The sequence below is a fragment of the Perna viridis genome, chromosome 9, assembly GCF_037379345.1.
Source record: "Perna viridis isolate PV_CMFRI_1.1 ecotype Kerala chromosome 9, ASM3737934v1, whole genome shotgun sequence".
Lineage (NCBI taxonomy): Eukaryota > Metazoa > Mollusca > Bivalvia > Mytilida > Mytilidae > Perna > Perna viridis.
In genome coordinates, this window is record NC_142453.1 from 39,342,964 (window position 1) to 39,415,052 (window position 72,089).

At 32.5% G+C, this 72,089-nt stretch overlaps 4 protein-coding genes across 6 annotated transcripts; 3 read left to right on the plus strand and 1 right to left on the minus strand.

The window, feature by feature from the left end:
* Positions 1–7,377: 7,377 nt before the first annotated feature.
* Positions 7,378–11,693, plus strand: LOC148608450 (metalloproteinase inhibitor 2-like). Its single transcript, XM_088546807.1, has 5 exons — positions 7,378–7,573; positions 9,858–9,958; positions 10,214–10,313; positions 10,777–10,892; positions 11,163–11,693. The coding sequence occupies exons 1-5, from the start codon at positions 7,450–7,452 to the stop codon at positions 11,355–11,357; spliced, it is 636 nt and encodes a 211-aa protein (XP_088402933.1). The 5' UTR covers positions 7,378–7,449; the 3' UTR covers positions 11,358–11,693.
* Positions 11,694–21,648: 9,955 nt separating this feature from the next.
* Positions 21,649–24,596, minus strand: LOC148608451 (uncharacterized). 2 transcript variants are annotated; one of them, XM_088545219.1, is made up of 5 exons: positions 24,302–24,596; positions 23,647–23,738; positions 23,053–23,158; positions 22,621–22,660; positions 21,649–21,859 (listed from the first exon to the last, which is right to left on the minus strand). In XM_088545219.1, exons 1-5 carry the CDS (start codon positions 24,417–24,419, stop codon positions 21,856–21,858), a joined length of 360 nt encoding a protein of 119 aa, XP_088401345.1. In that variant the 5' UTR covers positions 24,420–24,596; the 3' UTR covers positions 21,649–21,855. The 2 variants fall into 2 exon arrangements, with proteins under 2 accessions (XP_088401345.1, XP_088401344.1); XM_088545218.1 differs by having other exon boundaries at positions 22,621–22,745; positions 24,302–24,584.
* A 982-nt stretch (positions 24,597–25,578) lies between these two features.
* On the plus strand, positions 25,579–35,328 carry LOC148608452 (metalloproteinase inhibitor 3-like). Of its 2 annotated transcripts, none has more exons than XM_088546105.1 (5): positions 25,579–25,703; positions 30,630–30,733; positions 30,947–31,046; positions 31,754–31,869; positions 35,029–35,328. In XM_088546105.1, the coding sequence occupies exons 2-5, from the start codon at positions 30,632–30,634 to the stop codon at positions 35,218–35,220; spliced, it is 510 nt and encodes a 169-aa protein (XP_088402231.1). In that variant the 5' UTR covers positions 25,579–25,703; positions 30,630–30,631; the 3' UTR covers positions 35,221–35,328. The 2 variants fall into 2 exon arrangements, with proteins under 2 accessions (XP_088402231.1, XP_088402229.1); XM_088546103.1 differs by lacking the exon at positions 25,579–25,703 and adding an exon at positions 29,789–29,962.
* Positions 35,329–66,578: 31,250 nt separating this feature from the next.
* Positions 66,579–71,166, plus strand: LOC148608453 (metalloproteinase inhibitor 4-like). The gene is made up of 5 exons (XM_088545301.1): positions 66,579–66,774; positions 68,121–68,221; positions 68,748–68,847; positions 69,464–69,582; positions 70,967–71,166. The coding sequence occupies exons 1-5, from the start codon at positions 66,651–66,653 to the stop codon at positions 71,111–71,113; spliced, it is 591 nt and encodes a 196-aa protein (XP_088401427.1). The 5' UTR covers positions 66,579–66,650; the 3' UTR covers positions 71,114–71,166.
* The last annotated feature ends 923 nt before the right edge of the window (positions 71,167–72,089 follow it).

The following is a 72,089-nucleotide window of genomic DNA, read 5'->3' on the forward strand; positions in this document are numbered from 1 at the left end:
TCATATACGTTACCTTCATTTTCAATTTAAATTCAAGTTAAGTTTACTTCTATTACGGTTGTTTGAATTTTTGTTGTTGATCTCCAACGAGATTTAATCCAGCGTCTTTAAGTTTAGAAGTTTTGGACTACGGTGACCATTAAGAAACGTTGGCTGAAAATGATACCTTGCAATAACATTGTTTTGACTTTTGTTTTATACCTACTTTAACGGAAGATGTGTGATTTATAGATAGTTTTTAGCAGTTTAATTAGAAAGTACAGTGTATTCACTTAGAGAAAACAAGCATGGGCTAGCTTTGGGAAAGATCTGCTTTTTTTCATCGGTATCATCAGAGAGTCTGGAAATGACACTTGGATAATGCTATTTGGAAATTGGTATACATGTTTGTCTGCTATAAAAGACATTAAAATGTACTGATTTCCAGCAATACAATAGAAGTAAAGTAGGACTTCATTACTTCAAAAATGCCAAAAAAGTAAATGTTGAATAACATCATTACTACTTTTTATCTATTTTCAACACTTAAGCGTGTGACCGAAACATAGAAACCCATTTAAAATACATGTATCAGCTTACAGATCAAGTAAAAGTTGTCCATTGATCTGAATAATGTTTTATCATGAAATATGTCAAAATAAATATTATTAATTGATCAGCATGGAGAAAAATTAATCGACTTTTTTGTCTTTGCTGTTTTTTGTGCCAGGTGTGTTAATGACCTGTTCGCCTTTGTCCAACATAAAATAGACTATCAGTTTTCTTTTAAGCATTCATTTGTAGTTCTTTGTGATGTTTGGACACATGAGCTGCACATGGTAGCAGTCGTCAATTTCAAACATGTCATTATGTCCCGTTGCAGGGACACTGAACGTGAAAGAGTTAAAACAGCGACTTTAACTCATTTTCTGACAAGGTTTTCTTTTTAATTTAGCATTAGTTCGAAACATCGCTACACGGAAGTCAAGACCGGAATACATACAATTGTCAACTGATGATCATGACTTTTTTTTATATTTCTATTATCATGGTTTTAGTATAATTTCGTAGTATTTAATGTTTCCTCAATTTTCAATCATGTCATATAGACAAAAATATAATCGTGAAATCAACCACAGGTTTCGCCGTTGATCCAAATACATGTAAGTCTTCCTGGTGAACCTACCTTCCCCCAAAGTGCATTCCGCATGTAACATGTTTGAATTTTCCCATCTCCGACCAGTCGACAAAAGTCCCCAACAGCTGGTGTGTTCCTTCCAATGATTATCTAAAAAATCAAAATATGTAAGGTATATAAAATATGCATAATTATATTTTTTTTTATTTCTGATGAAATTAAAATGAAGGTTTAATTAACCTATTGGTTAAAACTGTATGAAAACGAAGTTAGAGGACCTTTAAAGTAAAAAGATCATTTGATGTGTATAAATAGTCTCTTGTAGAAAACACAATGCTTAATTTTGGGTTATCAAACATATGTGTCGGTGCAATTGATTTACAAATGAAGACTCCCGTGAATCGAAACATGGTTACCACCCTTTTGAATAAAAAAAAGGTTTTTGTTCTGTTGTTTTCTAAGTCTATAGTTGTGTATTTTCTGATGAAACCTCAAAATTTTTATGTTTATGTGTGTCTTCCTTATGCTGAGGGGAAAAAGAGTGCTTATTCTAATTTTGCAAACAGATGACTAAACGATAAAAACCTATATGAATATATTTTAGTCTAGTTATGATTAACATAGCATTTACATTTACTGGTTCTTTAAAAATAACAAATAATAATAACACTGACCTTACAATCACCATGTTCGGCAAAGGAATTTCTCTTTGATGTAGAAAACAAATAAGTCCATTGTGCAGTGACAAATGGTCGATTTTTCCATTCACTTCGCATGATGTGACAACGAAATTTCGGCCTGTGTAACATAATAGAAGTATGTCATCAATAAGCTATATGGTAAAACTTGTTAAACGTATTGTATGTTGTTCTTTCTGGCTTAACTTGGCTTCATTGATATGCCACCCATTCATACTAAATTTTACAACTGGCAGTTTTAGTAATACACAAAACATGGGACTTTATAAATTTAAAAAGACATTGTGCTTTTTACGCAAACGATATATGATTTATGATACACTGTATTCAGAGTTTTCCTTGTAGTAGTTTTTTTTTCACTTGAATGCCTTTCCTCACTACATGAGAAATATGTTATCATTCCTGCAGACAAACCTTCAAACAACATTGTATTTGTTTGTAATGCCCATTGACCTAATTGTCTTAATACGGAATTGGGCATTGATAGCATCATATGAGGTAATATGACCTAAAAACGTACTATTTTTGACAAAGATTAAATCCTAAACAACCATAAGTCTTTCATGTCTTTTTCCAACATCGAAACAAAATGTGAGGACTTGCCTTATTTGTATTGGATTCCAAAAGAAAGGTATATAGCTGGACCTTCATCTTGCTCCACGAAGAAGATGTCAATTCACCTTACAAATATATTGTCCGCTGTGAAAGATGGACAGCAATGTAGTTACAATACCACCTACTCTCGTAGTGGCATGAATCATCTGTGGATACTTAAAAATTCCGCAGCTTTTCGCATTTCTTTCACAACTTTGAAATCTCAACTCTTTACACTACGTTGCAATATGATAAATTGAAATCTCGTTTTAAAGGACTTATTCGTAAATCTTTTGTTATTTCGAAAAAAATATGTTGTTCTTGGTTACAAATCCACATTTTTTTTCTAAAACATTACAGAAGGGCAAAGCGTGCTTCACAGAAAATCAGGTTTGTGATATGCTTGATTTCCTCATTGATAACATATTTGTCACATTTGGAGGAGCTATTTTTTCAACAACAATTTGGCATTCCCATAGGCACTAACTGTGCTCCTCTCCTAGCCGATTTGCTTTTATATTCACGCAAGACTGATTTTTTTCAGAATCTCGAAAAGAATGAACATATAAAAATCCTTTAGCTTTACATACAAATACATTGAAATACATTTAAAAAATGGTTACCGTCAATATCCTGCATATTTTTTGGAACTACATCTCGAATTTCACAAAAGTGATCATCTCAGCAGTAAGATTTATGATAAAAGAGACGACTTTAATTTTTGATTTAAAATTTTGATATCATAAATTTTCCTTACCTGTGCAGCAATATACTTTCATCTCCCGCATATGTCGTTTATATTTCACAATTAATTCTCAACGCCAGAGCAAGTACTAACTACTCTGATTTCCTTGAACGCCATACCTGCGTAACAGATTCCAGAATCAGAGTTATGATGAAATGCTTCTCAAAAGGTCTGTTTCCAAATTATTTTTTATTTATATTAGTCTTTGCTTGAGAAATACTCTGTTTCTTATATAAATAATGAGTAATTATTTTTTTTTAAACCGTTCTTTGAGCTGATGTGACCTTTAATTTACCTATCATGACAAAAATGCTATTTGATCACCACTGGTATATTCGTGCAGCAATGGATGTGGGAGGTTTAGCGCGCTGTAAAACCTAGATTTTTCGTTAGAAATTCCTGTACCAAGTCAGGATCATTGCGGTACCAGCTGTTTGGGTGTTGTAATATATATTTTGCCAGATTTAGTTTGGACTTGACTTGATTATGGATCGGATTAGTGTTCGGTAATATTGTTATTACCTTTATTTCCAACTGCATATAATGATTTTAAATTTCATTAACATTAATTAAGCGAGAACATGCGACCAAGGCATTTATTCTTCAATGTTCATCTGAACGTTTCCCCATCAGAAACTGAATAGACATTACAGGAAACTCCATGCCACAATCAGAACTAGTTTGCAGGGCTTGAAGTACAAACGTTGTTGAAATCTTGTCCTGAAATGGTTTGATATAAGTTTAATTAATATTTTGTAGTTTCTACCTTTTCTGTCTATTTCGAAATAATTTGTCACATCAATCTTTTTACTATTTTATAGTAGTACGTAAATGTATAAATCTTAACTGGCAATTTTTGTTGAATTAACTAAAATCTACTGTTGCCAATTTCTTTCAGTATCAAATAAACTTACGTGATAGGACGGTTTGAATAATCATCTCTGAAAGTTGAGGTAAACAGAAAAATTAAAGGCACCGGAAGTGTATTAATTTTCGATGGTTTATCTCATAAAAATCAAAATGTATCTAGTTCTACATTAGACTGCATCTGTTTACCTTTAGTATGCTTATTGCCCTAGCAATGTATTCCAAATGCTGTCGAGGTCCGTCCACTACTGGTTTCCACCTTACAATACGCCCAACTAAAGCTTATAAACATTGTAAAATATTAAATAATGTAAGTTCATGTTCAGATAATTAAGAAATGTGATTGAAGAATATTGAACAATTTTTTTTCTGTTGATAATATAATCAAGGAATGTTTCTAATTTTTAAATAGGTTATAAGAAATAATTTGGTTTGCGACAGTTTACACTTATAAACCGCGCTAAAAACTAGCCCAAAACAAATTGTTGATATTCCCGACTTGCGGACCAACATTTTGTCAACATTTATCCCCCTTTGTAGCAGGTATCTATTGGGAACACGTAAGGTTTTCCATCCGATATCGACGATACTTTAGAAAAGCTCGAAAGTCAAAAGGGAATTTCTCGTTCTACTGACCATGCAATAAATTTTCTTTACCCGGGATACAAATGAAAATCATCCTTATGTAACCTACCAACAAAATGAAACCCCCTGTAAATTTTAGGAACACCGTTGTGTTTGTCTGCTGGGGATTCCGTTTTCATTCGAGTTACCTCTTTTTCTGCACCCGAATCCGAACATCGATTAGAGAACCTTCGAAATTATATCTGCTCTTACGGGAGGTAACTCTGCAAAAACAGGATAAAATATGGCTGTATCCCGAGCTCCGCAAGTAGGAATAAACTGTTCAAAAATTAGAAACATCTCTTATTATTTAATTTATTGTGGGAGACCGACCAAATATTAATAATTGATTCATCTGAAAACGTTATTTTGTTTTAAATTATTTGAATTGACGTTAATGACGTTAAACTACTTAGCCAGGTTAAAAGACATGCTTTGCTCAAGGAGAAGCACTCAACCAGAAAGCATGTAACAAGTGAATTTCAATTATTGATAATTATAATACGTCATCAAATTGGTCATGTACCCTGGGTTTCCGTATATTTCCGTTCGAATTTCATTAGTTTTATTATGTTTTGACCCGCCCCTAGTTCAATGTATATTACTATGTATTGTAATATCTTACCAAAATCATATCAATACAATTTGGTGGTTTGTAAATCCACATAATTGCAAGAGTAATCAAGGGAACCAAGGTTATAGCGGTAATCAAAAGAATGTATTCCAGGGACAAAGGCCACACATGGAAAAGAGGCATAAACAACAAAGAATATAAAGTAACTAAAATCATACATACAAAGTAACAAAAGTAAATGAGCAACTCGGACTCCACTGAAAACTAGGAGCATGAACCAGGTGCACCGGTAGGGTAAGCGTTCTCTGCTTTTCTAGAAACACCCGCCGAGTTGCTCATAAAAAGTCATGTCCGGGGTAGACAAACGAGGAAAGGAAAACTATGACCCGTTGAATAAATCAGTTTTCATGGTGCAGATCGATTCACCATAACGATCCACGAGTTCATGATGACGACCATAAAACTTCTATAGAGATGACTTGATCTTGTAGCAACATAACCCTGTTCCAGACGCCTATTTGTTAGAGTTCTAGCGTGATACAAAAAGTCTTGCGTAGTTTCGGCAAGCTCTGGCATAACGTAAGAGTAACAACAAAATTACTGAACACTAATGATTTTTTTCTAAGCCTTATTTTGATCGTCAACATTTAAGCATTTAAGGTGCACCATAAAATTGAAATAGTATACGTCTTAAAATATTAAATTTTATACAAACATGTTCCAATGGAGTTGATTTAGGAGTTAAATGGTCCTCTTTAATTATGTGAATATTTTATGCATAAAGTGTGTATTTTTGTCCATTTTATCAAAGAAATTTCTTTATTCTTCATTCGATTTATATTGATAAAATCATAACGAACGGTTTGTATGTACTACACTTTAGTGCCTCTTCAAAGTACATGCAATATACAGATTATTCACAAAACATCACTCTACACATGTAGAATAAAAATTAACATTTAAAATATGACAGAAGATTTATCTAAATTTACTTTTCTTATTTTTATGATATAATTAAGTTGTTTTTTACTTTTGCTTCATTTATGTACCACGTTTTACCCTCACATAGAGACTGACCAGATCAATAGTACTTTAGAATTGATAAATTCCTCGGTTTTTCGGAAAGCTTAATGTACAATGAAGTCATAATGTAAGCGTAAAATATTCTTGCAAAGAAAATCCGCATTAGCTTCGATTTATGATCACGAAGGCCTGAAAATTAAATCGAACCACATACTGATGGAATTTATCTAACGTATCGCACGTTGACTTAACAGTGCGATAAAGGGTGTAAAATGACGAGAAAAAATAATCATGAAATGATTTTAAAAAAAGGAAAAAAATATTGTAATTTATTTAGCTACATGTTACTCAAATTAATTTTATTTGACCACATTTGGGCAATATATGTAACAATTTGTTATGCAACAAGTAATGGTTAAAGCGACAAAAGTAAAGTGACGCTAAAGCACCTTCAACATAACACGAAGAGGAACAGAAGTTATAACAGTTTTTTTCCCTTTATTCTATTTTTTTACTGCCTTATCCTAACCATATATGCAAGTGTTTATAACATCGTTTCGCCACATCGATAATGATATCGCCTAGAAACACAGTAACGCCATTTGGAATGATTCGACAGAGAATGAAATTTTACAGTATTAAAAACAAGTCATAATTGTCGGTGTTCTTTACATTATTAATATTATAGTGGTTACACTACATGTAATACTTTATTCATTATTCTACAGTTTTACAGAACCATGTTTTCTGAGACTGGGATACTCTTTTTAATACGATAAAAATGAACATTGCAAACACGAAATAGGTCTTCGACTAGGAACTAGCTATTTTCTTACCAATAGTCAATAGACAGGATATTGTAAAAACAAACAAGAATAAATTATATAGCAATTAAATGCTTATAGAATAAACAGATGGTGAATAAGTAACACGAAATCTGCTTTGTTCTGTAGATGTCCTTATTACAGGATTTCTATTTCTATTCAATTTAATAGGCGCGACATACTTATTTCGTTTTTTTTGCATAACTAGTTCTAAGTTATGCATAATTTATTGAACGGATTGTTTGGCGAATGAACACATTTCTTTTCTATTTTGACCACCAAATGTTTCATTAATTATAAGGTAATCAGTCATGCTGTTTAAATATGCTCAGATTAATACCACAATCATTTTACCTCTCCAGTACTATTAGAATTCTACAAACATGAACGGTTTTCTTCTTATCATTTTTGTACATATATTTTTTGTGTCATGGATTTACCAAACTACCAATGCTTGTTCATGTTTCCCTACACATCCACAGAATATTGTATGCAGTAATGGATTTGGTATGTAGTGTTTTATTCACGTGTACGTCCGTTTCGTTTTTATAGGATGGAATAGGTCATACCAAATTTAATGATAAATTTGAGACACGAATTCAGCTAGAATCATTACTTAAAGTTGAAGATCTCGAGAAAAGTTTGAAGATTGAACTCATCTTTTCCTCAGATTTGCATTCAACTTGAACCCGATTTTATTATTATACAATACATGTAATTATAGCACTATGACAAAACAACTAAGAGTATTATAATCATTATTTCAGTGAATAGTGTACAATTACACTTTTTGTATTATGAAATTTCTCTACATTGAAACAAAATGTGACTTGTATTGGATTCCTAAACTTTCATAAAAAAATTCATACAAAGAAATGTATATATATAGAGGATCTTCATCTTGCTCCACGAAGGAGATGTCAGTGCAAGATGGGCAGCAAGCTTTTTGCAATACCACGTATTCTCGTAGTAGCAATAATCATATGTAGATACTGAAACATTCTGAAGATTTCTACACTTAGAAATTGATGGTAAAGGAAAACTATTGACCAAACTTTACGACAAACGTGATGCCTTTTCATTCAGAATTGTCAATTTCCTTTCATCTGTGGCAACACCCCTTCAGCACCTGCGTATAGAGTGTTTATATCACAACTCATACGTTATGGCAGAGCTTGCCGAAACTACGCAGACTTTTTGTATCGCGCTAGAACTCTAACAAATAGGCTTCTAGAACAGGGTTATGTTGCTACAAGATTTAAGTCATCACTATAGAAGTTTTATGGTCGTCATCATGAACTCGTGGATCGTTATTGTGTATCCATCTGCACCATGAAAACTGATTTATTCAACGGGTCATAGTTTTCCTTTCCTCGTTTGTCTATCCGTACTTGACGTTTATGAGCAATTCGTCGGATCTTTCTAAAACAGCAGAGGACGCTTACACTACCGATGCACCTGGTCCATGCTCCCAGTTTTTAGTGGAGTCCGAGTTGCTCATTTTGTTTTGTTACTTTGCATGTATGATTTTAGTTACTCTTTGTTGTGTATGTCTTTTTCCCTGTCTGGTATTTGTCCCTGGATTGCATTCTTTTGATTACCGCTATAACCTTGGTTCCCTTGATTACTCATTCAAAACCTAAAATTCCGCAGCTTTTCGGAAATAAGTTTTCTCCAGTCGTTTGACTATACTAAGTTACAATGTACCACATGATAAATTCAAATCTTGTTTAAAAGGACTTATTCGTAAATCTTTTGTGGTTCCACAAAATATGGTGTTTTTGTTACAAATTCACATATTTTTCTAAAACATTGCAGAAGGGCAAAGTGTGCTACACAGAAAATCAGTTGTGCGAAATGCTTAATTTCCTCATTGATAACATATTTGTCACATTTGGAGGAGCTATATTTCAACAACAAGTTGGGCACTAACTGTGCTCCCCATCTAGCCGATTTGTTTTTATATTAATACGAGACTGAATATTTTTAGAACTTTGTAAAGAATAACAAATCAAAGATGCTAAATCCTTTAACATGCAGATATTGATAAATATCTCACTTTCGATGTCGATGTTCTCTTAGGTTCAGATGTCCATTGATTACTTGTTTGCCAACCACACCGTCAATTTGTAACAATTTCGTACATAAAAAAACTTCTAATTGTTGCTTTAACCAAATGTTAAACACATTGATATTGAGGGAAAAATAGGTAGGTCCATGATTTATCAATTTATTTTAAAATTTATCTTGAAAAAACCACCGTTCCGTTAAAGAAGAGTCCATATAGCTGTTGTTTTTATGCTCAGGCCTTTCTGTGCAACTACTATGGTATGTCGGAAACAGTTAGAATATTTAATTGTCCAGGTCCATCTGAAAAATATACAAATCTATTACAGATCTTTCACAGTAAAACAGTTTGGTTTCTATTTTGGCTACGCACTTTTCAGAATTCCAACGAGTTCTGCAGGATATAACGTCCTGTCAGACTGAAATCAGATTCTCAATGGATCTAAGATTACATCTTATATCCGTTTTTTTTTTTCATTGTAATAAAGATTCCGTCATCTGTTATTTATATTGTACATTTGTAACACAAAGTTTACCATTTATCCTGGTATAATGTGTAAATGCACATTTAGGCGTGATAGAAATAAATCAGCAGTAATGTCTTGTAAAAAATTGCTGGCGGTTTTGATGCAATTTAACTATAATAATTTTTATCGCTTGATATGCATTGCAATTGGAACTAAATGAATGATGTTGCTTTAATGTCTTTTTAATACATATTTAGTCATGGTAGCACAAATTTTATCACGGCAAAAAGCTCCGGGTTCTAGTCCTTTTCCAGCTGGAGAGATTGAATATACAGTCAGGGTTGTTATACCAGTTAAGGTTTGTTAATACGAATAATCAGTCATTTAGCTCGCTTTTAAAAATCTGATTCGATCAATTCCAAAATGCCTGTACCAAGCTTGGACTATTGCGATGGTTTCTTGGTTTTTCCTTTATATTGCTACATGTTTTTTTAAAGCACTTTCCTTAAAAAAGCATTAAATACAAATTTGGATTGCATCTTAATTTCCGTTAATGCATGTCGATTTCGTGTATTAATTAAATCTTTATGCATTTCTTATGTGAATATTTTAGAATTCTCCTAGTCATGGAAGTACTTTCAAGTTCACCACTGCAGACAATAGCGCTGCATGTGGTGTATCATATACTATTGGGTCAGTTCAGTTATTGATGGGTAAGTAAATGCAGAATATTTGATTCTAACATATTTGTGTAAATGTACAACATTACATTTGCTTTATAGTTTGTAGATTTAAGAATGTCCTTAGCTCATGCTCAGTCATATTTGAAAAATTTTCGGACTTTTATCCATTTGCACCATGAAAACCGATTTGTTCACTGTGTCATCTTTTTTTTCTTTTGTTTTGTTTTGCTCTTCCTTCTATCTGGACTTGACATTTTGTAAACAGATCGGCTTTTTCGTTCCAGCAAAGCAGACGTCAATAAAACAATATAGTTTTACAATATGGTGTCAAATAATCTTTGTGTTATCGGAATATGTGGATTTTTTTTCGAATAGCGTCCAAAACTGACAGTACGTAAATGATTCAACATTTATATCGTTGAAGTCTTTACAAACATTAAACATGATAATAATGTATAACAAAACAAAATGATTAAATATTATATTCGTTTAGGAAACAACAAACGCATCGGTATATGTGATGGTTTGTTTGCAAAATCTCTACCCCAGCTGTCATATATTTTCTCCAGAAAGAAGGATACTTCATATTTAAAGAACTGTGACTGCAAGGTAATAATTCAATATTTATGTTAATATGTACATATTTATGTTAATATTGTACAAAAATCTATTGGTATTTTACAGAAGACTATCGTTAAAAATTAACTTTAATTTCCGTCTACAGTTATGACACTACGAACGTTTTAAAATTTAAAATTAAACCTCAACAAATTTAACCCTAGCTATATGTCATCTTAATCTCTAAGACAAGGTCAAATGACTAAACATAGTAGTGCGAGTAACACAGCAGTATGGTGAAGTGTTATATTCTTGTTTTAGATTGATGATGGTGGTGTCTCCCCCAAACTATCAGCAAAGCAAACCTGTAAAGCGCCTAGTAACCAAAACACAAAAGCATGTTATGCTAACCAAGGCCTTTGTGTTAAGGTTGGGAGAGGGCGAAGGTCTGGATGTGTATGGAAAAACATTAAAGGATGTGATGTGCCTACTGTGGGTACTCCAGCAAGAAGATAATCTTGAGTCACACCTTCGAAATGGAAAACATGTTTGTAGAACTGGATATTGATTTTCATTTGAATGACAGTATTTAAAAACGTTATTTAAGATGGGATTATTGCACTTGAAAGGTAGTAGCATTTCTTTTCTTCTTTATTAAATGATCTAATCCCTCAATCATGTAGGAAGGTTAGAATATAACTTAAATTTAATCTGACAGTCTTCACGTTACATATAGTTTCTTTCCTTTAAAGTATACAATAGATGTTTAATTATTTTCAATTAATAATACATTTGTTCAATCATGATACAATATACCGTTTTGAAAAAAAAAGAGATTCATTGTAAATTGCACAGATGTGTCAATTCTATTTTAACCTTGGTTTGGCCCAGTTTATACTAGTTTATAGAAAATAAAACAGAATTGGTGAAACACAAAAAAACTGCACTATAACCTTTATGAAAATAGTAAATACGTTAAGAGATCACCAAAGGTCTTCAATAAGTGTAAGCACACCTTAAAGTAAGTTCTGAAAGACCCCTGCCTACAAAAGTAATAAAATCTCCGGTAGCAGAATGACAATACTAATTCAAATCAAACTACAAAGTCACAGACACGACGTAATAGCAATCATTTAATAGTAATACACATACACTGGTATTAAAAAATGTGTTCAGTTACAGCTCCAAACAATACTTAACATTCCAACACAAAGATACGAACTTGTGGATTCAAATTGCACATATAGTTTCCTTAGGCTAACTTCAAACTGGGTGATCATATTGAAATTTCACTAAAAAGAAAATGATAGTTTACCAGAAATGTTTTAATTTCATAGTGCATCAAATAGCAACTTATAAAATTAGCATTAAAGCTTACAGAAGCTTAGAAAAATCCATCGTTTTAATTAGCTAATTCTTGTAGTGTAACATTTCAATTGGTTAATTTTCTATTTAAAATACCGTTAAACATCAACATAAATCTGATGACTGAGGACAGGAAAACCTCAATTTGGGTTACATAGACATGAACTCGTGGATCGTTATGGTGTATCCATCTGCACCATAGACTACAAGTGTAATATCATCTCAGTAGAAAACATCTGTAACAAATAGCAGCATGGTTCAAAAGTCAATATCAAATTGACATAAGTATCGCATTCTAACATGCAGATTCATTACAATGAAGGAATGTTCTTGTACTACTGTGAAAGTACTTTAATTCATGGACAACCAATATCCGTGTGTAAGGGAAGAAATACAAGTTCGTTGATTCTTGAATTCGTGGTTTTGAGGTTTTCAATATACACATCTATTGAAATCTCCTTTTCGTTGGGAACCAAATTTAATGGTTTTGCCTATCCACGAAGACCACGAAAATTTGTACCCCACGAACAAAAGTACTTTCACAGAATTATGCTGTTTCAGACATGGACAGAATTCAATGGTGTCATACAAAAAGGTCTGTTAATAAATATAGCAGTGAGTCCAAGTTTTTTGTAGGAAGAAACCGAGTCTAACAGAAAGTTCATCATTATGGGTTACACATTCAGACGACGTTTACATCATTCCACCCACAGGAACAACCATCCCATACCATGGCATACTTTAACGTGTTTATTCAACCCGAGAAGTATAGAACTGACCCAATAAAGACATCACTATAAGGTTTCTCACTTTAATTCAGGTGGATGAATCAATGAAAACATTAAACATAAGAAAAGCAGATGACAACTGATAGATTCTCTCTGAACACTACATTATTACAGAATGATCCCTGGTAAATATGTAAGACTCAGAACCGCTAGAACGCGGAGGTACGATGGCCGTTCGGAAGTGCAATGATAAGAAATGATTGTTGACTACCAATAACAATGCGGATATGCGTTGGCCACTACACGGAGGTGCCTTGTTTTGTACATTTTTCGTTAATACCGCAAATATACGCAAACCTTGAAATATCTTACTATAAAAAAATGGTTCTATAGGTATGGTACTAGTCTAATTACAACCAGAAAAAGTTCGCTTTAATTTTCGTTCAATGACATACTTCAAAATATTTATGAAATTATAAAAACTAAATTAAATAATTTTACTTCTATTTTTTACTTTAACCTGTGGCAAATTTAATAGAACTGTCAGTCACTATTACAAGGACGAGGTGACTCGTTTACATGGAAATTGTTCTTGACTACGTAAGTTACAGAACGGCTGTGCCATCACCTGTCATAATGCTTTCGGTTTTATCTCGAAATCGTGGAAAATCTACTCAAAGAATAAACAGAAGAAATGTTTATGACACAGTTAAAAATACTAAGTTTAAACATACTAGGGAAATTAACAGAGTGCAAATACGAGTAAATTAACAAGTCAATTGAATCGAATCAGTCTGCCTCCAACATGAACCTAGAGTAGCTTAATTAATACTAGTATTCAAAACTCATTTAGCAACAACAAGTTGAGTAATAGAACGCAAAGTACCCAAAAATTACAATAATTAATGTAACTGAAAGAAAAAAAATTAAGGAAAAGAAATATCACAACTTTCCAATATCATTTAGAATAGATCCGATGCAATGGTCTACAAGATTCTTAGATTCTGAGGAAATCAAAGCCATGCAATCCAGACTAGACACGGAAAACAGACAGTCACACTCACAACAAAAAACATTAAATAACCAAAATAACACGTACAAGGATCAACACAGACTCCTCTAAAAATGGGATCATGTGCAAGGTGCACCATTAAACTTCTGTAGTAATTACTTTATTCTTTTAACAATATGACGGTAGCCTGTTTTTGAAGCCTAATTGTAAGAAATCTAAAACCGTGATTTAGCAATACCATGTCTTTGAAAAGTTTATAAGAGTAAAAATAACGTACGACATCCTTAAACCATGCTTCAAAACAATTGAGAAATCTGCAAACTTTCAACAAAATTCCATAGCAATGTCGACTGCCACAATTTGATATTAGATTGAATCATGAAGTTCAGTTGACAATGTTTAAAGTTTCGTAGTATCGAAACATGAACTTCGCATACTACCATATAATACTTACTTCGCAATCACAGTTTCTTTTGTAAGAATTGAAAGCCCCATTTGATAGTATGAAGGTCCACTGGGCTATTGTGAATGGACTTCCATTGGTTGTAACATCACACTTGTTAACCTTATTACGTTCATCTGAAGAAAAAACGTGAGTGGTAAATAAATATATCCCTATGTATGTTACATGCAAAATGATTTCTCATATAGTATTCTTGAAATTGCAGAATATACACTATTGCGTAGACAACACGTATTGCCATGCAATTATTACTGCAATGAGGTCTGAATTCTATATAGAATGACTAGTAATACTCAATACTCACTTCACTTAGCTGTGACCATGATAAATTGAATTGACTTCTAGAAAATACAACGCCACAATCTTCAGATTCTTTTAAAGCTTCAAATGTGAAGATGGACTGTTTCAGTTCAAATTACATAATACCTAAACGGAAATAGATATAAAAACCTGAACAGTTTCTCGTTATGACTACAACAAATGCTTATATCTTGTTAGTCAAGTGGGTAAAATTTTAGAATATCATTGAATGATCTGATTGAGGACGTTATTTCTAGAATGAGTAGTCAAGGAAACCAAGATTCTAGCGGAAATCAAAAGAATTTGTAATACAGGGACAAAGAGTAGACATGGAAAACAGACATAAACAACAAAGAAAATGGAACAAATAAAATAATATATACATGTATACAGCAACAAATGTAAATGAGCAACAGAGAATCCACTAAAACCTTGAGGCAGATGCACCGGTATGGTAAGCGTCTAGAAACACCTACCGAGTTGCTCATAAAAAGTCAAGTACAGGATAGACGAAAGAGGAAATGAGAATTATGACACGTCGAACAAATCAGTTTTCATGGTGCAAATGGATACACCGTGACGATCCACGAGCTCACGATGACGACCACAAAACTTCTGTAGTGATGACTTCAATCTCGCAGCAACATAATTTCCCATTCCAGAAACCTATAATTATAAGAAGTCTAGATTCATACAAGAAGTCTGCGTAATAAGGCCACTTCTGGTATAGCGTATGAGTTGTGATATGAAAACTCCACATTCAGGCGCTGAAGGGATGTTAAAACAGAGGAAAGGAAAGTTGACGATGTTCTTTATTATGGATCAGATCAGCTATAAATGCAGCCTCATAAGAATGAAGGAATAGGTCAGCAAGTAGAGGAGCAAAATTTGTTTGAATTGGAATGCCGACCGTTTGTTGAAAAATGCGTCACCCACACTGGACAAATATGTTGTGGATAAAAAATGGAGCATTTTGAAAGCATGAACTGACAAAAACATTCCTACCTTTATTCTACGAATGATAAAGGCTTTATATTCAATATAGTTGCTACTGGCAATTTCTTTGCTCACTTGTATTTGTCCAACGACGGCTGAAATATTGTAAGTCACAGGCAAGGAGGTATTTGTAGGTTACATACTCAATAGTGTTTTTAAGATTATTTCTCGAATTGAGAAAATTGGATTGTCAAAATTCAATCTTTTGGATGCATGTTAAAATTTGAATTTAACTTGCAAGGATTCCAAGCGTTTCCAGGAAAAAACAAGAAAACCGGAAGCTGATAACAACGATTTTTTTTCAATGTACGTGTCAAAGTTTCTTGTTGATATAACTATATTGAAATCTGATATAACATCTCATGGCCAGCTTGAGATATCTTTTATTTTATATGTATTTGTTCATTTATTATCATTTTCTTTCAACAAAACCATATCGCTGTTGTCTAATAAATTGTGTTGGTCTTTTAGTCAAGGAATGTTTCTAATGTTTTACCAGGTCAAACGAAATAACATGGTTTGCGACAGTTAACTCTTATAAACAACGAAGCGATTTTTAAAAAGGTTAAACTTGCCAAAACTGCGTTATATCTTGTTCAAAACTCTTTAAAAAAAATCTTATGATTTGATTTCTAATGCATTCAAATTTAAATATTTTGAATTTGTTCGTATTCAAATCCTTATTTTGTGTGGAATTATTTGAATGGACGACGTTAATGACATCACACTATCAATGCAAGTTTTACATAATCAAAATAACGTGGTTAGTTCAAAGAGAACCAAGCAAGAAAAAATCTTGTAACTAATCAGCTTGGATTGTTAAATGGTGGAACAAGAAGTCGGGGATTCGATGAATAATAAGGATGCTCCATCGACAGTTGTATTGCATTCAATTTTAAAATTAAAATATAACACATGTGATGACATGAAAAACTTACCATTTGTACCTTTACACAATCTACGTTGAAAATTATCTGGTTTACAATTACAGGGGGCATCAAACGGAAGTGAAAAAGCAAGTATAATTACAGCCAAAGTAGACACCGTAATAATCATCGTGTAAGTATGTAATACAAGCAATGCAGATGAGCAGTATGTCACAACTATATATACCCATTAATACCTTATTTATACCATATTAACCTGTCACATGGAGGAAAATCCGCATAAAAGACACAATTTGTTTTAGGCCTTTAAGGTTATGTTATTTTTCTCGAACGGAGAATGACTACGTTGTTTTAACTTGAAACCCTTAAGAGCTGTTTTCTAATATAGGGTAGCTGTTCGCAAAGAAAGGTATTGCAATAGCAAACAAATAATGGTTGAAATTATCAAGAACATGAAGAAGTACATTTAATATAACTGTGTCTAGTCAGTCATAGATTTCATGTATTGTGTATTTTATTTCTTTTACATGAATTTTGACTAATAGCAAATGATTTAATTCCGTTTAAACCAATAATAAAGGGGTGTTTTAACGTACAAATAGGAAGGCAAAAGATGGTATGGTGAAAATTATAAGAGTAATTGAAGAGCTCTAATATTCAAAAATAAAATAATATGTTAAGATAATTGGAAATTTATGTGGTACAAAGGAAAGATTGCAACATATGACTGAAACTGAAAAGACATGAGAAACATATGTTGTTCATGTTTTTTATATGTTTAGGACACCATAAAACATATAAAGACACACTTAAGGGTAAAAAACTAATTTATGAAAACGAAAAAATAACAATCTTGTAGTTATTATATATTTTCCATAGAACTGAATGTATGACTAAAGTATGTTTTGTTTACATAAAATATGTTTCCATGTGGTTTTAAGGCACAGAAACATATTTCTACATTGGTCATAATGTTGTTAATTTGTCCGGTTTAGGAACAAAGCAGAACAATTGACGATCAAAAAAAAAAACATTAGACAAGACAGACCTCCATCTGCACATCTTTCGTTACACAGAGAGTGCGATTGAACTATTTCTCCTAACGAAATATCTTACTAGACCAATGCAACTGGTTGTCGTTAAAACAACATGTATGCAAACATTATCTTTAAACTGCATAGTGTAAATCGATCATGGTTTTTGTATGAAATAACAACAATCGAATGACGTGTTTCATGTTCTAAAACCGGATATAACGATAATAGGTATGATGAATATGTCAAAGAGACAACAACCACAATATGATGTAAATGTCATCCCAAGGCCACCCATTAGTTTTCAGTGAACGACAAGGAAACCCTACCACAACAAGGCAAGCTGCAGCTGGCCCCAAAATATCATTATATACAGGTACAACGAAAGACCTGTCTCTTTTCACTCCAGTAACCTAAAAATAAACTAAAGGTGAAAACAGAACAAGACATACAGAGACCACAAATGCCTGTTTTTGGACAGGCGTAAAAAATGCGTCTGGGTTAAAGTCTATGTATGATCCCGTTATATAATCTCTGTTTTTAAGTACAGTAGACCTCTGCAGACTATCTGACAGCGATTCTTAAAAAAGGAGAGAACAACAGTACCTTACTCGAAGGATAAATAACATTGTTTATTTTCAAAGAAACAAGAAGAACCAGGTTGCATTCTAGCTCTAAACAAATACAGTGATGGACAGTATCTTATTTCAAGGAAAAAATGGGGAAAAAAACTACGCTACATACTAGCTTGACGGGAAACCATACTTCTCTAGGTGTAGAAGCTATAAACTAGCTTCAAGTCAGAAATGGTTCTGCATTAGCTTTTTGGTGGATGCTTCAGTCTTATTTCGACTAAAAAAGGAACACGCTGCATTGTAGCTTCAAATAAAGGGAACCCATTTGTCAGAATGATGATAGAGAATGCAGTCAAGTAAAGGGACTCATTTGTCAGAATGATGATATAGGATGCAATCAACTAAAGGAAACCCATTTGTCAGAATGATGATAGAGGATGCAGTCATGCATTAATAGTAGAAACAGTCCTGGCCAAGTTGAATGCTACATAGTGACAGCTCCATCTACACATAACAATGTATAGGATAACTCAATATGCTCTAACTTAAATTTATTTGTCTTGTTAGCTTCATCCCATCTTTGAGAGTCAAAAGACATGACTTAAATCAGCGTTCCTTGTCAAATGATAATTTACTTTCTAGACAATTGCAAATAAAAAGTGTAACAATCTGAAAAAAGTTTTTGTAACAATCTGACAATAGTTTTAAGAAACTAAATAACTCAAGTCGAACGCAAAAAATAAATAATAAAACTTTGATTGAGTAGGTTAGCAGTCGGCCAGAGCTTCGTACATGTCCCCCGAATTTATATGAAGTTTTACAACATTTTTGTATACTTAAAACTCCAGTTCACAGTCTGCAGATATAGTGAACTACCGTATTGCATGTATTAAGGTTGGCGAGATTTGAAACAGTTGCATCTGAACAAATAAGCTGTTTTATGTATCATTATGTATTATTATTTAACTTTTTACCTTTCGGTGTTTTTCATTTGCCCTCCAATGCAATACTTATTTATAAAAATATAATTGATTGCTTGCGCTAACAGACATACAGTAACAAACGTGGGGTTATTACATAGCTCATATATCCAACCGACATAATAAGTTACAAAATTTAGGTTTAAGCATGTTGTTACATGACACAAGGCCAAAAGGCATGTGCGATTTGCTGCGATAAACAGCAAACATCAGGACATAAGAGTCTGTTTTAATAACTTTTGTACAGGAAAAAATCTTAAAAGCCACCTCATTATTTAGGGTTTCAGAATATCATTTAGTTCTTGGTAGAGATTCCTCATACTTTGTAAGAAATAATTCCAAATCATCTTCCAAATATACAGAGGAAGATGTTTACAAAGTGCTGGAATTTTTATTTGACGACATATTTGACCAGTGTGGTGGACGTGATTTTCAACAAACGGTCGGCATTCCAATGGGAACAAATTGTGCTCCTTTAATTGCCGACCTATTCCTTCACTCTTATGAGGCTGACTTTATAGCTGATTTGATCCGAAAAAAAAAGAATATCTTTTGGCTAGATCCTTTCATCTCAGTTTCCGCTATATAGATGACATATTATCATTAAACAATCCTAATTTTGGGGATTTGATACATCGCATCTACCCAAAAGAACTTGAGATAAAGGATACTACAGACACTGTGAAGTCGGCCTCATATCTTGACCTACACTTAGAAATCGATGGTAAAGGAAAACTATTCACCAAACATTCAGAATTGTAAACTTCCTTTTCATCTGTGGCAACATCCCTTCAGCACCTGCGTATGGAGTGTTCATATCACAACTCATCCGTTATGTCAGAGCTTGCCGAAACTACGCAGATTTTTTGTATCGCTCTAGAACTCTAACAAATAGGCTTCTGGAACAGGGTTATGTTGCTACAAGATTGAAGTCATCACTACAGAAGTTTTATGGCCGTTATCATGAACTCGTGGATCGTTATGGTGTATCGATCGGCACCATGAAAACTGATTTATTCAACGGGTCATATTTTTCCTTTCCTCGTTTGTGTATTCCGGACATGACTTTTTATGAGCAACACGGCGGGTGTTTCTAGAAAGCAGGGGACGCTTACTCTACCGGTGCACCTGGTCAATGCCCCCAGTTTTTAGTGGAGTCCGAGTTGCTCATTTGCTCTTGTTATCTTGTATGTATGATTTCAGTTCCTTTATGGTCCCTGGATCACATTCTTTTGATTACCGTAATAACCTGTGTTCCCTTGATTACTCTTTATACATTTTTGACCAATACCAAAAAAGTAACTTCTTTACCTGTCGACTTAAGATTTGTGTCTCGAATTCTGAACTATAATCATGTAAAAAGTACAGCATGCACCTTTTTCAGTGATAGGACTGACTGACATCATTAAGTAACAAAGAGGGTACAGACAAAACCCTAAAAATGGCACCAGAGCGGAAAATATTTTTAAAAAGTGGAGTAGGCAAACAGTAAATATATGCAAATAAAAAGTCATAGGAGATCGGTCGCTCATATATCTATCACATTCATTTTCTATTAATATTAAAGTTAAGTTCTACTATGGAATATTTAATTTTGTTGTTGACTTTCTACTGAATTCGAACAAGCGTCCTTACGGTTTGAAGTTAAAGTTGTCTTAACCTTTCGGCTACGGTGACCATTAAGCAATGATAGCTGAAAATGATGTCTTGAAATTACATTGTTTTAACTGACGTTTTATACCTACTTTAACAGAAGATTTGTGATTTTAGACAGTTTTTGGCAGTTTAATAAGAAAGTGCAGTAGATTGACGTAACCACAAACATCGACTAACTTTGGGGAAGAACTGTTTTTTCATATACATTCAAGTTTATAGATTTCTAACTAAACAACTTAATTACTTCTAGATTCCAAATGTAAATGTTGAATAACGTTATAATTATTTTATCTAATTTATCTATTTTCAATACTTTAGAGTGTGTACGAAACATAGCAATCCATATATAAAATATCTGCCTTCAGAACAAGTAACAAATGTCTATTTATCTGAATAATGTTTTATTTGAAACATTTCATTATAAATATAATTAATTTGTATGCCTAGTAAATAATGACTTTTTTTCCTCTGTCCAACATAACGTAGACTATTACATTTCTTTTAAGTCCAGGTTTGTAGTTCTTAGTGATGTTTTGATGCATAAGCTCCACATTTTAGCAATCAACAAAGCCAAAAATTTACTTATGCAGGGAAATTCCACGATAAAAAATTTAAAGTTAACATTGTTAAATAGTTAAAGAGTTACATACTTAAAGTGAACTCATTGTATGAGAAGGCTTTCTTTTTAATTGTGCATTGGATCTAATCGTCGCTACACGGAGCTCAACACCTGGACACATGCGATTGCCACTGATGAGCATGACGTTTTTGTAAATTTCTATTATCATGGTTTTAGTACAAATTTCAACCGTAAAACTAAGGGTTTCTTTTATTTCGAAATCAAGACAAATATTATAGTGTCATCAACCACAGGCTTCGCCATTGATCCAACTACATTGACGACTTCCTTGAGAACCTACTTTCCTGCAAAGTGCATTCCTCATGTAACATGTTTGGTTTTTCCCATCTCCAACCAGTCGACAAAAGTCCCCAACAGCTGGTGTGTCCCTTCCAATAATTATCTAATAACCAAAGTTCAACAAGAATATTACCAAATTTGTTTTTTTTTTTTTTTTTATTTTTAATGAAGTTAGAATGCCGGTTTAATTAACCATTGAGACAAAACTTTATTTAAACTGAATAAGAGGACCTTTAAAGTGAAAAGAAGATCAGCTAGTGTAAGTTGTTAGAAATATAAAACTTAATTCTTGGTTAAGAAACATAGATTCCGCGATGCAATAGACTTACAAATAAAAAAAAATAAATTGAAATATATTTATCACCCTTTTGTTTTAAAAGTGAGGAGTTTATGTTCGTTTTTGTACTTTCTGTTGATAGTTGTGTTTAAGGAGGTAGACCTAGGGTAAGGGACACAACTCTTAAAAATCATTGGAACGTTTGTATTCAGCATTTTCATAAATCTTATGTAAGCATCTAATTAACTTAAATTAATTCATTTTATTCTGCTTCAAACAAAAGCTTGAAAGGCTTTGGTGAAATTCAATATAATACCAACATATTACTGACTTCATGAGTTATGTCCCCTACCTTAGGTCTACCTCCTGAAATGTTTTTTTGATAAAAACTCCGAATTTTTACATAGTCTTCCTTCTAATGTAAACTAATGCTAAAGAAGCAAAAAGAGTGTTTTTCTAATTTTATAAATGGATAACTTCAAAATAAAAATTAACCTATATAAATTTGTTTCAATCTAGTTTCATCAAATTTGCATTTACATTTATTTTTTTATTACTGATTCTGAAAAAATACAAACAACACTTACCTCACAATCACATTGTTGGACGTAGGAATTTCTCTTCGATCTAGAAAATAAATAAGTCCATTGTGCAGTAGTAAATGGTCGATTTTGTCCATTTACTTCGCATGATGTGACAACAAACTTTCCACCTGTATAAAGGAAGTAAGGGCAATTGATTAGCAGTATCAACAAAAAGTGTTTTGCATGTGAAACCTATGACATGTTGTACTTTTTAGCTAACTGGGCTTCATTGATATGCCAACCATTCATACTAACTTGATTAGTTTAAATTTACAACAGGCAATTTTATTATTAAGGCGATACACAGGGCAGAAAAGCGAAAAATATATGATTTAAAATACAATGTATTCAGATTTTTTTCTTATTGTACTTGTTATTTCTTTCCAAATGCATATAACATTTAAATAGAACACGCAAACAAATTAAAGCATTTACCTGAACGTTTCCCCATCAGAAACTGAATGGATCTTACAGGAAACTCCACGCCACAATCAGAACTAGTCTTCGGGGCTTGAAATACAAACGTTGTTGAAATCCTGCCCTGAAATGGTTTGCTGTACTGTGTAATTTATATTTTGTATTTTCTACATGTATTTCTTTTGTTTTTCATATAATTTGTCATATCATAAATTTGTGCTTTCTTCTACTAGTACTTTAAATATGTAGCAATCTTTACAGGCAATCCGAATTACCTAGCATCTAATGTTGCCACTGTCTTTCATTATCAAATAAAATTGCACTATAAAAGATGTTTGAATAATTATCTCTGAAAATTGAGGAAAACATAAAAAAAAAAATAAAAGCCTCAAAACATTGATAAACTGTGTTGATTCTCTTGATCATACTTTTCTTTTCCTTTCTATTTGTAGATATGATTAAATCTAATTCGAAACACAAAACAAATATAAACATTTCAATTGCTACATAGAATTTTACATTAGTAAAAAAATGTACAGGTTATTAATTTTCGATGGTTTGATTCATAAAATTTCAAAATTATTTAATTCTACACCAGACTGCTTCTTGTACCTTTATTATGCTTATTGCCGTAGCAGTGTATTCCAAATGGTCTCGAGGTCCGTCCACTGTTGGTTTCCGGCTTACAATACGCCCAACTAAGGCTTATAACAAATATAAAATTAAATAATGTTCATGTTCAGATGATTAAGAAATGTGACTTAAGAATATCAACATTAACATATTAGCATATTTATGTTTATAATAAAGAAATGTACATAAATGTTGTTTGAAACATGTTATACAAAATAACTTGGTTGCGGCAGTTAACACTTATGATCCGCTCATTAACCTGGCCCAAATTATGTTAGGTAACCGGATCAAATAATTGATTCGTATTAAATCGTTATTATATATATATATATATATATATATATATATATATATATTTAATTGTTTGAATCGACGGTAATTATTTTATAGTACAAAGCCAGGTTATACAAAAGACCCGGTTTGTTCAAAGAGAAGCAACACATAATAAAGCTCTTTAGAAATAAAATTAAATTATTTAATTCAAATTGGTCGTGTATCTAAAGGTTTCCATTTATTTTCGTTCGTTTTTTATTTGTTTCGTCGCAATCTTTCCTGTTACGTCTTTTATTATGCCGCGACCCGCGTCTAGTTCAATGTATGTTACTTTCATTCTTATTATTATATATCATCTTACCAAAATCACTTTTACACAATTTTGTTTGTAAATCCAAATATTTACAAGTACACACTGCATCTGCAGGACAACATGTCCATAATATAAGCACGGCCACAATATACACTTTGTTATCCATGGTATGAAAGTTAAATGGAACGGATGTAAAATTAATTTATATAGTCGGATTAAACAGCCTTGATTTGACGGTCATGACTATAAATCATAGATAAGGCACAATTTTGTTAAGTAAAATTAATTACAAATATGCATGAAATACATGTTTTTCTAGAATTAAATTTTAACTTCTACTAACCCCGATTTAAATTTCTTAATGCGTAGATTGTTAATCACACATCTCATGTAGAACAGAGACAGGCTCGTTTATCCTGTTAGACATGTACAATCTTTCATTATAAAGTTTGTTATTGCAACACAAGATTAATAATATGTACCTTTTGAAAGAGTAATCAAGGAAACCAAGGTTATAGCGGTAATCAAAAGAATGTAATCCAGGGACAAAGAGCATGTACCAGATGCACCGGTAGTGTAAGCGTCCTATGCTTTTCTAGACACACCCGCCGAGTTGCTCATAAAAAGTCAAGTCACGTAAATAATGCAAGGACATTTTCAAATTCCAAGAACAACTTGTTTCAAAATTTACAATGAATTCAATTCATTTAAATTTAATCCATTTAAGTTGTTAGGATAACAAGGTACAGGAGTTCTACCATTTCTTTTCGACTGTTGTAGTCCTTAATTCTAAGGAGGCCTTCATTAAATCATCTTTTTTAAGACGTTAAAACCCTATATATTAAATTTTGTTTTGTTTCTAAAAGACGACGTACTGTGAACCATCCTCCATAAATTAAAATTATAAATTAAATGAAATAATGTATTCAAACTATCGCCATTGTCTAAATGGAGATGAAAGTGAGGACACTACACGCACTGCCGCATCAGACCTTCAGGGCCTTGTAAACGAATTTGAAATAAGCCTGAAATAAAATTATTATTAACTGGATTTTCTTAGTTTCATTATTTTGATTTAGTCATTGGTATGTAATAATATTAGATTATTTAATTTTATTCAACGAGGGGGAGTTTTTCATGCTGATCCCGCCGAGTGGCTTAGCCGCGAGACGAGATGAGCATGAGAAACTTCTGCGAATTGAATAGAATATTTAATAACCTGTTTGTCGCTGTTTTGCTGAATTGTAAGGTATCAGTTTTCTTTTATTTTCAGTTTTCTTGACCTAAATATGTAAGTTTGAGACGCCTTGCACAATTTCCTTTCAGCGACGTCCTACATTACGTCAAGTATGTTGTGCAGCTGTGATACACATTTAAAAAAAACCGGTTAAATATGACAGTCGCGTTTAAAATTTGTAGAATAAGTTTGGGATTTATTCATTCTAATTGGGTAAGTTACTGTTTTTAATCAGATTTCTTTTTAGAATAAAAATATTGCTACAAATTAGCCATCATTTAATACGAAGTAAACAGATTATTTGGGTCGTCAAATATTCTTACGCTGTTGCTTGTATGTCAAGCGGGGACATAGAATCTAGCAATAACTATCATTCTCACTCGACTGGCATGATATTGAAAATTATCGTATGCCAAGATCAAAGGGATTTTAAACGAATTAGCGATAATATATTTTATCTGATTCTTCTCATTGAGTTTTTGGATTTTCAATCGTTATTTGAGCTCTTGTTTGCAAGAATACTTGTACCACAAGAATCATCTGACAGATAAGCTTTACAAAAAAATTTATATTATTTCGGTCTGATATCCAGCAGATCTTCTACATGTATATTCTACATATCGATGGGATAATACAGTTTAATGCAGAGATATCTAAGCAATTTATTATTTGTAAATTGAACTAGTCGTTATTTTTAATTTATCATATTTATTGTTTCACGAACAAAATTCCGCTGTACCTCAACGACAAATCAATACCGATTATTTCATATTCCTATACTTCACCTATTGTATCCAAACCTTGAAATTATGAAAAACTATTGTAGGACCTCGGGATTGAGGACTTCAAGGCTAAACCCTCTGATTGTTCTTTCAGAAAATCTCCTTTCAAATATTACCATTACGGTCACGTCATTACATGTATTTTAAACATCATAAAAATGAATCCACAAGGTCCTTTCTATGGGTACCGTGTACTACGGTCCATAAATTTGAATTATAACTTTAAAATTCTTTGGATGCGGTGGAGGGCTATGCACGGAAATGAATAAAACGAGAACAAGAAAACATTGATACACTGTAAGAGTTGGCAAAGGTTTAAGGTCTTTCATTATGAAACTATTGACCAAACTTTACGACAAACGTGACGATGCTTCATTCAGAAATGTCAACTTTCCTTTCATCTGCGGCAAAATTCCTTCAGCACCTGCGTATGGAGTTTTTATATCACAACTCATACACTATACCAGAGCTTGCCCTAATTATGCAGACTTTTCGTATCGCGCTGGACTTCGTACAATTAGACTTTTTAAACAGGGTTGTGCTGCTACATGATTGAACCTTCACTACAGAAGTTTCAGAGTCGATCGTATCTGCACCATAAACACCGATTTGTTCAACGTGTCATAGCTTTCTTTCCCTCTTTAATGTACCCCAGACTTGATTTTTATGGAAAACTCGCTGTCGATGGGTGTTTTAGAAAGCAGGGGATGCTTACCCTACCGGTGCACCTGGTCTATGCACCCAGTTTTTCGTACAGTCCGTATTGCGAATTTACTTTTGTTTCTTTGTACATATTGTTTTGTTTATTTTATGTTCTCTTGTTTTTTCCTTGGATTACATTCTTTTGATTCCTACCACTATTTTTGTTACCTTCATTACTCTTTGGGCGTATTTTTTACAATTGAACATATTTGTATTGATATACTGTTCAATGCTTATACTGTTGTCATTGACCGTTGATTCATCTTTTACACCATGTTTGGCAGTAAAATAAATGAATTTGTCGAAGACACTCGAACTTCTAAGGATACATTGGTAGACTTAGCAATGAGCGACATGGTTTGTATATGTATGTTTTAATTTAAGACATGATGTTCGCAATGTACATTTATACAAAACCACCTTAACTCAATCCATATTAATAAATTGTCGTATTGGGTGTTGTTGATTGTTCTTAAATATATGCTAAGTTACTTGTGTCGCTATACCTAATACCAGCAAAATATTTTTAAATTCAAAAACCATATAGTTAACAGAATGGATAGCACGCAGTGTTTTCGTTATGCCTGCCGATATTGACATGTGCCGAATTGTCCTCTTTGTCTTTAGGAAATGGGAATACAATAAGTAATACCATTAGTAGAACAGGTTTAAGCAGAACAAGATATAACAAATTTGACAAATTATGTAGTTTAAAAAAATGAGAAAAAAAATTGGCACAATCTCCATTCTCCATGAATCCCTTACATAATACTTTCAAATAAAAAGAAATTATTTCAAAGTTTACAAAACTGTTAAAATCGCGAATCTTACCAAAATCGCTTTAACACCACTTAGAAAAGAAATCAATATCCTTACTGAATCTACTTTATAGTCTGCTTAATGTTTAAGAATCTTTCTGGAAGGCACAAAAAAGTGTCCTGTACTAGTACTATTACTCAAAATGACCTTCACACAACATGAACTTAAAAATTCAAAATGTCTCCTTTTTTTAAAGCCATGGCTACAACTGATGCTTATACAACGATGATTTATGATTAATTGTTGAAGTGTAAGTTGTTGATTAACCTCTTATTACCATAATTTTATCAATACATGCATGTACTTGTATTTCATATTTCACTAACGTCTCTTTACTTCAGTAACTCCTTAATGCATTGCCTAGAACACAAAACGATACGCACATATGTGTACATATAAACTTTTCTATACCTGCAGTATGTTTTTTATTTCTTTAAAAATGAAAAAAAAAACGATAAGTTAACATTAATGTAAAACTGAATTATTGAAGGATTACTGAACTATGTATCTATCCTGAAAAATATATATCACCGCTATTTTTTAAATGCACAATGTGTTAATAAAGTGCCTAAGTGAAAACACAAGGAAAGAAAGGAAAATTAGTTGAGAACTATAAAGAAAAGGCAAAATATATCACACTTGAAACAAATATCGACAATTTTTATTGATCAAAAATGCATATATATAACATATCCCAGGTCCAGCTGTGAGGGAAGAAATTTAATACAGTACACTTAGGGACGTGTACTTTATCCTTCATTAGTTGCATTTAATACAACCGTAATAATCGGTTTGTATGTATTACATTGCAGTGCCTCGTTAAAATTCATAGAATCTTTTCATGAAATAATGTAGTAGTGTGAATAATAAATTGCATTTTTAGATCTGAGAGGAGATTAGCTAAAATTCATTTTCTTATTGTTATGATATAATAATACTACAAAATGAATAGTTAAAGTACTAATGTTTTATTTTCACTCACTTTTGCTTCACTTATTTCGTCATGTTTACCATCACAGACCAATAGTATTTATCTTATTTCTTTAGAATTAATGAAACTCAAGATGTTTGTTTTCTATTTATTAAAGCTATATAACCTACAATGTATTTATAAGTACAGGCTTAAAACATTCTTGCTTACAAAATCACTATTAACCTTCATCAAGGCCTGAAAATTAAATCGAAACACATGCTGAATTAATGTACCTTGTGTACCGCATGTGACCTACCAATGTAATAATGTGTAAAAGGACGAAAAAAATGAACTAAAATAATGAAGGGGGCTATGGGAATAAGGATTCAAAAACATGCTACTAAAATGATCATTTCTGTTCCCACATTTGTGATGCATTCGAAAAGATTCATGATTAAAACAGCAACAGTATGAAGATATAGTAACTCCAACATAATACGACGTTTTACATATACTATTTTCTTATAGTCTGATATTTCAGGCTCCTGCTGTGGCGCAAATAGTACGATAAATTTCCAATTACAACGTCAAGTAAACTATGACGTCACCGATAAACAAAATTAAGCCATTTGATATGTCTCGCATATTTTGCTCTTTTTGCTCAATGTTTTTGTACCAACTTGAAAATGGAAAACATGGACACTACTAAAACAAAGAAACATATCAATCACGCAGACAATAAACATATTTTTTCTCAGTTATGATTGAGTGAATGTTGCAAAAGCAAACAAGAAATAATATATAACAATCGTGCGATTATAAATTAAGCAATTTATGAAAAAACCTTACACTAAATATTTCTAGAAATTCTATGTTATTTACTCATATGATTTTTATTTCATTAATATGTAGTAGACGCAAAATACTTATTTCATTTTGAGCATAACTAATTCTAAGTAAAGGTTAATTTTTAAACGGATTGTTTGGCGAATATACGCATTTATTTTCCATTTTTAACGACCAAATGTTTCATTAGTATGACGTGATCAGTCCAACGTTTCATATATAAATATACTCAGATTAATATAATGCTCACTTTTTACCCTTGCGTGTACCATTAAAATTGTGTAAAATGAACGCTCGTCTACGTATTATTGCCGTTCATGTATGTTTGGTGTCGTGGATTTACCAAACTACCGATTCTTGTTCGTGTTTCCCTACTCATCCTCAAAACCAGATCTGTAGAGATGGATTTGGTATGTAGTATTTTATTTTTAAAGAAATCCCGTCAGTTCTCATAAGACCGGAATGGGACATAATAAGTATACTTCCGATATTCCTTTGAAGACAAATTTCAACCAGTACAATCATTTGGACATGAAGACTTGAGGGAAACTTGAGGGTTTGAAAATATATCAAATTAAGATTTTCATTCGATGGGATATCTCATTTTCCATATTCTCTTAGGTTATAAACCCTTTGTCGACCTGTCTGCGGACCAAGTTATTCAAACAATGAAATATCCGTAAATTGAAAGTTCGGCATTTAGTTTTTACAAACAAAAACGTTTTTCATTAACATTTCCATAAACCCTTCTAACATTCTTTGTTTACATTAGAAATATCACTGTGCTGTGTAGTAACAACGCGACCTTTCTGAACTGCTACTTCTTTGGCACATTGGAAACGGCAAAAAGAATTTTATAAGTTGTCAAAGCTATTTTTTTGTTTTGTTTTTGTGTTTGTTTGTTTGTTTTTATTGTTATTGTTTTTTATTTTGTTTTGGTTTTTTTTTTTTTTTGTTTTTGTTTTGTTTTTTTTTATGGATATACTTATCATCTGCACTTGGTATCTTGTTACTGGTATTGCAATTGCAACCAAGTTTAATATCTTGCGTTAACGTCTGTTTTTATACATGTTTTAGTAATGGTGGCAAAAATTGTATCACGAAAAGAAGCTCCTGGTTCAGCCGGTCCTTTTCCTGTTGGACAGATTGAATATACAGTCAGGGTCATTATACCAGTTAAGGTTGGTTTATACGACTTTAATCTTTCATTCGGCAAGAAAAGAACATAAAATATATGTTTGGTTTGCAATTGTGTTTTTGTAAACGCACTGTGTATTCATTGTATTAAATTGTAATTTTAAAAGGAGAAATAAAAAATAATTTTGTTGAACTTTGAACAAATCTATGCGAAAAGTAATAAAATTTTCAAGCAATGCTTTTTGTTAAAATTTTAGAATTCCCCTACACATGGAAGTACTTTTAAGTTCACAACTGCGGATAACGGCGCTGCATGTGGTGTTTCATACCCTATTGGATCAATACAACTATTAATGGGTAAGTGAATATAGGATATGTGACACTTATGTACCTATATGAAAATCACAGCATTTAAAACACTCAGCTTGAATTTTTTATTTATTCCATCCCCCCGCACCATATGTACTTATACTAAATTGTAAGATAAGAGCTCGATGCTGTAATAAACGTTAAATAGCATGACATACGGAAAAGTGTAACACAATTGTATTATAAAGGTCAGTGAATTTGTTTCAAATTGTACTGAAAGATTGAATATTTCTTTGAAAAAAATGTATTCAGACTAGAACATTCTAATGTTTATAAGTCCACTTTACTTTGAACCAGGTAAAAAGTATGAATAGAAAATATGTATTCTTTAATAAGTAGGTAAGATTAATTATACATTTATTTGCTCTTTCTGGCTAAGAAGAAAATATTTAAACCAACGCTTTAATTTCTCGATATTATTAAGAGGTGTTGATGCGAGATCTGGTAAAACCGAATTCAAATTTAACAAGATTGTCGACGAGTAAGATTTTGACGTCATTTTACGGCAAGTCGTTCAGTTGAAGGAATTATCGAAAACGATGCAAAATTACAAACTGCCTAGTGGCGTCCACAATTGTGAATACATCTATTAATTCCAAAAATTCATTTTGGGCAATCTGTCCCGTATATCCTTGACCTCTGTGAATCCTTTAAATCCATAACATAAGTAATGATAGTATGTTATTTTCGTTTAGGTAACAATAACAGAATAGGTTTATGCGATAGTGTGTTTGCAAAATCTCTACCCCAGCTGTCATATATTTTCTCTAAAGGGAAGCGCACTTCATATTTAAGGAACTGCGACTGTAAGGTAATCATTCATATTTTAAGTTTTATTCTATTAAACTTAATTGTTATTAACACAAAATACAAATCTATTGTTGTTTGAATACGGAGCAGCATTAAAAATGAATTTCAATCTACTATTTCTTTATTTAGATTTACAATGTATTTGGAACGTTGCATAATTTCCGACACGGAACAGGTAAATCTTATTAAGATGTAATGCAAAAACCAAATATCAAAGGACAACGATAATATCAAATAAACATTTTAAATTATACGAGTAATATTTCAGTATACCGGGATGTTATTATAGTATTAATAAAGGTGTTTTTTCCATAATGGACCAGCTGTACGCCGAAGTATGTAATAATGGACCAAGGAAGACTGTAATGGTCATTGGTAACGCCAAAGACTAATACAGTCTTCCAAGGACCATTATGACTGATTGAAGACACATTACTTGTCTATTACGAAGGAAAAAAAATATTTCTTAATACATTTATTAACCAATTTTAAAACAATTAAAATTGGTGATTTTTCTTACAAGTCAACAAATGCACAGAATTTTAGTAACAATACATTTTCAAAATACATGAACGCAGTCCAAAATTTAAAAAAAAATAATAATAATTTGTAGTTTATTTCTGTAGGAAATGATGTTTATAAACTGAAATTGACATCACTATTTTTGTTCCTGATTTTGTTTACCTAATGATGTAACATGGCCTATTTTAGGAAGTCATAATGGATCGGCCCGAAAGCCATAATAGAGAACAATCGCATTTTGACATTACTCAAAGTATCATATTCATGTAGGGACTGGTTATTATTCAATCATAAAATCACGACAAAACAAGCATTTGGCAATCTATTTTCACGACGTATGCAATAACTTTATTTCTTCATTTATTTGACATTATTTACACACTTATGAGGCTGACTTTATAGCTGATTTGATCAGATAGAAAGAATATCATTTGGCTAGATCCTTCAATCTCATTTTCCGCTATATAGATGACGTATTATCTTTAAACAATCCTAATTTCGGGGATTTGATACATCGCATCTACCCAAAAGAACTTGAGATAAAGATACTACAGACACTGTGAAGTCAGCCTCATATCTTGACCTACACTTAGAAATCGATGGTTAAGGAAAACTATTGACCAAACCTTACGACAAACGTGATGACTTTTCATTCAAAATTGTCAATTTCCTTTCATCTGTGGCAACATCCCTTCGGCTCCTGCGTATGGAGTGTTCATATCACAACTCATACGTTATGCCAGAGCAGGATTCCCCATAATGGCAGCGGGCGGGTACGATAATGTACAGAAGGTCACTTTCCACGAACTATAGGTGGTTCTTTTTTATTTTGAAAATTATCATTGACAAAATGAAGTGAAACAGCCTTTCAAAAATAGTCACATTTATTTCCAAATTTAATTTTGGAAAAAAGAAGAGTAAACAACCACAAATTCATATAGATTAAAGCTAATCTACCCAGCTCTTGGCTCATCCGGTACATAGTTCTACGAGACTTTATAAGTACCATTTTTGATGTCTGCACGTATCAGAGGAGCATATAACTCGACGATTTTTAGTTCCTTTACGGCAACTTACACTTCAATACTGACTGTTACATGTAGACAAATGTAGAAAACAAGTTAAAAGTAGCCGAGGTAAGAATCAAGCAAAGGGAGATTCATTCACGAAAATAGACCCCACTACATTGGGATTTTCTTTGGAATCTGTTCTATTTGGTCTAAAAGCAAATCATTCATCATAAAAATGTCAAAGGTCCGCTCATGGTAGATATGTTTTAAAAGGTTATTAGGAGGTAGTTTTTGCGGGAAGCTTTTCCATACTTTTCTCTTTTTTAAACCATACATATTATAACTCACATGATCGGGGTCAATTGAAACTTTTATCACTATATGATAAGTTTTTGGACAAAAAACGAATTATGAAGAAAAAACACTGTAGTCTTTTTAAGTATAAATCCCTTATTTCTTATTTTGCATTATTCTTACATGGACTTCTACTTAGCTAAACCACACAGATAATCTTTACACAAAAGAAAATGATTCACAAAAGGGGCCGTTCATATGATTCTGATGAATGCATGGTATATTTTTGTTAAATATGCGTGTACAACTAATATTCTTATTTGACTATTAATTGCACCTACGATTTATCTCAGTCTTTATTTAATGTTTTGTTATTGTCATTCAAGTTTCGATTATTGTTTACAAATAAAACAATTAATAAAAATAAAGTATTTTTACATTTAAAATTAATATTACCTTGACATTCGCAAATAAGTTCATAGTAATCAGGACAATATTCGTTCGAAATTCTCCCAGGCTGATAGTTCCATTTTTCCTGGAGAAAATAGAAAATTAATTAGGCTTGAAATAAAAGAAAACGCTATATTTACTTACAGAATAGCTTATTAGTATAATATTGAAGAAAAGCCTCAAAATGAAATCCCTGATAATTGAAACAATTTTCTGAGTTTAAGTTGAATCTTAATAATTTTTAAAAAAATGACCAGTCTTTAGCGTATGGAGATACTCCATTTATACCAAGAGTTTTATTTTCTATATTTTGTTTGAACGATTTGTATCCTATGACCATCACTGTCACTCGGATTAGAAGAAAAAGAATTCCGAAAATTTATTGTAAAATCGATGCCAAGATACAAAACATTAGGATATCTAGCACTTATGTTTACCTGCCCAAGATTGGTTTATATACGTCTATTTTGATGCGTAGCGGTGTAATTATATAAATGTGGTAAACTATTCTAAAGAAACAATCTTTACATGATGATGCATAATAAAAATGATATTTTAGTTTAGAAATAAAGTTACAAGAATTCTATTCCTTGCATGTTAATTAAGTATGATAGCACACAACAGACGATACCATTGAGCAATGCTTGAATGCGTTATGTGGCGATAGGTGGTTATACGTTGATAAGTAGGAACATGTAGAGTTATGTGAAAATGCGCTTGTTCTCTAATAAGTCATAATGATCGACCCGAGAAGCCATAATGACTCGTAATATCCAGTTAAATTATAATGTACTGGCATGGAAAATAATGCACAGTATGTTGTTAAAATAACCCGGCAAATGTATCTATAATGTAATCAACTGGTTAATTAATATTTCTTTTAGATTGATGATGGTGGTGTCTTCCCTAAACCGTCAGCAAAGCAATCCTGTAAAGCACCTAGTGATCTAAACACAAAAGCATGCTATGTTAACCAAGGTCTTTGTGTAAAGATCGGCAGGGGGCAAAGGACAAAATGTGTTTGGAAAAACATCAAAAGATGTGCTCTGTCTATTGGTGTTCCAGGAAGAAAATAATTCTAAGCCTGTGTTTGGTTTGTCTGATTTGAGATTATTCTGTACATGAACTGTGCCTATAGAATGAGTATTAATTTTCATTTGAAAAATAATTGACATTTTTTTTAATGAAGGACTTTTTTGTCTTATAAGTACTCAAATCCCTGTATATTCTAGAAAGGGTTACACATAACTTGAATGTAGCCTAACAATGGCCCTCAGCATGGTTTGTGATTTCTTTTCAATCTTTAATGGGCTATTCAGACTTAATTTCTCCCTTTTTGACATAAATCGCACCTACCCCATATAGCTGAAGGATAATACAGACACTATGAAGCCAGCCTCATATCTTGACCCACACTGAGGGAAACTACATGACCAACTTTTCGACAAATGTGGTGACTTCTCAATTCGTCAACTCTTTTTTCATTTGTGGCAACACCCCTGCAGCACCTGCGAGTGAGGTATATTATCACAAGTCATACGATATGCAAGAGCTTGCCGAAAATATTTTACATTTTACATTTTATACCGCGCTAGACTTCTAACAATTAGGCTTCTTTAATGGGTTTATTTTGCTACAAGATTGAACTCATCCCTACAAAGGATTTTTTGTCGTAATCATGAACTGGTAAATCGTTATAGTGTATTAATCTGCACCATGACTAGCAGTTTGTTCATCGTGTCAATGTGTTCGTTTCCTCATTCCTGGATGTGAAATTTTATGAGCAAATCGGCGGGTGTTTCTAGAATCACAGAGGACGCTTACCCTTTCGGTGCACTTAGTTCATGCTACCAATTAGTAATTCAGTCATTAACTTTTGTTTTTTTTTATATTTTTGTTGTAAGAGTCTATTTTCCCAGCCTAGTCGTTTTCTTTGGACTAAATTCTTCTGGTTACTATTCGAATCCTCGTTCTTTTGATTTTCCTTTCACTGATGTGTCCACTCTGCTGTTTCAACATCGAAAAGTACTTCTATCCATTCTCCCGTTCTATAAATGTGGTAAATGATCTGACCCTAAAAGATAGTAAAAATTTTTAAAAAAAATAAAAAATACAACTTTAACTTATTTGCATTCAATATGTTTCACCAACCCATTTGTCAGACTTGTCTGACCCCGAATCATATCATATTTTATCTTCCCCATTTATAAAATTTTGCAGTATTCCAAATTCAAAAGTACGTAAAACACTGTGGCGGCTTCATTCCATGCATTTATATGATAGAACCACTCGGTGATGGATTTGGCATTTCTTTCGATAGTTTTGGTTTTGAGTAGATCTTGTTTATAGCTAATATGTTGATTATGATCTTCCTAAATATTTACTTTTAATGTTTCTGATGAGAGGTTATTTTTCGAAACACGTGTACAGCATATCATAATTTACAATGTATAAAACTGGTATTTTGTGTATTTCTTATTATTGGAAAACAAATGAATGCGTCTGTAGGTATCTCCGCTATATGCTTAAATGACGTACAATGTAAAATATAAATGTATATTTAACATATGATAACGCACAAATGTTTAAGTTAATACTTATTCCATACTAAACAATTCGATTGGTAGATTACTTGTTTCATAAAATTAAAGATGAAACCAATGTAGGCACATATGCTTTAGATCCTGAAGTCATTGCAGGAAGTATTCAGAATCTTTAAAATATCGACAATAATTTCTTTATACACGAAATAATCACTCTAATTGCAAGATCCTTTTTAAAATTACTTTTCACATTACCTACACATTCTTGAATGTAAGGTTACAAAACAGACGTGAATGTTAAAATATGTAAACACAGGACTAACAGCGTTCAGCTCTCCGATAAAACACAGATATACACTCTAACTCAAAAATACACAAAGATGATTAGTAAAAGAAAAACCAAATAAGTGTATTTTTGTGCACGTGATACTTGAGAATTCTGACAGGAAGACATGGCCCACTTCTATCATGTTTCGTAAAGCTAATGATTACTTGATAATTTTGTATGTATTTATGTTTGTATGTATGTATGTATGTATGTATGTTTCTTTCTTGTTTGCATTATAGTTGTTGTCTTCGTTTTAAAATAATGAAAGAGTAATCAAGGGAACAAAGGTTATAGCGGTAATCACAAGAATGTAATCCAAGGACAAAGACCAGACATGGAAAACAGACATACACAACAAAAAACATAAAGTAACATAAAGTTTCTCATAAAAAGTGAAGTCCGGGTAGACAAACGAGGAAAGGAAAACCATGACCCATTGAATAAATCAGTTTTCATGGTGCTGATGGATACACCATAACGATCCACGAGTTCATGATGACGACCATAAAACTTCTGTAGTGATGACTTCAATCTTGTAGCAACATAACCCTGTTCCAGAAGCCTATTTGTTAGAGTTCTAGCGTGATACAAAAAGTCTGCGTAGTTTCGGCAAGCTCTGGCATAGCTTATAAGGTGTGATATGAACACTTCATACGCAGGAGCCGAAGGGATGTTGCCACAGATGAAAGGAAAGTTGACAATTCTGAATGAAAAGTCATCACGTTTGTCGTAAAGTTTGGTCAATAGTTTTCCATTACTATTAATAAAAAATTGATATGGTAAAACGAAACAAATGCACCGTAATATAACCTAAATATAAAATAGTAAATATTTTCAGATATCATCAAAACACCAAAAGTTCTAAAGTGTAAAGTAAGCTCTGGAAGGCCCATACAATAAAGTCATAAATTCCACCCAACGGAACGATGACATTTCTTCCAAATTAAACTAAATAGTAATATAACGGCACAAAGACGCATTAATGACTAAAATCAGTGTACACAGGCGCATAAAACCTACGGTGTGGTTAAACTAGTTTTCAAAGGCATTATGCATTTCTCTTTAATGTAAGTTCAAAAATAAACTGAAACAACAAACAAACATTTAGTAAACTTCATTCAATAACACATCCAATTTTCTCCATGGAATACCTCAACATAAACCACATAAACAAATGAGCGCTCGTAGTAACTGTAAACTAGTTCAGAACATGTTAAAGAATGACAATACCATATTAGAAATAATCGGTCACTACAATTCCAGTGGGATGGAAGATTTGGAGTAGTAAAGTCAAGTACTATATAGGATAGATTAGATGTAGTGCTGCATTCATCAAAATCTGACACGTCATTAAAATACAAGCAAAATGGACCGGTTGTGAAATATTAATACCATAAGAGGGTGCTTCACGAAAATTACCATCTTGGTATTGGAACTAACAATAGGAAAATCGAAATGATCTTTCTTGGTCATTTATATTAGTGAGAAAGTTTCCATTTTCTAGGGTATTATCTTAATCAAAAAAGGTTACGAGTACTATTATTTGTTAGACTTGGTCAGCTTTAATTTCTTGAACATAGTTTGCAAAGTAGGATTTTTGAATTCAAGCAACAGATAATGTTTTGAAGGATCTTTAAAGAGTTTAGTAGCCATGAAATGGCTTCATAGCAGTAACGAAACAAGTTGGCTATGAGACTAGCACAAATAGTCGCCATCTATATAATTTTTATCTTAAAAGCGCAACAACCAAATGAACAAAACTGGTTATGTGATCAGTTTCAGAACGACTGCTAGTTAAATACATATCCTACTATTTAGTTCTACCAATAATATATTTTTATATTTTGTCGATGTACAGTAAAGCATGTCTTCTTTCAATATATGTAATAAAAATTAAGAGTCACAGACCTATTTAAAGAGTCAAGTCACCATCTTTAACACCTTTTTTGTACAAAATAATTTTTCTAGACACCGTTTGTGAAAAACGCAGGTAACGCTGGGTGCGGCATGGCGTTGACATATATGGTACATAATTGTGAATTAAATGAAATGTACAGAGCGAGCAAAATCCTATATTTATTAGTTCCTACCATTTTAAGGGTCTCGTTGTAAACAAAATCCTTGATCTAAAAAAATTTAACCAAAATAACTGAGTCAAGATTTTACAGATGATACAGATAAGAGGCGCATTCAACTCATATTAATATTATAAAAAAAAATACATTGTCAACAGGTTACTAGGAAAGATATTTGCCAAAAATTCATAAAATAAAATATTAAAATGGTGGTGGAAAATGGCGCCCTTTTTATATGTTCGGTTACTTAGTTGTTTATTGCCAGAATATTCATGATCTTTGCAGCTTTAATGTTACTCTCCTTCAGATATATTCCGTTTTGTGCCTTTCAAAACCTCTGGTAAGAAGCACTTAGAAGCCTTGAAAACAGATAAAGTTTTAAAATAGCATCGTTAACTTTTTTTGTTTTTGGTAGGACTTCCTCTTCTTTAAGCTGGTATACGATTACACTTTATTTAGAAATAGTAAACAAATGAAATAAAAATGTGGAAGACATATAAGATACTTTAATCTAGTTTAATATCATGAAAACTTAAATACGGACATTCCACTGAAAATATATACGGCCCAATCAGTTCGTTGTTCAACTGCTTCGTACATACTTCTTAATAGAATATCATGAATATTTAAGTTTCCTTATAGCAAAACAAAAAAGTATGGTATATAAACATACATGGTAAGTAAGTAAATAATTTGAATTTTGAGTCGGCATAATAAAACCTTTTTAGAATGAGCTCTGTAGAACTCTTGAAACCGAATATGGATATTCTATGGAAATCGACAACATATTTGTCCATTGTGATGGACATATTCTTCAATAAACGGTCGGCATTCCAATGGGAACAAATTGTTCTCCACTACTTGCTGACCTATTGCTTTACTCTCATAAGGCTGAATTTATAGCTTATCTGATCAGAAAGAAAATATATCATTTGGCTAGATCCTTTAATTTCAGTTTCCGCGATATAGATGGCGTATTATTTTTAAGTAATCGTAATTTTGGGGATTTGATACATCACATGTACCCCAAAGAACTTGAGATAAAGAGTACTACAGACACTGTGAAGCCAGTCTCATATCGTGACCTACACATAGAAATCGGCGGTAAAGGAAAACTATTGACCAAACTTTACAACTTTCCTTTCATCTGTGGCAACATCCCTTCAGCACCTGCGTATAGAGTTTTCATATCACAACTCATACGTTATGCCAGAGCTTGCCGAAACTACGCAGACTTTTTGTATCGGGCTAGAATTCTGTTAGATAGGCTTCTGGAACAGGCTTATGTTGCTTGAAGATTGAAGTCATCACTACAGAGGTTTTATGGTCGTCACCATTAACTCGTGAACCGTGACGGTGTATCCATCTGCGCTATGAAAATTTATTTGTTCAACGTGTCATAGTTTTCCTTTCCTCTTTCGTCTACCCCGGACTTGACTTTTTATGAGCAACTCGGCGTGTGTTTCTGAAAAAGAATAGAAGGCTTACCCTACCGGTGTACCTGGTCCATGCTCCCAGTTTTAGTGGAGTTTGAGTTGCTCATTTGCTTTTGTTGTGTATGATTTTAGTTACTTTGTGTTCTTTGTTGTGTATGTCTGTTTTCCATGTCTGGTCTTTGTCCTTTGATTGCATTCTATTGATTACCGCTATAACCTTGGTTCCCTTGATTCATATAATACATAAAGCAAGATAGAAAGAATGGCAACATGGCAGCAAGCACTACTTGGCGTTGCCGAATTGTTCTGAATTAATCAATTTCGTTTTTATTTCAGTTTCTACAAGCACTTGGTTGTTACTTTCTACTTAATTCTTTTTTAATGATGTCTTTTTATATACCCCTTTAAACTTGTTTTAAGGAGATGTTTTTAAAGGCTCAACAGAGCTTGTTGCCTAATCACAGTCATTAACAATATTAATGTAATTGATACGTTGTACCTATATGCTAAATAGATATGTTTAATCTAACCGTGGTTACATATATCCTTGATTTCTAAGGGTCTCAAACCGCATAATATCTTCTCTGGCTCATATTTTGTTTTTTTTTTTTTTTTTGAAAGAGATATTGAAACATATTGCTGACTGTATATGGACAGATAGGTAGAAAATTCGAACAAGTTGTTTGAAAAAAAGACTCAATAACTTGAAAAAATAGCTCTATTATATCATATGTAGAAAAGACACATTTAACATTTCATCAGTTTGTTTTAAAAATGTTCTTCTGATCCGAATATTACGATATATACTATGTACTACTTTTTGTCAGCAACTATCGATTGATATTTAACCCCGGATTTAACAATAGATAATCATTTCAGTCGTCCTTAATATTTACTCTCTTTAAGACAATTCCGTTACTATTTTCTTTCAATATTTACATATTAAACAAAAATATAGCATACTTTTACTGATACATTTCTGTTAAAACAATGTTTGTATCTGAGGTTCGATATAGGATTATCAATAATTTTGTATTCTACTTGAATATGGTAGGTATTCTCTTGAACCTGACCACGGTAAATTTCTGTTACTTTGACCTTTGATAGAAAAAAAAGGAATTAATGAAAATGTGTACAACAAGAAAATGCATCTGATAAAAAAAAACAAAAGAATTTCAATGATTGTCATTAATAGTGAAATATGACTTGATGAGTTTGAAATAAGGTATTTTAACTCAAAAATGTAAAATTATAAACATCACCAAGTTCCTCGAATTAATTAAACCAGATGTTGTTTAATGATTGATTGATTGATTGATTGATTGATTGATTGAGTATAAATTGAAAGTATAATTGACCACAATTTTATTAAACCAATTTAAACATCAAAACTTTTTCGTGTGATATTGTTTATCTTGCATGTAACGCATGCTTCATATATGAATGAATTAACACTTTATCAATCTTGTTGATTCGCAAGATTTTATTATCATACATTTTAACACTACACAATGATATGAATATATCATACTTTCCTGCTTGATGAATACAGCTTAATCAAAATATTGAAATTGAACTAATGAGACTTCAGATGGCACTCCTGTAATTGAAAGTTTATCGTTTCAATTTTCCCTGTATCCAAAACAACTCTGAAAAGCTACTCTTTTTACATGTTAGTGCTAAGAGTTAGAAAATTTTCAAGTAACATTACAATGTTATATTTATTTATTCATTTATTTTTTTTATTTTTTTTTTTTTTGGGGGGGGGGGGTATTCATTCATGAATCAAATGTTTTAGTTCCCGCCAACCAAATGTTTCAATAGCACTGTATAAAATTGCTTAATTACGCGAGATACAGGCGTGTATAAAGGTAAGTTGTGCTAACATTTCCGTGATCATATATCACTGTCAAAATGAAAGTTTTCATCGTTATTATTGTTGTACATTCACTGTTGCTGTTATGGATTATTAGATCAATTGCGGCTTGCACGTGCGTTTTCGGACATCCTCAAAACCACGTTTGTAGAACTAACTTCAGTGAGTACAAGTAAATAAGAAAGAAAATCATAAATATTTTAATTCTATAGAAACAAGCTATGAAGATACAAAAGGAGTAATCAAGATGACCAAGATTCTAGCAGAAATAAAAAAAATAATGTAATCCAGGGACAAAGACCTGACGGGAAAACAGAAACACTCAACAAAAAACATAAAATAACCAAAATAATACGTTCAAGACAATAGAAGTAAATTGGCGCAGACTCCACTAAAAAGTTGTTTCGGGCTTTGTCTGCCCGAACGACAACATATGCACAAGCATGGACCAAGTGCACTGGTAGGGTAAACATCCACCGATATGCTCATAAAAGGTGAAGTCCGGATGTAGACGAAAGAGGAAAGAAAAACTCTATGTGACACATTGAACAAATCAATTTTAATGGTGCTGATGGATACACCTTAACGATCCTCGAGATCAAGAGGAGGACCATAACACTTCTATAGCGATAACTTCAATCTTTAAGCAACATTACCTTGATCCAGAAGCTTAATTGTAAGTAGACTAGCGCGATACAAAAAGTCTATGCAAGCTATGGCATAACAATTATGAGTTGTGATATGAAAACTCCATACGCAGGTGCTGATGAAGAAATGATGCCAAAGATGAAGGGAAATTTGACAATACGGAATGAAGTCATCACGTTTGTCGTATGAAAAATTGTGTTTAAAAAACGCACCAATTATTATGAGCAAGTTCTGTAACCGTTACCGTTATGGTTGCAAAGATATTGGCCAAAGCTCCAGGTGCTCTGGGAACATTCAAGTACACGGTTAAAGTTCTTAGACCAGTTAAGGTACTTATTCTCAATCTTTATATTAAACAAGCATTAAACGATTTTATTTTTTTCAATTTGTATCAAAATCTCCCACAACTTTATAAAAGTTCATAATAGGTTAGCCCGCTCGGGTGATCCCTGATATAATATAGTCATTGTCTAAAGCATAATGAAATTTATTCCTTTTATCGTTAACTATTAAAAAAACTTACCAATTAAATGGGGACTACTTTATCGAACGACCAATGATCATCATGATTTCTGATACAGGCAAGTCAAAATTTAGTACGTGCGTGAAGTGATGTGATAGGGGAAGATTGGCATATCCCAAGATTAATTTGTATGCATTATTATCAAGGTTTATTGAAATTCTTCACAAATGAGTTCGATATGTTTACGATATTGTCAGGTCTCTTGTTCTCCTGTGTAGTACTAGTGTACTGTGGATCAATATAAGATTGTCAGTTATCTGGTAACTATCCATGTGCTATTTTTTTTTATATAGAATTGCTTTAAAGTAATAAGTTTAAGACAAGATTTACATCAGCTGCAAAATTTGTAGGAACATCATAGTTTTCCCATGTTTTGTTCTTCAGTACGAGAACAGTACGGTTTACATATATATGTGAGACTGCAGGTGAGCCTGTAGCAAATATAACTCGTGCCTTTAAAAAAGTACAGTACAATGGTAATGCTTTATCGTTTCAGGATAAACATTTGAGAGATTTGTGATATTAATGTACTGATTTTCATATGTACATGTATTTGTTTACAAAATATTATCACAGTAACGGTAACAAGCACGAATTTGTTGGTCGTTACAACATCATATTAAAATGGCTACCTGAAAAGGGATATCCCTTTAAGGGGGATTGGGGCATTCCTATTTTATATTTCTTGTATCAAGTTAGTTTGCCGATCTAATTATTATCAGGAAGTCCACATAAATGGAATTTTGTACAAATTAACTGTTATTGATTATATAGCTAATCGTTATCTTTTGAGTCAAATGCCAAGATGCAGCAATAATATTGACATTATCTCCGTAACAAAAAGAAAAATTGATGGAACTAGTATAAAACATTAATTGAAAAAACACAATCCAGGGACAAAGACCATACAAATAAATAAAGACATGCATACACAAAATGACGAACATGAAATTACCAAAATAACACGTATATAAAAAAAAGGAGGGCGTCTTTTTCTCGAACCACCCGCCGAGCTGCTCATAAACGTTTATGTCATGGTAGACAAAAGAGAAAAGAAAACTATCACAAGGTGAACAAATCAGTTCTCATGGAAAAGATAGACACACTATAACGAGTTCATTTTGATGACCATGATAATTTTGACGAAATAACGTGTAGTAACATAACTATTCCTGAGGACTAATTGGAAAAAGTCTGGCTCAGCACAAATGGCCACCTGATTTCGACAAGTTATTACATAACGTATGGATTGTAATATGAGACCTCCGTACAAAGATACTTAAGGAATGTTGCTACAGATGAAAGGAAAGTTGATAAAACGAATGAGGTCATCGCGTTTGTCATAGTTTTGTCGTGAGTCTTCTTTTTCACCGATATCCAAGGGTAAGTCAAATATTGGGACGAGTCTGTGTATCCTCTACCATAGGTTGATTTTGGTAAATGTAATGTATACAATCACAAATCCAGGTTTGCTTACAGAGAAGGTGTTAGTTATCAGCGGAAATTCAAATCGAACAATCTAGCTAAACAATTTCCCTTCATTTGCATAATATCAGCTATAAAATCAGCCTCCTAAGAGTGAAGGGATATAGAAGCGGAGCAAAATATATTCCCATTGAAATGGGTCTTAGAGAAATTTTGCAGGGTTTTTAGTGTTTATTTTATAACAAGGCTTGTAAACATAGTCAAATTAATCAAAAACATATGTAGAGTTCTCCGGGACATGGTCTCTATGAATTTCTTACTCCTGATAATGATGGTCTATGTGGTGTATCATATCCCAATGGATCGATTCAGTTGCTAACCGGTAAAATATAAGTAAAATATAACTATGTGTTCATGACGAAGAAATCATTGTGCATAAACTAGCGGTTCCTCAATTGGAATACGATGGCTTAGGTGCCTATCTGTGATGTATCGTTTTGTACAAAGGACGAAGTGAATAACAGACCTCGGCTCTATTTAATTTTGATCCTGTCATTAGTTGTAATGAAATAACGACTCTTACGGATATTGAGCAAGTTTTCTCTTTTCTTTTATCTACCTTTTTTATGCTCTTAATCGAAATATTTCTCCTTGAAAATTGGTAAAACCAATATCTATACAATTATTGTTTTTGTTGTGATGTGCGTACTATGACTTGTGGTTTGAGCTCTGTTTTTTTTTTTTTTTTTTTTTTGTTTTTTGTTTTGTTTTTGGTTAGTTTCCTTGGTCGTTTGTTTGGTCGTTTGGTTGGTTGTTTTGTTTCTTGTTTGCAAGAAATAATTCAATTGACATCATTAATATATAAAAAGTTCATTGTATTTCATATGTCGATTTCTAGTTTATTTTGTTTGGCTTATGAATAAGTTTAAAAGTATATAATTGATAAGTAGCTGTTATAGTCCCTGAAGTATTGTTTCTTTATAGGTTTGACATCTAAGCGTATACATCTCTGTAATACAATCATAAATCCAACCATGATACAGTTATCGTACATATTTTCAAGCGGAAGCAGGTTTTTTTACCTACGAAATTGTGACTGCAAGGTTTGTTTAATAACCATAGCACTATTGTCAACATAACTATGATTGGAATTTTTTTCTTATATCTAAATTAAAGACGATAAACATTAAATTTTACAAATTGAAGCTACCCCACTAAAAACAAAGTTATCAGTTCACGCGCTTGCATCATACCATCCTATCAGTAATGTTTGAAGTGTTTTATGCTTCTTTTACATGCCTTTCTTTACAGCATATCGTTATTGTTAATTATTAATATTTTTAATTTTTCATATCTATGGCAACATACACTAATAGCGATTCTCATTTGCTTACTTCTACTTATACAGCTCCGTCAACTCTACCACCATTTAAATTTAACGTTTGTTTACAAAACATTTTAAGGACCTCTCTGTCTTAGAATCAGACAAAATATGAATACGATCTGGCGCATAAAAAACGCACAAATATTATTGACCCATCCAATTATTTATACCTCATAACCTCAAAAAAAAACATCAAATTATAAGTAAAGTCTGCCTTTGGTATTTTTTTTTGTTTAATTACCACTGGTTTGATGCCATTGCTGGTGGACTAAGGTTCCGGAAAATATTTGACAACCATGTAGTCCGGCTTCTCCGACACCAATTCTATCATATTTTATGTATCAAATTTATCAAAATGTTCAGTATTACAATTCTAAAATACTTAAATTCTTTGTTGTGTATGTCTGTTTTCCATGTCTGGTCTTTGTCCCTGGATTACATTCTTTTGATTACCGCTATAACCTTGATTTCCTTGAATACTCTTTGAAACACTGGGCTTCATTCCTTGTATTGTATTTGGTAGACCTCTTGGTGATGGATTCGGCTATCTACTTTGATCCTTTTTTTTGTATTTATTTATTTTGTTTTGAGTACTTCAAGTATACAAATTATTTTTTAGATTATTATCGTTCTACATTTATTACTCTAATGCTGTTGGTTGGAAGTTACATATTGCAACAATTGTTCAGCATATCAAATTTGCAATATAAACGGTCGGTATTTTGTGTGTGTGCGTTTTTCAAGATATTGATAGGTTAAATTTAGTTGAAACAATGAGTAAAACTTTTCCAAATCATTTTTTCTAAATAAGCAGCCAACAAATGTCTACGCCACAGATGATTCGGGGTAATTTTAAAAGGCTTTACAATTGTCTTTTTGTTTTACAAAATTAAAAAAAAAAATGATGTGCCCATTGGCTTATTCTTCAATAAAATGGTATTGGAGGGTTTTTGTTCCTATTGACGATCATGTTGTTTTCTTATTGTCTGGTCCTACTCAGTGTCGAGATCTATATTGTGTCAAATCTCATAGCAAGCGGGAAATTTCGGACAATAGTCCTGATACGTTCAATAGAAAGGACAAAAATGTATCATGAAACCTAATGTTTTTGAAGAAAAACAATATCCATATTGTGTGCATTAATTTCGGCCCCACTAAAAAGTTCTGCAACAGTACTATGTTATCATCTTATCTCATCACATTATACTCATTCCAATTTAAGCGATGGCCATATTTAGTTGTTAAACTCTTTTAATGCCATCTTACGGAGCAACAAATTTGCATTTTTTTTTAAATTTTTTTATTTTTTTTTTTTTTTTTTGTGAAGATATATTAAGAATGTTTTTTTCTGCACCGACGGAAAACATGCGAATAATTAAAATTGTATAAATTTGTCAAAATCAGATAAAACACATTCCAAATCATTGTTATTTCGGCCCATGATATGCACAGACGCCTGTATTATTATCTTATGTTTGTCAATGTATTGCATTACTATTTAGAAAGCAGTGATGTATCGAATGATCCCTGTATGAAAAAATATAATACACGCTGTTAAAAAATTCGACAATTTCACTATCGAACTTCTCCTGCAAAAACGCCACAACACGAATATCAATCCGCCGATCAAAAAATATAGTTTATGTTAAAAATATGGTAATGATTAATGAAAAATATATATATATATGATAAACATTTATATTTCACAAGTGCATGGAACAAGTTCCGCACACCCGTTAAATCAATGCATATGTGATTTAATTTTTCCAATTATAATCCGACAGAATGTATTGATCTTCAGTTTTATTTTTATACAATTACAGACTCTGAAGAGCCTAAAATCCACCTGGCTGCTTTAGCAACATTCTATCACTTTGTGAATTCTTTTTAGTAGTTTCTGAGCTGAAAATTAAAAAAAAAGAATAGTATCAACAATAGCAAATAAAAACGTCTAAAAAGGGCAAAACTCCAACATAGCTTAACATGACTAAAGATAAATATCACAATGCGGGATACGTTCACCCAATCAGAATGTTGGCTTTAGCTAACGGTTCTTGGGATATATGCGGAAAACTTCTGTCAGACCTCAGTATTCTATTGTCATTTACGACGACCTTTTTTCTGACGGATAAAAAAAACACATCAGTTCTATGCAGAACATCCTGATGGACATTTATACCAAATTAGCTCTAATTGGTCAAGTAGTTTCAGAGGAGAAGAGCTTTTAAAAAAACGACGATGGACAACGGACGACTGCGACCACAACAACGGACAACCACCACCGGCAACCGCCAAGTAATGGAAATAGAGCTCACATGGACTTTCGGGCAAGGTGTGCTAAAAATGTATCATAGACTCTATAGCAGTGATACATATGATCATATTTTGTCATGCATTTAGAAGTAAAACAGCAGTGTAGGTATTTGATTAGGTCTATTGGCACATATACTTGTAACGGAAAACAAGAAAGATTGATGTTAATTTTTAAATGGATGACTGCAGATACAACACGAGTCCATGAACGACCATGAACACGATCAACGATGTATATGTTTCATTACAAAATTATCAGATTTAAGATCTTTATCGCCAATATGTAGTTTTTGCTAGGGATCATTCAATTTGTTTTTAATCATGAAAAAAACAGCAATCTGTCAACATGTTGTACAAATATTCAAGTGATTCAATCATCGTAGTTTAGACAAAAACGTACTACGTATGTCTGATCTAGGGATATATCCATTCCTTCAAAATGTTTTATTCCACAACATATCAATATTCAACTGACATTTTTGTTTAAGATACTTTTTAAATCCATACTTGAAACGTTAATAAAATCGGACGATATTTACGCAATGAACACAACAGGCTTTAGACGGTAAACGACTTATATAAAATATGAAAATACACATGTTCATACCAAACTTCTTGTCTCGAAATCATTAGCTTTAAAATTTCTTTTTTAAATGATATATAATTATCTGTATAAAACTAATCAATACAATATCTTTAAAAAATACTTTGATATGACACAACATTTTCAAGTAAAACATGTTTAGTGATAGTATAAGTATATAGTTTATGGTATAGAAGTTTTTGACCAAACAAAACATAACACAAGTTTCAAGGCAATATATACTTGTGTTTTCCTTTGCTTCTACCACATTCAGGAATAACAATTTATCATTCAAGCATACATACAATTTGCTCGATTCGAATAACTTACTTTATAAATGTATGACAATTTAAGTACTACTCTGTCAAAAAATCAGGCATCTATGTGTATAATGTGTGGTACATAAAGAAAATAAACACACATATTTACTGCAATATTTTTACCTCATAACCCAGAAAACTAACAATAAAACTTTGGTGAAGATTTAGATTTGTCAAGTTAAGTGGAAATTCACTTTGAAAAATTGCGGAAAATGTTTCCCTATATGAGCAGTAAAAAATAACTACCTCACGAATGCATCATGATAAATTTAGATAGTTTTTCGATTATTTTCTAGATGTACTGGATAAAGCATTTGAGGAAAAAATTGGGAAAGATGCTGTGCATGTGCTTCTCATAAGCTGATTTATTCAACGGGTCATAGTTTTCCTTTCCTCGTTTGTCTACCCCAGACTTGACTTTTTATTATCAACTCGGCGGGTGTTTCTAGAAAAGCAGAGGACGCTTACCCTACCGGTGCACCTGGTCCATGCTCCCAGTTTTAAGTGGAGTCCGAGTTGCTCATTTACTTTTGTTACTTTGTATGTATGATTTTAGTTACTTTATGTTCTTTGTTGTGTTTGTCTGTTTTCCATGTCTGGTCTTTGTCCCTGGATTACATTCTTTTGATTACCGCTATAACCTTGGTTCCCTTCATTACTCTTACACAGAATGTACTTAAAGTGTAATGCTTTATCTCGCTATGGATATGTAACAATAAAAGATATTTCTTATGAGAAAGGTATAAGAGGCGGATCCAGATATTCTCAAAAGAGGGGTTCCCCTGAATGGCCTAAGAAGGGCACACCTCTGTTATGGCTTAGCGATATCCTATATAATCCAGTATTTTTCCGATATAATGTGCCCCTTCCCCTCCCTCAACTGGAACCGCTTATGAATATCATGGTTATAGATGTAAACACCCTTCATTTGTTTTGTTCCTGATTTAACGAGCTGCTTCGTTCTGTAGATAGTTGAAATTGGAACCAAGACAACAACAGGTCTCACTTGTTTCTTACCTACTGTAGATCAAGATAAAGACATAAGAAAGTGTTTAACAGAACAAGGTCTATGTATGAAAATAGGAGATGGTCAGGAAGCAAGATGTAGATGGACCACCATCAGCCTGTGTATCAGACCTAGGCCAAGATAATGGCTGCGGATGTTTTTATATATTCACCATTATAAAACTTGCCGTTAATAAAATTGTTTAAAGAAATAATAACGGAATTTCGGTCTAAGTTTCAAACCATTTTGGTGGTCTCAGAGTAGCGGAATGACAACAATTAATTAAATAATTAAATTAAGTGCACCTAACAACATACTTAAAACAACTATATATATTTTACCTCTTGTACACATATTATATTATCATTCCTATATATATATTGATAAATTGTGTTGTTGGGCGGTTGCTCTGTGAGTACAACAAACATCCGTCTCAGGTTGTTGAATTAATGCAAAGCATGTCCTGTTAGAATGGTACATAGGTTTCCTCTGAAATGCATGAAATATCTGTCCAAGAACGTCAAACTCTAATCAATCAACCAACCATTACTTCACACATAATTGCTGGAAGTAGTATTAAGGAAGATCAATAGCTCAAACAGTTCAATTGGTTTATCATTTACATTAATATAGTCGTATGTGAATAAGTGTAACAACAAAATAAACTAACACTAATCCGATCCATGATAAAGACAAAATAGATATTACATCACAATAGCTGGTACTGCAATGGTTCGGTCTTGTTGCAGGCATTTCAAACGGGATAGTGGGTCAAATCAAGGTTTTACAACGCGCGAAACCTCTCTCTTCCATCGGAGTGTGAATATACCGGTGGTGATATAAGAGCATTTTCATGTTATAGTGTCATTATCGGCAATTCAGTGTTTATATCAGTAAAAAGAATAATTTTAAAAAGCATTCATTACTCTTTTTTTTTCAGAAGAAACTGAGTATTTTCTAGCAAGGAATGATTACTGAAAAAGAACTTGGTTATTAACCTTTTGAGATGCATTTCCTCTTCCCCTGATTTAGGAGTGTGTTACGCAGGTATTAATGGTATTTAAGGAAATCAAAATAGTTAGTGCTTGATCTAGCGCAGCAAATCAATTGTGAAATATAAACATCATATACATGGAATTGTGGTATATTGCTGCCCATATAAGGAACATTTATATTTTTAAAACAAACGTCGTCTCTTTTATCATGGATTTTAGCACTGAGATGATAACTGTTTTCGAATTTGCGATTGCAGATCCAAAAAAAGATGCTGAACAAGTATTTATGAAGTCTCCTTTATCTCAAGCTCTGGAACCACTGACGGTAACCAAAAAGAAGGGTTGTTAATGGACAATGCATCATCGTAATATTGATTTGTGAAATTAAAGGATTTCCCATCTTTTGTATTTTTATTCTCTTATGAAAACAAAAGCAAGTAGGCTAGAAAAAGAGCACAGTTAGTGCCCTTTAGAATGCAAACTTGCTGAAATTGAAAGTTGAAGTGACTTATATTATCTTGTAGAGGAGAAAGGACTATATACAGTACTATGTACACAGAAAATATAATTACTATTGTGAGTCTTTTAACAAAATTGATTATATATTTGACAAAATACTACAGTTACTGGAACAAATAGAAAGAAATGTATTAATAAACTGTAAATAATTTAACAAAAACAATACAAAAATATGTGCAATGATCAATTGGCGATATTCCCGCTTCCCTCCCAAACTACATATAGGATACACAATAAGTAGTTCAGGTAAAAAAAATAAAATAGAAAGTGCACAATGGCATTCTAAAATAAAGAATCTATCATAGTGTCATCAAATTCCATTCAGCCATTTCAGAGAAACCCCAAAAGTCATTTAAAGAGAGAAAAGATAAAAGGTGCAGAATTGCATTGTGTAATAGAGAATCTGTATTGCGAGTATACATATGTCAGAAACATGATTCTGAAAACCTTTTTGTGTTCATTGAAACAATGGAACCACTGTCAAATTAATCGGGGAAAAAAGACAGTACACGTTTTTGGTTTGATAGTAAGATATATCGGGTCTACTGTTAATAGTTTGTTTGGTTTTCCTTTTAACAAACAGGTTATATATTCAATTTCACCCAAAAAAACACCTCAACATTTTATTGCACTATTAACTTATGTGTTTGTCTTCAATTTTAAATTGCAAAAAACTTTGATTTTGGAGTAAACATTGCCTATAAGAGAGCACAACATGTATTTACCAGCATAAAGTTCCACTGTGATTTGCAAATAGTAGCAGAGAACATTAATTTTTTTTTATTAATTATCAGTATGATTTATGAATTATAATAACCTATCTGTGTGTTGTAAATCGCATATACCCTTGACAATTTACATAACATTCTGGCATTTTTGAAATTGTCTGTCTTCGGAACTGAGTTTGGGACGAAAGCAAAAGGGACGACAATAATTGCAAATGTGGAGTTCTCATAATATAAACAATGAGCATTGTTCTAGTGCTCTTTATCAATTCTAGTTAGATTTAAAGACGTTCAAGAAATCGCGTCTGTTTTTAAAATAAATTTTCGGGACACTTATTGCTATTTCCCATTTTCCTGACATATCACATACGGACGATGAATTTTTGTTCTCATCATTCCGCGTCCCTTATACTTGCACATCCATGTTGCCGTAGAGCTCTCAAGGTTTAAAAGTGCTGACAGAAAATTCCTAACTGACAGTGTTCATTTTGATCGCAAAATATAAACAGTGCATGTTCAATGATTTCTGTTGATATTTTCTGAACTATTTCCTTTTATACTTTTCAACAAACGGATATTTTTATAATAAATAAGGGTTTTTTTTTACTGATTTCAATGAAAAGTTTGAACATTTAAAGGATTTTTAATTGGTACTAATTTTCTCAGTATTGCGGGAGGATTATCGGAGCCTTTTAAATCATATAAATATTTTATAAACAATTTTATGTCACTTTTTAAATCATTTTCCATATTTGTTATTTAGTCTACAACTGTCAAAGTCTCTCTAAAGTAAGGAAAATTCTTTTACGCCAATATGACTGTACAAAATCACACCGAAATCCCAAGAAAATTTAATTTTCCTTTTTACTTTACATGATTCACAACCAAGTAGATGACATACTTACACTTTAAATGATAAGATAAAAAGGGGCAAAACATGTCGCAGGTCAGACTTTAAAGGAGAGGACAATGTTATTGTGCAAGTCATAAAGATCGAAACTAATCTTTTAAATAGTCATGAAAATTAAATTGAAACAAAATGATTTTCTTATCTTAATTAATTAATTGAGATTTATATTTAGGAAATTTTAATTTCCCGCTCCTATAGGCGCCACCATGATCGGTTGATCTGTGACGTCACGAAGTCGGTTTGTAAAGTGAAAGTAAATAGGTAATTGATTACGATGTCCGACGAAATCGAAGAAATCGCAAATTTGGGATTTTTCCCCTATAATTTCAACCCAAAATAAATAGGAGAAGAGACAGAGGCACAACATGTAAGCAAATGTCAGACTTCATTAACAAACAACGGGATTTGCAGCCAGATGACTAGTATTTATAAGAAAAGTCTTATGTCTACTTCCGAAGAATGTTCGTGTTGCTGGTATAAAAAACCTTTTAGAACATTTGTCTTGTATCATTCATGCAATCGTATGCTTGACAAGTCATCATGCTTTGGTGATTAGATAAACAGGATCGTAGAAATATTTACGGAATATTCTTTGTTTACATATTACATGCAGTACTTGTATCAGTACCAAACCGATATAGTGACGTCACGAGCCAATCGGAAGCTATCGGTAAAATCAGTTTAGTCGAACTATGATTTTCCGTCAGATAGGAGAGTTTTGCAAGATGGCTATCCACTTATATTTCAAGGATTTCGAACTTTGCATACCTTGATCATTTTATAAAAGCGCATTTTGCATTAAATGTTATTTATTTTTGTTTATGTGGGTATGATTTATCATAAGAGCCTAACTTAATGCTAAGGTGATCTTTCCCTCTAAAGATTTAAAATCACACAATCAAGCTAAAACATTGATTAGTTATTGTTTGTTCATTTTGTATTGATTTAATGTTCCTTTTTTTTTAGGTGTATAAAAGTTTTATTATGGATTTCCATATGCATTTATGTTAAGAGTTTGAATTATTTCATCAGAATTTTTGCTCTTTTTTTTTGTTTTTTTGTTTTTTTTTTTTTTTTGTTTGTTTGTTTGTTTGTTTGTTTGTTTGTTTTTTTTGTTTTTTTTTGGGGGGGGAGGCAATGCATTCTGCGAACAGTTTCTACCCTTTGATGACAGTATAAGGCACCTTGCAATAAACAATGTGACTGCTCCAGACATGCGTTGCGTCAATGACGTATTTTTTGCAGCGATCGATTAAGGTATCCGACCCATAATAAGAACTTCTGGTCAATTTTACCGAGGTGTCTTATTTCTTTTAACCTATGTATTTTTCGTAAAGTAAACGAAAGTACACTTAATTTTTATTCAATTTTTAAGAATGAAATAAAATACTTTGAAATTGTGTATTTTCAATAAAAATATAGTATAATCCCATTTTATTTTAAAAAAAATATTGCATGTTATTTTACGAATCGGAAATAAAAATTGCAGTTCATTGCATAACAACAACACAACAACCTGGCTTACTCGGTCGTCTGCCGGGATAGACGTGGACGATTTTCTAAGCCCTCCAGCAATGACAGTGAACCAGACAGTCGAATCTTTTTAAGAATATAGAAATTGACCATAATTATGGTATAGGTCATAATTGCATGTCGGGGGTAACGGGTTATGAGGCGTGTTGTCCCGGAATTGACAAACTTCTGCGCTGTTCCAAGATAAACACTAGTACGTCCTGGCATGTGGGCAGAAGATTGATTGAATGGGGCACACTTTTAGACAACCTGCAGTCTTGTAGACAGTGTTTGCTTGGCCCGCTTATTCTTAGCTACAAAACAATGAAAGCAGAAATGAAATGTGGACTCGGTGGCTACCTGTATGTGCAATGTATGGCTTGTAACGAGTTAAACCGAGTTGCATATGGCACAACGCACAAAGACAACAAAAGCTCCAAGGGGATGCGCTTGGGACAGGTAAGAAACAATGTGTCTTGCTTATCAGTTTGATCAGTGTAACGTCATATTACATATATACATTTATAGGTCCCCATTTCAGACAGGGCCTCACTCCTTAGATTAAGTATAGGGAGCAATAATCTGATGGAAACAGGTATAGTATTTCTTAGGGTGGAGGCAAAGTTATATCTAAAATGGGGGTGGGGTCAGGTGGGGATAACCTGATTTCTGGACTTGTTCTCAACCTGTTAATGTAATTCTAGTCGAATACCAACACTGCCATTTTCAAATCTCTCCTTTGTCAAAGCATGCACACCAGATGAACTTAAAAATAGTTAAAAAATGCCATTTCATTACCAGTCAATGTCAAAAAAGGGCAAAATCATTAAAATGATTACCATTACATACAAACATTAAAAGAAAAAGATAATAGTAGACAGCAAAATATGCCAATTTCAAGGCTTGTAAAAATAGACTCAAGTACATAAATTTACAGAACAATGGTTCATTCATGTTGAAAATTGGCTTTGAGGCAAAATGTCCTGAAAAAAAAGTAATATTAAAGTTCAAGCTTTACGAGCCTGAACAACAACAAAAAACAACTTCATTTGGTGTAAAAGTGATTTATTTATTTCCATTGAAATTTTGGCATGGATTGTAAATAATAGGCTTCAAATCAATTGTAACTTTTATAACATGAACAGGATCAGTGACTTTTCATGATTATGTGTGATGCTGCTACTGTAATAAGACTCAACTAAAAGCTGGGAGAAGGAACAAGTGCCCCGTAGGGTATGCGGACTCTACTTTTCTAGAAACACTCGCCGAGTTGCTAATAAGTCAAGGGGCAAGACGAATGAGGAAAGACACTATATGAGACGGTGAACAAATTAGTTCTCATAGTGCAGATGGATACACCGTAACGATCCACGAGTTCAAGATGACGACCTATGAAACTTCTGAAGGTTGTGACATCAGTATTGCCACCACATAACCATGTCCTAGAAGCCTAATTATAAGGAGTGTAGCACAATAAAAAAAAAGGTTTTAGTTGTTGCGGCAAGCTTTGCCATAAAGTATGAGTTGTGATATGAAAACTCCATACGCAGGTGCTGAAGGGATGTTGTCACAGATGAGAGGAAAGTTGACAATTCTGAATGAAAAGTCATTACGTTTTTCGTAAAGTTTGGTCAATAGTTTTCCTTTACCATCGCTTTCTAAGTGTAGGTCAATATATCAGGCTGACCTCACAGTGTCTGTAGTATCCTTTATCTTAAGTTCTTTGGGGTAGATGCGTTGTATCAAATCCCCAAAATTAGAATTGTTTAAAGAAACTGAGATTAAAGGATCTAGCTAAACGATATTTTTTCTTTCGGATCAGATCAGCTATAAAGTCAGCCTCATAAGAGTAAAGGAATAGTTTAGCAGGTAGAGGAGCACAATTTGTTACCATTGGAATGCCGACCATTTGTTGAAAAATACTGGACAAATATGTTGTCGATTAAAAATTCCAGCATTTTGTAAACATCTTCGTGTGTATAATTGGAAGATGATTTGGAATCATTTTTACAAAGTATGAGGAATATCTACCAAGAACTATATATTTGAGGAGTTTAGGAATCCACTATATACATATAGATGGTAAATCACAATCATCGTCCTTGGTAGAGAGACCAAAAGAGGATAGCACAGATTTATGGTTTTCCGCATTCTCTTCTTTGGAGAGTGTGGTACAGTATAAGTCTTATCACTGCTATTATTTTCTATGTCTACCTCTGATAATAAACATTGGATGTTTTGCAGACAAAAACAATGTTCTTTTGGGCTTTGTCAAGACTTTCATGTAGATTACCTACAAATCATGACACTAGAAAATGCTACATACAACAAGCCTTATGTATGAAAATTGGAGGAGGCCAGGGGTCAAGATGTGTATGGGACAAAATAAACGGGTGTGCTGGACCGCAGCAAGGATAATGACTTTAGATGATGTTAATATAATCATTGTAAAGCATGTTATTTGTGATAGAATGTAAAGACCCTGTATGGAATTTTCGGTCCACGTTTCAATTCTTCTGAAACAAAGCATGTAACTGCTGGCAAATGAATTAAAAAAGAAGAGTAAGTGCTTCAAACAAAAATGAAACAATCTATTTTAGTAGCCAGATGATTCAGTAATTACATTCAGGAAATAATACTGGAAATGATTGATATTGGTAAGTAAATTGTTCAATTGATCCGTTAAGTCGTTCTTGTGATTTGCACACTAACTGTATAAATAGAGACAGGATACTTATTATTTCACATAACCCAATCATCGAGCTCGCCGTGAATCAATAAAGAATGTAAATATAGATGACAAACGATGGACTACTGCATCAGGTAAGCAATATGGGAAACAGACTGCGATTGGGATTCAACAGTTACCCAAACTAAAAAAATATATGATAAATACCCAATTTTATTTGCACTTTTATTTTAACTGTGTGGCGCATTTCGGCCTATGTTTCAAAAAAGGTTGCACGTTTGACCATTCGATGACCAAAAAGTAATGATAGTGCTGAATATATATATGGCAGATAAATGTTTTCAGAGTGTCTTAGGATTGTCTTAAAACACATCTTTTCCGTAAGTCATGTCTATTTCAAATGTTAATATTTAATTGCTATATATAATACAAATACAACAAATACCAATCATACATATTGCGCATGTTTTATATGCTGTATACGTGCTTCAAAAAGTAACCCCTCGTTAACCGCATTATAAACAAATAACTAAATTCGAAAAATCAATTGTATACAAGAAGTACTCACAACCAAAACAAATTGAACCAACATGAGGTTCTACCATATGCAATACAACAAATGAAGCCTCAGTGTTCTAGGTATTTTGATTTTGTATAAAAGAGTAATCAAGGGAACCAAGGTTATAGTGGTAATCAAACGAATGCAACCCAGGGACAAGGACCAGACATGGAAAACATACATACACAACAAAGAACATAAAGTAATTAAAATCATACATACAAAGTAACAAAAGCAAATGAGCAACTTGAACTCGTCTAAAAACTGGGAGCATGGACCAGGTGCACCGATAGGGTAAGCGTAAAAATGTGTATATGATAAATAAAACCAGCACCTCTCATAACAGTTACAGAAGTTTGATACCTACAACAGTGTACTTTTTTTCCGATCGATCAGATGTATATTTTTTCTTGAATAGAAATCATTTTAAGTTTACAAATATTGCAAAAAGAGTATATAAAGGAACCAAGTTTCGATAGTAGAAATCAAAAGTACGTATTTCAAGTCTAGACGTATGAGATAGAATCACACAGTAAAGATCATAAATTTTGTCGAAACGGAATGAAAAGTTTTCGTGTGTGTCGTATACTTTGGTCATTAGTTTTCTTTATACTTTTTGCTCAAGTGTAGGTCAAAGTATGAGGCTGACATTAAAATGTATGTAGTGTAGTGTCTTTATTTCAAGCTCTTTTGGGTGTATGCGACGTATTAATTCCCGACACTTTTATTGTTTCAAGACAATATGTCATTCAAATATATATATATATACAAACGTCTCAGAATGTGACGACTCTATTCACTATACTGCTCCATCGGATCAAATTGATACGGGGAAGATATGTAAACGTATAGAAAGGTCTGGCCGAGTGGTCTAGGGCGCTGGACTTTGTGCAGGTGGTGTTGCCATAGATGTCACAGCGGCACGAGTTCGAGTCCCGCGGAGGGAAAGACCAAAAAGTTGCATCGCAAATTTGACAGTTCTAACATCGTTGGGAATTTTTCAGACCTTTATATATATATATATATATATATATATCGGAAACTGCGGTCAAAGGATCTGACTAAAATTCGTTCTCTCTTTTGATCATATCAGATTTTAAATCAGAATCATCAGAGTGAATGAATAAGTCAACGATTAGCAAATCAAAATTTGTTCCAATACCGACCGTCTGTTTGTAAACACGTACACCTCACCGGAAACATATGTTGTCTATAAAAAAAGACAGCAACTTCGATTTGTTTGGAAGAGAATTTAGAATCCTGTATTAAAAATATGAAGAAACTCTCCAAAATAGTACGTTTTTGTATCTAAGCGTTCCGTCTTTGTTGGAGTAACAACAATGAATAATACTTTTGAGTCGGGAATTCAATTTAGTTTGAGAAAAAGTAGTATAAAGGGTAAACATTCATAGGTCGTGATGCTATTATATCATAATAATAATCTAGCATTGATGATTTCCAGAAGATCTTTCGAATCTTTTCGGATCTACTTTAAACTGATACTACCGGTACTACGGAAGTAACATTCATTTTGTTAAGACTGAAGGTGTCTTTAAATGCTGTATGTACGAACGATTATAGTAACGAAAGAGGCTTGGTATTGTGTTCTGCAGATCAAACTTTGAAGCGTCGTTTGTATGGATTTTTGTCGAGTTTTGGAATGCAATACATGTTCGGAAGATGGTAGATCGTAAATAACAAACTACCTTGATTAGATAAATAATACTATATAAAAACAAAATTTCTTTTTCAGGAATTTGTCTTTAAATTCATGTATTTACTTCGAATTACAGAGCTGTTGTAAGTTAACTAGATAACTATTTTTGAATGCATTCTAGATCACAACATGTGATTAACATTCTGTACGCAAAATGTGGCCTAACATGTTTGCATATACGTTTATAAAAAAACAATTGTATTCAAATTTTGCTTATTCAATAGTAATTTCTGATGTATATTCCAAGTGTAAAATGCTGATTTGACGCATGCTACTCTACAATTTGTCTATTTTCTCAAGTATTACTAAGACTACAAGTGTATATGCACAAATTTGCAATAACTTTTTTTTCTTGCAGTGATTATATATGTAATATGGGTTTAATTGCTTCTTCAATAAATAAAAAAAATCGTTTAATATACTTACATATAAAATTGCAATTCTGCAAGATTACTTAAATATGTATTTAACCTAAATACTCATTTCAAAGCATTTTCTTACTGCAAAGTACTGTGTCAATGTGAATAGGTAATGTTATTCTGAAACAAACCTTATAAATGGAGTCCATCGTAATTATCTGACACCAAATAAATATGTATCAAAGCTTGCAAAATTACAAATTTCAAAATACGTAAAACACTGAGGCTTCATTCGTTGTATTGCACATGGTTTCGTGCCATATTTTGACCGGATTTCTTATTGTATTCAGTTATTTTTGGATTATGATATTCTTATATATTTGATTGCAATGCTGCTGATGAGAGGTGGAAAAGTTATGATATTAAAATACAGTTGTCTTTTCTATCAAAAATCATAGAGCAGAGTACTTTTGTCAAATTCGAGATATAAGTCCTAAAAGATGCAAAACAAGCTGTTTCTGTAGTCTTCATTATCTCGAGCCTTAGTGGATATATTGAAGGTAACATTCACCAAAAGAAGGGTTGTTGAAGGAAGATTCATCATCAATATATCTATATTAAAAGTTAAATGATTTAGCATCTTTTATTTTTTATTCTTTACAGGATTCTGAAGAAATTTAGTCTCGACTGAATATAAAAACAAATTGGCTAGGGGAGGAGCACAGTTAGTACCCATTTAAATGCCAATTTGTTAACAAAAAAATAGCACCTCAAAATGTGGCAAATTTGTTATCAATGAGAAAAAAAAGCATATCGCAAACCTGCTTTTCTGTGGAGCACACTTAGCCCTTCTGCGATGTGGATTTGTTACTAACAACGTTATTTATGAAACAGCAAAAGATTTACAAATAAGTCCTTTGAAGCGAGATTTCATTTAGCATGTGGTAGAGTAGTGTAAAGAGATGGAAAGTCAAACGTTTGGAAAGAAATTATTTCCGAAAGGTTGCGGGATTTTAGGTTTTAATTTTTTAACCGACAAACAACAAAGGACATAAAATAACCAAAATAATATATACAAATTAACAAAAGTAGATGAGTAACTCGGAGTCCATTAAAAACTGGGAGCATCGACCATGCACACTGGTAGGATAAGCGTCCTTTGCTTTTCTAGAAACACCCGCTGAGTTGCTCATAAAAAGTCAAATTCAGGCTGGACGAAAGAGAAAAAAATGACACATTGAACAAATCAGTTTTCATGGTGCTGATGGATACACCGTAATGATCCATGATTTCATGATGACGGTGGCCATTAAACTTCTGTATTGATAACTTTTCTAGATCACATAACACTGTTCTAGAAACAACGATGTATAATGATTTTGAATCGGGATTTGAACTGAGTATTGGGAATAGAAGTATAGAGAGTTGAAAAGTCATAGGTTTTAATGCTATTGTATTCTGATAATAATCTTGAATTGTGGGTTTCCAGAAGAATTAACGATTTTTTTGCAGGATCCAGATAGAATTGATACAATTTCAAGAGTAACAAGTGTAGTGGTAGGACTGGAGACCCTTTTTGACAGCTGTGAGTACAGAAGTTCAATGTTTTGAAAGGGTTTTGTGGTACATTTTGCAGATCCAGTTGCGTAGTATTGTTTATATGTAGTTACTGTAGTTCAGGAATCCAGTACATAGACGAAAGATTACAACCATTGTCTTTGGCAGAGAGACCAAAAGATGATTGCACAGATTTATGGTTTTCCACTATCTCTTCTTTCAAGAGTGTGGTAGCAGTATAGGTCTTATTACTGCCGTTATTTTCTACGATTATCTCTGATAATAAATATAAAATGAATTACGTTTTATTTACAAAAAAAAAAACAATGTTTTAGGGCTTTGTCTGCTGGTACGACAACATATTTGTCATGTTTTGTAGACAATGTTTTTGCTACATCGTAAAGTTAAAACCTGATATAGCATTAACACTAATTGACCTACTTAAAACCTTCATACATTTCTGAATTAAAGACATCAGAACCTGTGCCCAATTTGAGAGAATCAATGTTTTCTTATTCTCGATTTATCCTCTTTTTTTTTGCGTAATCCCCCACGGAATCCATAAGATCTATTAAGTTATAATTCTAATTTATGAAGCGTGGTTCACGGTTCTTGGGACCATTAGAAAGGACTTTACAAAGAGATTTGTTTTCGATGATGTTTAAATCTTCCGTAATGATGTTACCGGAAGAACCATATTTGAATGGAGAGTTATGGCAGAATAGTCAGGTGGTGTGGCATAGAAGTCCTCAATCTCGAGGTCCTTAAATAGCTTTTTGTAAAAGAGGATGTTAGCCAAATAAATTGCATCAATGCCTTTGTTGACAAACATTAGTGGAAGAAATGACCGTTTATCTTCATCTTTTTTATTACAGCTAGAACCTTGGTTCCTTGATTACTCTTTTAACACAAACTGGTTTAAAGAGTTTGTAGAAACGAATATCCAAAATGATGGATGGTCACAAATCTGTATAACGATAAGGTAGGTTCAGAAACAGGAGTTTTAAGACTTGTTTTGTAACGGAAGTGTAGTAGAGTCAGAAGTAAAGAATAGAGTATAGTTCGAGTGTGATGAAGTGAGTTTTTTTGTATGAAAGGAAGAAGACCATCTATGGAGACATCATGCTTCTTCGTTAATGTATAGTGGCGATGGTCATGGCTTACCCTTCTTGGATTTTTGTCAATCAAATTCATCAAATTTATGTTATTGTCATTTTGACTTGAAAGGTTTCCTATTCTTTAGATATTGTCATTGAACCAGTAAAGTATTGCAGTACCTATTTTGCGTATCCAGTATTCCTCTCTGAAAACTGATGTATTCAACAGGTCATAGTTTTCCTTTCCTCGTTTGTCTACCCCGGACTTGACTTTTTATGAGCACTTCGGCGGGTGTTTCTAGAAAAGCAGAGAACGCTTACCCTACCGGTGCACCTGGTCCATGCTCCCAGTTTTTAGTGGAGTCCGTGTTGCTCATTTACTTTTGATTTTAGTTACTTTATGTTCTTTGTTATGTATGTCTAGTCTTTGTCTTTAGATTACATTCTTTTGATTACGCTATAACCTTGGTTCCCTTGATTACTCTTTCACCATGATAACTTTTACTTAGGACAGGACTGTTTGTTGGATGGTATCTCTCATATAAAGGAATAAATAATCTTCTTGATTGAAATGTTGATAAACTTTCGAAAATTTGGTGGTATTAATTCCGGAACGATGACTGCACATTAGTCTGATTAATCGTTCTCTTTTGTTTCATCGACGTATAATAGACCGCATTAGTTTCATTCTTATTTGTAGATTTAGTTCGTCAATTTGCTCATTATGTCATCATAACTTCGATATAAAAGGTATTGTTTGTAAGAGTACTAGTAAAGAAAGAATTGGTTATTAGAATATTGCATTATTTACAATTTTTAATTCCATACTTTGATATAGTGCAACGTATGGTTCGTCATCGTTGTAGTAAAATATATCATTTTAAGTGGTACAACACGGCTTGATAAGTCGAAAATAGTCAGATTTTTTGTACAAGGATAGATGGTCATCACACTTAACATGCAATAGGGTAGATCTTGTGGAATTAGCTTAAATGTTTCTGTATTTTTTTCTCTGTTTTGTTTTGTTGACTGGGCAAATCAGATATAATAATGTGGAGGGAAAAGACAGTGCCTTTTTCTATTTTTTAGCAGCAACGGCCAGACGAATGTTTTGTCACCACTTTCGTTTATCAAAAATGTTATTAGAGATATTCTATGCAAGAGAGAATACTCTATTGAATAATAAAAATTGAGTGAATGTGCAGGTTGTAAAATTTTAAGGTACATTTCTAGATTTTTTTTATTCTCATTTTTACCTTTTCATTTTTGTTATGTACAATATATAAGTTAAAAGGTTTCGCATTCCTTGTTGTTACTGCAGACGCAAATAACAGGCTGTAAATATAAGATACGTAAGGTGTGTTGAATCATTAACGTTGTTAATAAAAAAACAATCTGTTTTTATTTATTTATCCAAAGCATATTTGTTTTATTTATAGGCCAAAAGCAAAACGTATGCACCAAAAGATCAGTTTATTTTTTTATCAAGGATGATACACGTTTAATGCAACATACCAGTACATGGACGATGGATCATAATGATCGTCTTTAGTGGAAAGACGAATTAAAATATTAGGATTAATGGTTTTTCGACACATTTTGAAAATATTTTGTAAATATATTCTAAAGACTATTATATTATAATTACGTGTATAACACAATGGGGTGATTATATTATATTTGAAATTTATGACAAGTTACTAAGAATGATATTACAACTTCAAAGATAGTCCCGAAAACATTTCTAATTCATCTTTCAAATATACCGAAGATGTTTTTTTGTTTTTTTTTATCGACAACATATTTGTCCAGTGTGGTGGATGAGGTTTTCTATTCCATCACTTTTATAAAGCTGACCGACCATATGGCTAATTTTATTCAAAATAAGGAAATCGTTAAGCCAGATCCTTTAATCTAAATCTGTGCTATGTAGATGACGTATTTTCGTAAAACAAGCCTATTTTCGAAGATTTTATACTTCGTAACAACGGATAAAGATTGAAACAGACATCGTTAAGTCAGCCTCATATTTTGAGCTTTACTAAGAGACCAAAAGAAACTTATTGACCAAACTATACGACCAAACGCGATGACTTTTCATTCATATTGCCAACTTTCCTGACATCTGTGGCAACATCCATTCAGCACCTGCGTATGGAGTTTTCATATCACAACTCATATGTTATGCCAGAGCTTGCCGCAACAACTGAGACCTTTTTATCGCGCTACACTCCTTATAATTAGGTTTTTGGAACAGGGTTATGACAAGATTGAAGTCATCACCTTCAGAAGTTTTATTGGTCGTCATCATGAAGTCGTGGATCGTTACGGTATATCCATCTGTACAATGAGAACTAATTTGTTCACCTCTATAAAGCACGAGGTAACATTGTTGAATACATGTTCAACATTTTCTTGATTACTTCTATAACCATGGTTCCCTTGATTATTCTTTCACCGCCTCATAAAGTTTCTTTCTTCATTCGTCTTCCCCGGACTTTTATCAGCAACTCGGCAAGTGTTTCAAGAAAAAGAGGCCGCATGCCCTACGGGGCACTTGTTCCTTCTCCCACCTTTTAGTTGAGTCTTAGTTGCTAATTTACTTTTGTTACTTTGTAATTGTTATTTTTGTTATTTCATGGTTTTTGTTTATGTGTCTGTTTTTATTTTCTAGACTTTATCCCTGCATTACATTATTTTATTTGGTAATCTGCTGGAATCTTGTTTCCCTTGATTATTCTTTAAAACAAATATATAATGATTTCAACATGTTGATAGTGATTCACAAAGTTCCTTGACTACTTACATGTCAGTAAAATTTGAACGAAAAATAAAATTTTAATCCTCAAAAATATTTTTTATTGTTTTAGATAACGACATATCATTTACAATAAGAACCAACCTACCTACAACCGGTGATAAACTTTTTATGCCAAGCTCAATAAAATAAGGCTAATGTTTATTCAAATTGGAATATCGGTAAAAAAAAAAATTCTGTTTTTTTTTTTTTTTTTTTTTTTTTTTGTTTTTGTTTTGTTTTGTTTTGTTTTGTTTTTTGTTTTTTGTTTTTTTTGTTTCTTTTTGTTTTTTGTTTTTTTTGGGTTTTTTTACGTCGATAATTAATTATTCTTCCTGTTAAATCGGTTTATCTCTGATTCAAAAAAAGATTAGCGTTTTTTTAATCTAATCTCCTCTTTCTTACATGTCAATGCAGGAAACTGAAAATATATGCACTTAATATAGCGTTGTGTTGATTTATTTTGGGGCATTCATAAATGGATCAAATGTTTTTATTTCCGCCAGCCAAATGTTTCACTTGTACTTTGATTCATATAAAACGTATATAAATTCAATCATTTACATTGTGTTGACTTCTAAAATATTCAGTGATTACGAATACTGCCAAAATGAAAGTTTCAATATTTTGTATCATTATACAATCAGTATTGCTGTTGTGGATTATAAGATCAACAGAGGCTTGCTCGTGCCTTTCTGGACATCCTCAAACTCTAGTTTGTAGAAATAGCTTCGGTGAGTAAGACTAAATAATCATGACAATTGCAGGTAGATAAAATCGAGAGAATCGTGGTTAATAAATCAAATATGGTAAGTCAATGTTATGGGAAACACACGAAAAAAAACATACAGAAATCAAATAAAATATTAAAACAATAATTAAAAAAATCAACCAAATCAACACACAAGGATCATCGATCAAATAAACTGGAAGTCAAATAAACTGGAAGTCAACTAAACTGGAAGGGTAAGCGTTCTCAGAAATGATATCCTACAGAATATGTATAACATTCATTAAATTGTATTTATAATCATTTGTAAACGTGTTCGACACTGTTTTCTTTATAGAGACGACCATTGCAGGAATATGTACACTTTCATGGGCCACAAGCAATCTTTCTGTCTGAAAAATAATTTTGAGTCCAAAACAACTTTTAGTAACAGATCGGCAGGTGTTTCTAGGAGAGCAGAGGACGCTTACACTACCGGTGCACCTGGTCTATGCTCCCAGTTTTTAGTGGAATCCGAGTGGCTCATTTACTTTTGTTACTTTATATGTATTATTGTGGTTACCTTATCTTCTTTGTTGTTGTGTATGTCTGTTTTCCATGTCTGGTATTTGTCCCTGGATTACATGCTTTTGATTTCCGCTAGAATCTTGGTTCTCTTGATTACTCTCTTACACATGATAAAGTTCAACAATGCTGAATTGTGGTTTGATAGATAACATAACAGTTTGATGAATTAGCGAAACCTCAATATAATTCCAACTTGATACATGTCCCTTAAACAAGTCGTTTACAACCGATACCATAAACAAAATATTTTCTGATGGTTGGACATTATCAATTAACATCTACAACGCGTAAATAGATTGATAAGAGATGTACTTAATACTTGTTGATAAAAGAATCGGATAGAAAGTTATATAAGGGAAATAACTGTGCTCACTTATGTATGCATTCATTGAACCTAGAAAGAACTTTTGTCATAAACAATAGTGATGATATAACGGGATAGGTAGAGATAGCTACACAATGGTTATAAAGGAAATGCAGTACACATCAACCAATTATTTGAATCTTACTATATTAGAATATATCTGCATTTTTAAGTGTGTAGGAAAGAGATTGGTTTAAGATGAGTTGCATATAATTGAACAAAATAAAGCAACAATTTTCTCTCCATAGTTTTAATTATGCTTTACATCACACTTATATTCTTTTCACAAACAAATCATTTTGCTTGTTAAATGACAACAGTTGTTTTGATTAAATATCTCTTCACGTTATTTTTAATTGCTTATACGTTAGTAAATTCATTCAAGATTTAAGTTCCGTACTTTTTTGTAACTATTTCAGTTATGGTGGCCAAGATATTGTCGAGAATCCAAGGCTTACCAAGTGGTGGTAGTACTTTTGGGATATTCAAGTACACAGTCAGAGTTATTTTACCAATAAAGGTAATTGGTGTCCGTCTAAAAAGACAAAATTGACAATTATATCCAAATATTGCAATTATGGTATATTGTTCACAGACTAAGGGTTTAAAACAAACAACCTTATACAGTTTATTTAACCCATTGTGACATATTTGTTAAATGATTTCTGGTAATTGTTAATTTATTTCCTGTGGCGTGCACGAAATTACCAAAAAATTCTTTTTCTTTATCTATCAAATTCATATTTAATCAAAGGTAACAAAATCATATGACGAATTAACACACTATTACAAGTAGTATAAACTTTTCAAGGATAATGCAAAAGGTGTCGTGATAACTTACATATCCACTTTAAACTACTAAATATCTCTGAAATAGCTGATTTTTTTAGTTTTAATTCTGGGATAGTTTGAAGCGTATGTAGGGACTTAAATAACTGATGTGTATTTGATAAATGTGTGAGTAATTATGATATGTAAAACATCTATAATAAATATGTTGTCAATAGACAACATCCTAATTAATTAACTAAATACATGAATTATAGAATTCTCCAAAGCATGGTAGTAACTATGACTTCACAACCCCTGATGATGAAGGCCTCTGCGGTGTGTCGTATCCAATCGGGTCAATTCAATTACTTACAGGTAAAATAAAACTCATATGTCCAGTTATATTTAAGTACAGTCTTACGAGTTATTCAAATAGACTTTGAGCCCGCGGTGCTATAAATAATTTATGACATGAATTGACCACACCCATTAATCGATATTGATCAATGAGGGGTATAAAGGCACCGGTAGCTTGTGCTCTCTTTCCGTACGGAGTCATTTTCGCCAGAGGAGTTGTGCATGTGCAACATTTATGCTAATGATGTTGGATATTGCATGGCTGTTTTCTGGCTGAGTTTTATAGGAACACATGATTATTCATGCAATGTCATACACGATTTTTTTCATGTTACAATTATGGATACTAACAGCTAAAATCAAACTCATGTGTTCATTGTGGATATCTTACTTGACTCAGACTAGCAGTATCTAAAGGATGCCTGTGGTGGTCTTTATTTGTACTTAAATTAGCTTTATCAGTTCCACTTTTAAGTGTATTTCCATTGTAATAGACGCATTATTAAAACTGATTGGTTTATGAGTATATACAATACTCATTTTTATTTAAGATTACAGCTAATAACTCTTTATCTATCAAAAAAAAAAATACATTTGAAAATGGTCATAGCAGACTTCTTTTTTTTCTAAATAGGTTCCAAACCAAACAGTATATCACTCTGTGAAACACTCTTCAAACCAACCCTACCACAGTTATCGTACATATTTTCAAGGGGAAAGGCGCGGTCTTACCTAAGAAATTGTGAATGCCAGGTTTGTTTTATTACCAATGCACTTAGTATTCCCATACCTTTGTTTGTGAAATATTTCTTTTATCTCAGTAATAGAAAAAAATCAAAATATACCTAATGTAAATGAAATTACTTTTTCTCACCACTTACAATATTTTAAACATTCTACATTCGTTACATTTTCCTCAAACAAACAATTATGGTTTCATATCATTGAAAATTTATACCTGCAAACAATAGACTATTAACATTACTCCTATAACTGAAAAAATCAAATGTTTTCTATTTATAACATTTAATTTTCATGACAGGATGACAGGAGAGATTAGACATGAAACTTTAAGAAATATTGTGTCTCCTTTCAATCATTGTAAACAGAAAATTATGCAACGGCTATATTAACTATACATTTGACAAAATTACATTCATAATATCAGGGACTGACTTGAGTTGCTTGTTTGACCAGTGCGAGTAAAAGCAAGAAAGAGTGTGTCATGGACTTGGTACAACATGCATATATATATATATATATATATATATATATATATATATATATATATATATATATATATATATATATGGCATGGAAGAAGATTTTTATGTCTCATTTGAATAAATCACATTGAATATTCACATCGCCTGATATAACTTTACCACGTTTAAGTACATAATTTAGTCGTGTATAAATAATACACTTACATATACATCTCACAGACGATCAATTATTGGGAAGATTACAAATGCAGTTCATTGAATTCTTTTTATGAAAATAATACTTCATTTGGCTATACTACGATATAATCGATTTTTAACATCGGTTAAGGTTAAACAAGAAATGTAGGAGGGTATAGACTCAAAAAACAACTTTTGTAACAATCACCACACAAAATGAACTAATAGAGGTTGATCTTTTTACATGCACAGTCTGGGGACGTTTCATAATTAATTTTCCTTAAGGCATCATCACATGTGTAAAACAGTTTATCAATCGATTCAATTAGACATGATATAAATTACCCTGACATTAACCTGATACCAAAATGTGTTGAATGGTGTAGTATTCAATAGATAGAATACAAAATTTGAAATTTCTTTACTTCATTTATATATCTTTACTTGGCTTTTAGGTATTATTTTGCTACGTAATGTTCTTTTTATTCCCGCTAGAATCTTGGTTCCCTTGATTACTCCTTAACGTTTTTACAAGTTGAGATTTATTAAATCATACAGCAAAAAACTGACTTCTACATAAACATTGGTACGATGTACGATTGTATAAGGTGATAGTCATGTCTGTCTTAATTCATTATTAAAAATTAGTATTATCTTTCAAGTATTTTAAACTAAATTGGTTTACAACTATTACGAGGTATGTTCCTGTTCTCACGGGCTTTTTTGTTTTGTAGATCGTTGATAGTGGAAGCACGACATCACCTAGACTTTCGTGTAGATTACCAACAAATCGTAACACTAGAAAATGCTACATAGAACAAGCCTTTTGTAGAGGTCAGGGGTCACGATGTGTATGGATCAACATTAGAGGGTGTCCTTAATAAGATAAAGATTAGGATGATGTTAACTAAATAAAACATTGTGAAATGCCTTATTTATTATATCATTTAAGGATCCGGTTCAGAAATTTCGGTCCATTTTACAATATTTCAGAAAAAAATAAAACTGCTTCAAAATGTACCGTAAATTGGGACATTTTGGCGTCGGCTTATTTTGGCGGTCTTCTGTCAAAATGTTAATGTCTATTTTTGGTGTGTTTAATTTTGGTGCATTCAGAGTTACAAGTGTTTTATTTCTGCATTATCTTCACGTTAGAATCAAAATATCTATTAAAAAACTCTAACAATACCTGTAGCATATTCATTACTATGTTTTACCTAGGTATAACGAAGTAAATCAATGACTTCTTGACATTGAAGTTATCATACAAGAAGTGAATGAAATCATCCAGTAAATTCAACCTTGAACACATAATATATGCAGTGTAATCAGCTATGTAAAAATTTATACTTTATCAGAAAAGATCCAGTTTTACCAAATCATAAATTATCAAACATTTTACATCCATCGAAATACTGTTTCAACATACGGTCGTGTATGTGATAGTTTTTACACTGACTTTCTAAATAGCGCCAAGAAACTGACAAATAATCGATTATGACAGGGGTTTCTTCAATTTGTTTTATATCACCGCTACAGAAGTTTTGTGATATACAGTTTCTATCTTAAAAATGAGAAAAGTTTGCTTTCTTACTGGATTGAAATCAAACCGCTTTACGTATACCAGAGTTTAATTTATTTGCCAAATGTTATGGATGTCATTGTCGGAGAAGGACAAGCTCCGCCCTCCGGGGCACCTGACTGAATAGTTATTTTTGATTGTCGAATATCAAATTGAAATGGCTGGTTTTTTTTGGTTTTTTTTTTTGTTTTTTTTTTGTTTTTTTGTTTTTTTTTTTAAATCATTTTTGGTTGTGGGTATAGTTAAGATTTCCATACTAGTTCTTCAGTTTGTGT

Bases quoted from the DNA above. Each gene is read 5' to 3' on its own strand.
- LOC148608451 (XM_088545218.1), bottom strand. From the start codon at position 24,419: ATGGATAACAAAGTGTATATTGTGGCCGTGCTTATATTATGGACATGT. The intron at 22,746-23,052 runs GTAAATGCTTTA...TCCTTTATACAG, and splicing joins TCTGATGGGGAAACGTTCAG to GTGGAAAGTTTGTTGTCACA. The intron at 21,860-22,620 runs GTAAGTGTTGTT...TTTGGTTATTAG, and splicing joins TCCAACAATGTGATTGTGAG to ATAATTATTGGAAGGGACAC.
- LOC148608453 (XM_088545301.1), top strand. From the start codon at position 66,651: ATGAAAGTTTCAATATTTTGTATCATTATACAATCAGTATTGCTGTTG. The intron at 68,222-68,747 runs GTAATTGGTGTC...CATGAATTATAG, and splicing joins GAGTTATTTTACCAATAAAG to AATTCTCCAAAGCATGGTAG. The intron at 69,583-70,966 runs GTTTGTTTTATT...TTTGTTTTGTAG, and splicing joins TAAGAAATTGTGAATGCCAG to ATCGTTGATAGTGGAAGCAC.
- LOC148608452 (XM_088546103.1), top strand. From the start codon at position 29,839: ATGAACGCTCGTCTACGTATTATTGCCGTTCATGTATGTTTGGTGTCG. The intron at 31,047-31,753 runs GTAAGTGAATAT...ATTTTCGTTTAG, and splicing joins ATCAATACAACTATTAATGG to GTAACAATAACAGAATAGGT. The intron at 31,870-35,028 runs GTAATCATTCAT...TATTTCTTTTAG, and splicing joins TAAGGAACTGCGACTGTAAG to ATTGATGATGGTGGTGTCTT.
- LOC148608450 (XM_088546807.1), top strand. From the start codon at position 7,450: ATGAACGGTTTTCTTCTTATCATTTTTGTACATATATTTTTTGTGTCA. The intron at 9,959-10,213 runs GTTTGTTAATAC...TGAATATTTTAG, and splicing joins GGGTTGTTATACCAGTTAAG to AATTCTCCTAGTCATGGAAG. The intron at 10,893-11,162 runs GTAATAATTCAA...TTCTTGTTTTAG, and splicing joins TAAAGAACTGTGACTGCAAG to ATTGATGATGGTGGTGTCTC.